General features: G+C 41.0%; 2 non-coding genes across 2 annotated transcripts; one reads left to right on the top strand and one right to left on the bottom strand.

Moving 5' to 3' along the window:
- Positions 1–3,975: 3,975 nt before the first annotated feature.
- LOC122653365 lies at positions 3,976–4,082 on the bottom strand. The gene has a single exon (XR_006331796.1). It is a non-coding gene; the product is annotated as a small nucleolar RNA R71 (small nucleolar RNA).
- Positions 4,083–29,246: 25,164 nt separating this feature from the next.
- Positions 29,247–29,353, top strand: LOC122653364. Its single transcript, XR_006331795.1, has one exon. It is a non-coding gene; the product is annotated as a small nucleolar RNA R71 (small nucleolar RNA).
- Positions 29,354–60,948: the final 31,595 nt, after the last annotated feature.

The following is a 60,948-nucleotide window of genomic DNA, read 5'->3' as shown; positions in this document are numbered from 1 at the left end:
TTCAGGCCACGGTTTTGGCTGCATGCAAGGGCAGATTTACATGTATAATCATGGTAGTAGGCTATCCCTACCAAGATCCAGGCGAGGGCTAGCCTGTATGCACAGATCCAAGCCCAAACTGCGAGATCTGGGTGCAATAAGGCAGTGCAGCCAGGCACAGGGACTGATTTCAATCCCAAGCTAATAACAATAGTAAAAATATATGAAAAACCCTCAGATCTTCCATGCAACATGTTTGCATGTTGGATATGAGGTAGCACAAGGCAGTCCCCAGCTGTTCTGGGCTTCCCTTGGCCAGATCTACCTCCATAAAGCATAGATCCATATGAGGAAATAGAGAACAGCAGCAGCAGCATATTAGGGTAAGTATTTATACCTGAGAATGGCTTGGGTATACTGGGATCAGGGCTGCCAAGCTGATCCTCCTTCCTTCCTCTTCCTTCTCTTCTTCTTCTCCTTCCTTTCTTCCCTTTTTCCTTCTCTTTCTCTCTTTTCTCTCTTCTTTTCTCTCCCATGGTTTCAGCAACAACTAGAGTTCTAAAACTAAGCTGGGGTCCTCCATTTATGACAACCCCCTACTGAGGCCTGTTTGGCTGCTTAGGTCTCTTTTCAAAATGCATTTTTAGACTGATTCTTAGTCATTCTAGGCACTCTGGTGGGGTCCACTAGGGTCCAAGGGTATGAGGTGGTTCCCCAGACTCCCTTCAACCTATAGAGGGTGCCCATGGCCAGTATGGGTGGTCCTCGTACATCTGCAGATAAAAATACTGCATTTTCCCACTCTGGGTGATGTCTTTGGGTGATGTGTGCATCACCCAGAGAATTCATTTATAGAATTTGTTTGGATTGAAATGAAATTTTAGTTCATTTAGAGACATAATTGGATCATGGTTCCTTCTAAGAAAATGAATCTCTATGAATCTAAATTCTAGAAAAACTAGAATCAAAGGAAATGAAGATTGGATGATGATGTTATGTTATTTTTATTACGCAAAGGTCAACCTGTCAAGACAGCAGGATCCGATTTTGAGAGCAACTTGAGCTGAACTTTTAGCTAACTTAGAGACATAACTAGGTAATGGTGTCTTCTAACAAAATGTATCCCTATGAGTCTAGTTTCAAACAAAATTAGAACCAAGGCAAATGGAGTTCGAGTTGTGGAGTTATATCATTTTAACTAAGAGAAGTTCAATTTATAAATTAGCAAAGTTTGTCATTTATGTTGGGATTTAAGATGTATGTATGGAATTGGGTTCTCATCATCAAATCAATCATACAAATTGATGTTTGGGTTTAAAAATGCCTTATCTAAAATATTTAAAGTGATCAGGATCATCATTAGTTTAGCCTAGACCTAGGATTAAGTCCAAGGGTCCTAGAATCAAGGGATGGTACCTTCCTTAGGTTGTACATTTGGTGGTGAGCTGTACAGTAGCAAGGAGTTAGTGCTTGCCTTCTTAATGGTATGTAGGTCCTCACCAACGGGGCTACCTCATTATGTTCAACCATGGGTTCAATGTACCACAGTGTACTAGTAGCTTTGACCTCGGGTTCTGGACTTCCAACAAAATTTCAAATTAACCCATTTTTTTGGGCACGGGTTTAACAAGCAGAGATTTTGGGACTGCCCGATATAGGCGATTGATCAAACTGCATTTATATATGTATTTCTTGTTTAATTTAGCATCTCTTGTCCAATAATTATGATTTATTGCACTAAAATACTTGAATTATTGGTTATTACAGGGATATTGGAGTTTGCAGATATTTGATGCTAAAATGGCAGATTGGGAATACATTCTAGAAGAGGGGTTTGAGTGTAATTTAGAAAGATGAAAGATTTAAAAGTCCTATTTATCTCTCCTTCCAATAATCACTTCATGATTATTCTCCATTATCTCTTTCTTTTTTTTAATTAAACCCATCCCATTATCTCCCCCATCTGTCTCTCATCTCCATCTCATACATAGCCTACCTCTCTCTTTTAGTTTCCTATTCCAACTCCATTATCTCTTTCTTTTTCTTATTTTTAAAACAACCCCATCATCTCTCTATCTCTCATCCCCGTCTCATATGTAAATCTATCTCTCTCTCTTTTACTCTCCTATTCCAACCCGATTCTCCTTTATCTCTTTCTTTTTTCTAATTTTAAAAACGCATCTAACCTATTCATAGGGAGAGAGGGGACTGATTTAAAAATAGTGGGTAGAATACAGATTCGTCATCATTCCCCACTGAAAGCAAGAGAGGAGAGGGAATATGTTACTCGGGCAGCTAAGAGAGGAGAGAGGGTCTTAGGGTTTCTACTTGGAGACGTTGAGATCACCATTGCTGTCGTTGCTGCCATGAAGATCGACTATAGCTGTGCTCCCTTGATCGCCATGTGTAGCTAAATTCCCAACCTATTCTCAGGGAGATGAAACTCTGTGAAGTTAATTTATTTTATTTTCTTTGCATATTGACTATTTGATGTTAAGACTTTTGTAATTCTTTGATCTGGTTTAATGATGACATCTAGTTAGGATCTTTTGTTTCTGTGATTCAATTGATTCGTTCAAATAGTGGTTTTCTTTTCCCATGTGGTTGTACCAAAGATAGGTTATAACTGAATGAACTAAGCGTGCCAAGCCTCGTAGCGAAGGACGATAGTACTCGTCAAGATACCCTATATCTAGGAGGAACCCTACACTTTGTGGTGTCATTGGGCTTGTAGCCGCAGTGAACCGTAATGTGCGAGATAGTGAATTAAATCAATCTAACAAAGTGAATTTGACCCGAGGATAGTTCTTCTCATCTTATCATTCATATTATTTTTTGTTTATCATTGTTCTAGGTTCAGTTCAATTTCTAGTTACCTTTAATTAGCCTAGTTCCTTCTTTGCAATATTTCTTCCAGTTCCCCGTAGATCGACCCCTTACTTGCTACTTGCTAGATTAATTTAGGATTTTATTTTTTACCGGTTAACGACACGATCAAATTTTGGCGCCGTTACCGGGGAACCAAAGCACGGTTGCTAAGATTGATTGAGTTGTTTTGTGTTACTTTGTTTTAGTTTTAATTTTATAATTCCAGAATTTTTATTTTTATTTTTAATCCCTTTATTAGGTTAATTATAGTATACCTAACATTCTCTTTGTTTGTGTAGGAAGCCGAGTAGATCGAGTAGGACAAGCTGTCCGTTTGGTTTACTTTTAATTCCTAGACATTATGTAATTAGGGTTATTTTATGTCAATTTTTTTTCCAGCATTAGATTGGGTGTTTAGGTTTAATTTTAATTCCCTCAGCCCCTTAAGATCATTTGTGTAACTGTTCATCGAGGGCTGCACGTGGAATTGCGCAATCGCCAACACCAGGTAAGTATTTTCGTTAGTTTTAAATGAGTAATTTTTTTTTTACTTTTTAGTTCTCATTTTTATTTTTTATTGAGTTTTTTTATTTAGATATCATGTTTTAATTTCTGTTTAATTAGCACGTTCAACCTATGTTGTGTTTTATGCATGGTCGGCGTTCTTTGTACCCCAACCTGACTTCCCTTGGCCTAGAAATAGAGCGATCTGTGGCTAGACCTAAGGATAAGAATAATAATAATAAAATGGGTGACAAAAACCAGCCAGGAAGGCCGCTAAGTGAGCATGTCACTCCAACTGCCTATACCTCTGCATCTTGTATTCAGTTGCCTGCCATTCAGGCTGCTTAATATGAGATAAAGTCCAACATCATACAGATGTTACCATCCTATTATGGGCTTGCTAATGAGGAGCCTTACAAGCATCTTGATGAGTTCTTAGAGGTGTGCTCTACAGTCAAAATCCAAAACCTCTCTGAAGATGTCCTAAAGTTACTCCTATTCCCATTTTCCTTAAAGGACAAAGCCAAACACTGGCTTCATTCCCTAGATTCGGTTAGCATTTCTACATGGGCGGGGATGCAGTAGGAATTTTTTAAAAAAATTTTCCCCATTGGCTGGACTAATAGCCTTAGAAGAACCATTACTAGTTTCTCCCAATTAGAGGGCGAACAATTTCATGAAGCGTGGAAGAGACTCAAGGAATTACTTAGGAAGTGCCCCCACCATGCTGTCCCGAAATGGCAGTTAGTCAAGTGCTTTTATGATGGCCTCCGTGGCCAATATAGGCAGATGGTGGACTTCTCTTGTGGTGAAACATTTATGCACAAGAGTGAGATAAAAGCATGGGATCTTTTTAAAACCCTTACTGAGAATTCCCAACATCATGCTTCGGCCTCTCGGACTAAGATTTCACACATAGGGCAACCAAAGAAAGGTGCTCTCTATGAGATCAATCCAACTATAGAGATGACTGCTAAGGTTAATATGCTGTCTAAAAAATTGGACTATCTAATGTCTATAGGACAACATTCTATGTCCCCTTTCCCAATGAGTTTTCCTCCACCCAATCAGATTGAAGCCTGTGCCTTATGTGCTAGCCCTAGTCATTATGTGATGAACTACCCTTCGGCTGCACAATACCTTGAGTTTGTTCAGGAATAGGTGCAAAAGGCTCAAAGTTTCCTTAAACTGGGTAATAATCCCTTTTCTAATACTTATAACCCGGGATGGCGAAACCACCCAAACTTTTCATGGAGAACTCACCGTATAGGCCACCATTTAATGTTCAAACCAATACCTATATGGGTAGACAGCCACCATATCCTCAACCCTACTAGAATGAATCCTTTGAGGAAAAGGTGCTAAAAGCATTAAGTGGACTCGAGGAGAACACACAACTGCTTCACTCACATACTCAGTCCATCAATAAGCTAGAGAACCAACTGGGTTAGCTAGCCGATGCTATAAGTAGGAGGGAGGCTGGCCAATTGCCAAGTCAACCAATAGGTAACCCAAATAGTCAAACGGGTCGAGGGAAAGAGCAAGTCCAGTCGGTCACAGTCCTAAGGAGCGGCACAAGGGTGGAAAAACCTGATGCACCCTTAGCCACTAATGGGATGCTGCCCACTAGTTCTCAAGGTTAGGGAGAGGCTGAGTCAACCCGAGAGAAATCCGGGGGTGATGTAGATACACATGATTCCATTACTGAAACACCACCTGTGAAACCCATTCATTAGGTCCCAAGGAAGGGGCTGCACATTCCTATTGTGGAGGGACCATCACCTGATTCTTACATTCCAAAGGTCCCTTTTCCCCAAGCACTTCAAACACCATCTTATCCCCTTTAGAGTAAACAGGGTGAAAAGATGTAAGAGATGATCGACTTGTTCCAACAAGTTCACATCAATCTCCCCCTCTTGGATGCTATCAAACAAGTTCCTGCTTACGCTAAGTTTTGAAATGACCTCTGCACCCAAAAGCATAAGTTGAGAACTCAAATCCCTAAGACCATCCATTTGACTGAACAGGTTAGTTCGGTAATTTTCAACCACCTACCCCCTAAGCTTAAGGACCCAGGTGTGCCTCTTATTTCTTGCAACATTGGAGATCTCTCCATAAGTAGGGCACTACTTGATTTAGGGGCCAGTGTGAATATTTTGCCTAGTTCAGTCCATGACAGATTTGGTTTAGGAGATTTGAAACCCACTAAGGTTATCCTTCAGTTGGCTGATCGTTCAATCAAAACACCTCGTGGGTTTTTAGAAGATGTTTTAGTGAAGGTGGAAGAATTGTACTTTCCTGTGGACTTCCTTGTCCTGGATATGGATATAGCCACCACAACCAAGTTTCCCCCTATCATTTTAGGGCCCCCCTTCTTAGCTACTGCGAATGTTTGCATAAGTTGTAGATCGGGTGCCATGGATATCTCTTTTGGGAATAAGAAGCTTAGGCTCAACATCTTCAATGCATCCTTAGGTTCCTTTAGAGAAGAAGAGTGCTTTGCGTTGGATTTATTAGACGAAGTTGTGGCTGATCACACTTCTCACATGCTTATTAATAACCCTTTACAGCACTATGTAATGTTTGGAGATGAGTCTAAGGCATACACTAAAGAGGTGCATACTTTGCTAGATTCCTCACCCTCTTTAGAACAGCCACCTTGGATAGTTAGGTTTGAGCTGCTCCCCCCATTGGTTACATCTCCCCAACCTTCTTCTAAACCGGCTCCTTGGTATGATTTGATCCTTGACCCTCCATGAGTCATTCTGAGTGTGGCTGAAGACTCTAAACTTAGGGCTCTAGTGGGAGGCAGCCCACTCTAGTTATTGCTTTCTTTATTATTTATTTATTTTTCTACTGCTTTTATGTTTTAGTAGTTGTTTTGCAGCATTCATCTCCTATAGCGGATTTACTTCGTCATTGGTGTTCACATCTTTGGATTCACGGCCTCGCCAGCCCCACCTTAGGTTGTCTCGCTCCTTCCTTTATTTTTGTGTTCCCCTTGCTATAATTTTCTATTTTTGTATGTCATTGGGGACAATGCCGTTTAAATTGGGGAGGGAGGATTTTGGAAAATTTTTTTGCATATGACTCTCTGATTCATCTACATTCTTAGAAAACTCTCATGCACTCATTTTTATAATGATACTTTTACTTTACAGTGCATTTGACTCTAGGTTGTGAAAAAATTAATTCAACACAGTGTTAAGTATTGAACCTTTATTTTCCCGACTGTCATTTGTGAGCTTGCTTAATGCTTCTAAACATATAGGTCTACCCGGTTTGTTTTATTTTGAATGTTTAGGCAGACCACTGCTTAATTGTGTTTGCATTCTCTTTTGTTTTGAAAAAAAAAAAATTATGAGAGTTGAGTTTTGTTGCTTCATCTTAGTAACTGGGGCATCTAGGTCACAAGCCCGGAGTCTCACGTAAAATGGTTGGAGTTACCAGTTAGGTTATTATTACTACTATTCTTGAATCTAGTTCGGGCTTGTAGCCTTTTTGGTTCGAGTGAGTATGCCTGAGGAGTGTTTCACACTCAATCCCCTAAAGCCATCTGGCTTGGGAGTGGTTGGCTTAAAGCTCATTAAATGAGCCTTCTAGAAAGCTTAAAAGGCCAGAACATTGCACGGATATGAGAATCACACAATTTCAAAAAAAAAAGAAAAAAAAAAAAAAAAAAAAAAAAAGAAAAGAAAAGAAAAGAAAAGGAAAATGTTTTGAGAGAAAAATAAGTGAGCTACATTGATTATGAGGTGTTACACGAGCTAGCATGTGCATTTGTAAAAGGTTTAGATGTCACAATTCATGGTGAACCAGTGGGTTGAAAAGCAGAAAGTGAGAGCTTGATAGCTTAGGAGAAGTCTTCGTTCATTGCTTAGCTCTTGTGTTCACATGAACCAAACATCCTATGAGTTGATGAGCAATAGTAAACTGTCATTATTTCTTTGAATGCATTTTATGTAGATAGACTGTTTATGAACTAGAGAGTCGATTTAGTTATTTTCTTTATTCTCTTTCACTCGAGGACGAGCAAAAACTTAAGTTAGGGAGTGTGATCGTGCTGCATTTATATATGTATTTCTTGTTTAATTTAGCAGCACTTGTCCAATAATTATGATTTATTGCACTAAAATACTTGAATTATTGGTTATTATAGGGATATTGGAGTTTGCAGATATTTGATGCTAAAGGGGGCAGCTTGGGAATACATTCTAGAAGAGGGGTTTGAGTATGATTTAGAAAGATGGAAGATTTAAAAGTCCTATTATCTCTCCTTCCAATCATCACTTCATGATTATTCTCCATTATCTCTTTCTTTTTTTTTTTTTTAATTTTAAAACCCATCCCATTATCTCCCCCATCTCTATCTGATCTCCATCTCATACGTAGCCTACCTCTCTCTTTTAGTTTCCTATTCCAACTCCATTATCTCTTTCATTTTTTTATTTTTAAAACCACCCCATCATCTCTCTATCTCTCATCCCCATCTCATACGTAAACCTCTCTCTCTCTCTTTTACTCTCCTATTCCAACCCGATTCTCCTTTATCTCTTTCTTTTTTCTAATTTAAAAAACCCATTTAACCTATTCACAGGGAGAGGGGGGACTGATTTAAAAATGGTGGGCAGAATAGAGATTCATCATCATTCCCCCATCGAGAGCAAGAGAGGAGAGGGAATACGTTACTCGGGCGGCCAAGAGAGGAGAGAGGGTCTTAGGGTTTCTATTTGGAGACGTTGAGATCACCATTGCTGTGGTTGCTGCCATGAAGATTGACTGTGGCTGTGCTCCCTTGATCGCTATGCGTAGCTAAATTCCCAACCTATTCTCAGGGAGATGAAACTCTATGAAGTTAATTTATTTTATTTTCTTTGCACATTAACTATTTGATGTTAAGACTTCTATAATTCTTTGATCTGGTTTAATGATGACATCTAGTTAGGATCTTTTGTTTCTGTGATTCAATTGATTCGTTTAAATAGTGGTTTTCTTTTCCCATGTGGTTGTACCGAAGATAGGTTATAACTGAACAACTAAGCGTGCTAAGCCTTGTAGCGAAGGACGATAGTACTCGTCAAGATACCCTATATCTAGGAGGGACCCTACACTTTGTGGTGTCATTGGGCTTGTAGCCGCAGTGAACCATAATGTGTGAGATAGTGAATTAAATCAATCTAATAGAGTGAATTCGACCTGAGGATAGTTCTTCTCATCTTATCATTCATATTATTCTTTGTTTATCGTTGTTCTAGGTTCAGTTTAATTTCTAGTTACCTTTAATTAGCTTAATTCCTTCTTTGGAATATTTCTTCCAGTTCCCGGTAGATCGACCCCTTACTTGCTACTTGCTAGATTAGTTTAGGGTTTTAATTTTGACCGATTAACGACACGATCAGCGACAGGTGCTACTATAAGCCTAGGGTAGACATTTCTGATATGTTTTCTTTGGAGACCAGGAGGACGGTCTTCAAAGTTTTGACTGGGGCTGAAGGGATTCCGAAGTCTGAGGGGGAGTATAAGCCTACTGCCAGGATCATTAGCATGTGCATCTCCTATAACATCTATCCCAAGGGTGGGAACCGGGGTAGCATTTCTATGTCTGGGCATACATTACCTATTGTTTGCTGAGGGCCGGCAAGGGGAGTCCAGTGATCAACCTCCCTTATTGATGTAGGTGATGCTCTACCATGCCCAGAACCCATCAGATGGGAACCTACCCTATGGGAGATTCTTAACTCATGTGTTCCTATATTTTGGGGTTACTCTTGCTGGTGAGTACGAGGGAGGTGATAGGTCGAAGCCTATCAGCAAAACCTCCATCCAGAAGATGAAGATGCAAGGGGAACCAGAGAGCGATTCAGAGTTTGAGGAGGAGGAGATGGAGGAGGGGCATGAGGCATCAGAGGGAGCTGGGTTAGGTGAGCAGAAGGGTGATCCGGTGGATCCTAGCACACAGTTTGGAGATCTACCTTTCTATAGGCCGACTGGAGCTTCTAGTTCTCAGGTGCCACCTTAGGTGCCTGAGTCCTACGGTTGGTCTGACATGATGGCGCAGTTCCGAGGTCTCCACACTCAGGTTTCCTAGATGTTGTCATGGATGGATCAGGGTTTCACTTCCCTGGAGGGGAGAATAGGTGCCATTGAGCAGCGCCTTGATTTCTGGGATTCCTACTACCGAGTTGACTCTCGACAGGCCCAACCTCCACAAAGCAATTATCCTCCACAGAAGTAGTTCTCCAGCCTCAGTTTCATACCTAGGATTTAGTCTTTTCACTTTAGTCTTTCTATATATAGTTTTTTTTTTGTCATAGTTTATGTACTTTATTTGTAGTTTTTATCTTTTGTTTATTTCCCTACTGACTGTATCTGGAAGTAGTACTTCCAATGGAGCATCTAAGTAATGGCTTCCACCATGGTTTTAAATTTTATTAGAGCTTATTTTTAGTGTTCTGTCTTTCCTTATTATCTATTATTTACATTTGCCCCCTGTTAAATTAATTATTACATGTTTTACCTTCTTGCAAGCTATTAATCCTATTCCGCTGTTTGTGAATGTAGAAAGAGCTTCTCGCTCTGATACCAAGCTCTGTCACACCCCAAACCACCCCTGGGAGGATTAGGTAGGTGACCCGAGTTGCACTGTATCAATCCGCCAAACCCTAAGGATCTAGAAGCAGTTAATCTATTCACAGACACACACATCCACAATATTACAAGATGTAAAACACAAAGTGCTGCGGAAAGCTATATTTACATTAACAGAAAAAAAAAAAGAAAAAGAAAGAAAGGAAAATATATATACATCATCAGTATTTTAGTTCATTCTCTCTCTCACTCCCAGAACACCAGCAGCTCCTAACTCTATCAGACATAGCTTTATATAAAAGAATATAAACAGGGCAAGGCAACCCGAGCCCCAAATGCAAAGCTGTAAAACAAAAGGGAAAACTCCAACAAAAATAAAAGGAGTCCCAAGTCAAAATAGAGTCAGCTGCACCCCTCACAGGTTTTTCTCAGCTACCACCAAAAATACTCGCACCAGCGATATGACCTCTATCCGGGTCCATACCAAAATTGTCATAACCACCATTGCTTGCCTCCTGGAGATAAGCCTCCCTGCCACAATAACATCCACCTGCAGGATCATCTAACAAAAACATATATAAAAAAGTGTGAGCTCCACCGAGCCCGTGAATGTAATATCACCATGCATGCACATGCAAGCATAACCATATGAGTCCTACATGAGGTGCAGTTCATTTTATTTATTAGCTACCTAACATCACAACGAAGGCAGGTTAGTGCTACTACAATCCCCAATACATGTATCTCTGGTGCAGGCTTTTAACCCCTTCCCGCGATACACCCATTGAGTTGTCGGAGAAGACCAGTTGGCTCCAGCATCCCTTTCCAAGGTCAGCCCGACCGGCCCTCTTGATTAACCTATGAGGCATCCATCCTTTCTTTCGCATATCACATTTTTTTCTTTGGCTTATAGCCCATAACCACCTTTTCGGTGCATAACATTTCTTTTTATTTTCTCTTTTCTTTTCTTTTTCTTTTTCTCTTTCATATGGTCACTCTCATAGGCATCCAACACCTTAACACCTGTTGGCAAGGGTGCGTAGCACGGGTGATGAAACTCTAGCCCAATGCATCTATATGGCATAGTATGAATCGGATGGTGTCAACCGCATCCTATTCTATGGGCTACCACAGGCCTCATTTCCAAGCCTGCTACGACATCTAGTCTAGCAATTCACATACACCATTCATTGTCCATTCACAGTATTCATCATTCACGCATATCTTTATTTACAAAATTCACAATTAATGAAATAAGCAAACAGTACAGTAATATTATATTATAATTTATTTTAACATATTAGTCATGTTAAATTTACACAGACGGTGTAATTTCACTCACCTTGTTTTGGTCCTACTGGTTCAGCTATTAGTTCTGTTCCAGTTGGTGTCTGACTGTGCACCCCGAGCACGGGACCAAAACCTAATTTATCGGATCATAAATGTGTGTCAATTAATATTTAAAATTACATTAATATCCTAGTGTTGGTCTAGGCTTACTGGTCTGACTTGTATTCATACTAGTATTACTTGGGATTTCTCTGGGTTTTGCATTGGGCTTTCGGGTCTATCTCCCAGTGCATCATCCAAAAACGTGGAGCTTATTTGACTTGGTACCTAATAGTATAGTTAGCCAATACATAGCCCAACATTCACACAAACTAGTACCCGGGTCAGCAGTTCAGCTAATACCAATCCTGGGCATGGTTACTTAGCCCTGTGGGGCCCACTTAAGTACCCAGGGTATGGATGACAGCAAGCATAAGTGTAGAGGGGTATTTTGATCATTTACCACCCCATCACACAGCCCACAGGTCCCTGGTGAAGGCCCAAAAAGATAGATCACAATCTGAGCCTAGTTTATATCTCTAGGCGTTTCACTGGGTGATTGGGCCAATCGCCCAGTGCATCGCCAAGAGCCTGTTTGACACTGGTTTGGGCAATTTTTCTTGGATTTTGTAGCAGAGGCTACCATGGATTCGATCAAGGATGCATGAGGGATGGTCATGGACCATAATTGGAGTGAAATCCACTGGTCATAATGGTTTTGGGTTTGGTTTTCCCATTTGGAAGCTAGGAGCTGTTCTGATAGCACAAAGCACAACTGTCTAGGCTGAGCTCAAGCTCAAGGATCCAGTTTGGGCTGCATGCAGGGCCTGTTTTACATATATTCTCATGGTAGGACATTGATCCCATGCTAAAGTATGCAAGGATCAGCTTGCAAGCAAAGATCCATGCCCAAATTGCCTATTATGGGTGCAACTGTGCTGTGCAGTCAAGCATAGAGACTGACTTCAGTCTCAGATTTAAAAATAGTAGTAAAACTTGCTATATTATGATCAGATCTTACATGCAATGGCTTTGCATGTTAGATCTGATGCATCCCAAGGCATTCCCATGGTGTTCTAAGCATTACTAGCTAAAGACACCACCATCAAAGCAGAGATCAGAGAACAGCCATAGAAAACAGAAGCACACAAAGATTATGACCATTAATTACCTGGAGGGTGTTTGTGGCCAGATTAGTGCTCTGAAGCAGCACCAGTCTTCCTTCTTCTTCTTTCTTCCTTTCCTTCTCTTCTTCTTCCTTTTCCTTCTCTTTCTCTCTTTCTCTCTTTTAGCTTCAGCAGCAAGGACGAAATGAGGAGCTGCCCTCCTATTTATACAGTTGGGCTGACTAAGGCCTGTTTGGCCTTAGGCTCCCTTTCCCAAGAATGCATTTTTGACTGCATTCTGGGCCATTTTGGTTGCACAGGTGGGGTCCACATGGTTCCAGAGGTGGGTAATGGTTCCTAAAATTCTCATCTACCCCTAGAGGGTGTTCATGGTCTGTATGGTCCCCACATATCTGGAGTCCAATAAACCCATTTCAGCTACTCTGGGCGATTCTCTGGGCCTTAGGCCAATCGCCCAGAGAATGTAGCATTACTGTATAGGCCTTGGGCTTGCACAGGTGTTTGGTCTATGGCTTGGGCATTGCATCAACACCTCATCCACGGTCTGACACACATCTGAATAGTTATGGGCCCACAAATATGGATCAGAGAGAGAGAGTATCTGGGGTTATGCAATACATCATGCTATGGGCAATGCAACTGCATGGGTCTGCAATCCATCTTCTGATAGGTATATAGGATGACATCCTCGGGGGTTCTCCACTGAATTAAACCACTGGAGTGATGCTCCACAGTGTGTTTAGGTGTCTAGTCAAAGGTTCCTACCCTTCATCCAAAAATTCCAGTTAGTCTGGGGCAGGCTTGACACTACCACAAGCCTCCTTTCCAAGCCAGCTACGACATCTAGTCTAGCAATTCACATACAACATTCAATGTCCAATCACAGAATTCATCAGCCAAGCATTCTTTATTCAATAGAATTCATAGTAATTGAATTAAGTGAACAGTGTAATAGTATCATTATAATTTGTGTTGACATATTAGCCGTGTCGCATGTACATACACGGTGTAATTTCACTCACCTTGTTCCTGTCCTACTGGTTCAGCTATCAGTTCTGTTCCGGTTGGTGTCTGACTGTGCGCCTCGAGCACAGGATCAAAACCTAATTTATCGGATCATAAATGTGTGTCAATTAATATTTAAAGTTACATTAATATCCTAGTGTTGGTCTAGGCTTACTGGTCAGACTTTGTATTCATACAAGTATTACTTGGGATTTCTCTGGGTCTTGCACTGGGCTTTCGGGTCTATCTCCTGGTGCATCATCCAGAGATGTGGAATTTGATTGACTTGGTACCCTGACAGCATAGTTAGCCAATACATGGCCCAAACAGTCACACAAACCAGTACCCAGGTCAACAGTTCAACCAATCCTGGACATGGTTACCTGACCCTGTGGGGCAAACTTGAGTACCCAGGGTATGGATGACAGTAAGCATAAGTGGAGAGGGGTATTTTGGTCATTTACCACCTCATCACACAGCCCATAGGTCACTGGTGAAGGTCCAAAAAGGTAGTACATAAAAAACCCAATTTATATCTCTGGGTGTTTCACTGGGTGATTGGGTAATCGCCCAGTGCATCACCCAGAGCCTATTTGACACGGGTTTGGGTAGTTTTTCTTGGATTTTACAGTAGGAGCTGCCATGATTTCAATTAGGGATGCATGAGCGATGGTCATGGACCATAATTGGTATAAAATCCATTGGTCCAAATGGTTTTGGGTTTTGTTTTCCCATTTGGAAGCCAGGAGCTATTTTGACAGCACAGAGAACAGCTGTCCAGGCTGAGCTCAAGCTCAAGGATCCAATTTGGGCTGTATGCAGGGCTTCTTTTATGCATATTTTCATGGTAGGACACTAATCTTGTGCTAAGATATGCAAGGATCACCATGCATGCAAAGATCCATGCCCAGACTGCCTAATCTTGGTGCAACTGTGTACTACAGTCAGGCACAGAGACTGACTTCAGTCTCAGCTGCAGAAACAAAAGCAAATCTGATGTATTATGATCAGATCTTACATGCAATGGCTTTGCATGTTAGATCTGATGCTTCCCAAGCCATCTCAATGATGTTCTGGGCATTACAGGTCTGGGATACAACCATCAGAGCAGAGATCAGGGAACCAACACAGAGATCAGCAGCATACAGGGATTAAGATTATTACCTGGAGGTTATATGCAGCTGGTTCAGTGCTCAGAATTGCAACACAGGTCTCCTTCCTTCTTCTCCCCTTCTCTTTCCTTCTCTTCTTCTTTCTTCTCTTTCTCCTTCTCTCTTTCTAACTCAGCTACAACAGCAAGGATGAAATGGCAGTCCCCCTCCAAGAATGCATTTTTAACTACATTCAGGGTCATTCTGGTTGCACTGGTGGGGTCCACATGGCTCCAAGGGTGGGTAATGGTTCCTAAAATTCTCATCTACCCCTAGAGGGTATTCATGGTCTATATGGATGGTCCCCACATGTCTGGAGTCCAATAAACCCATTTCAGCCACTCTGGGCGATTCTCTGGGCCTTTGGGCCAATCGCCTAGTGCATAACCCAGAGAATGCAGCATTACTGTATAGGCCTTGGGCTTGCATAGGTGCTTGGCCTATGGCTTGGGCATTGCACCAGCACCTCATCCAAGGTCTGACACACATCTGAACAGGTGTGGGTTCCACATATATGGATAGGAGAGAGAGTACCTGGGTTGATGCAGTACATCATGCTGTGAGCAGTGCAGTTGCATAAGTCTGCAACCCATCTTCTGACAGGTATGTAGGAGGACATCCTTGGGGGTTCTCGACTAAATTCAACCACTGGAGTGATGCTCCATAGTGTGTTTAGGTCTCTGGTTAGAGGTCCCTGTCCTTCATCCAAAATTTCAGTCAGTCAGGGGCAGGTTTGACATTTAAAATTTATTGGAAGGAATAAAATAAATAAATAAAATCTATAGGAATGGGTTATCATGTTTTACATACTTGTTGTGCATGGTACACAAGGGAGTGCATATTGCTTATGATTCAAAACACATGTGCTCATGTCTACAGGGTTCCTCCCTAGGAATCAAGGATGGTTCACACTCGAAATCAAGTTGGTGGAGATCTGCCATCCCCACCAAAGGTGGCAGATGGGACCTCCAATCCTACGATGCCTGCTATCCAACCTCCTCTCACCGATCATGATGTCACCACCATAGTGGGTGATTTGATGAGAAGTTTTTGGCAACAATAAAATAAATACATGGAGAATATGTTTACCGCCATTGGAGAGAAACAAGAAGAGTTCATGGCTAATGTGAATGCACGGATCCAAGTGGCACAACAGACTCAAGTCATGTCGGAGAATTCCTCCATACCTACTACACTACCTACAGTCAATACACCACAGGGCCAGCTAGTAGTACCATCTCGAACACAAGGGTCTAGGAAGAGACCTGTGAGTTCATATTAGTCGGTAGAACCCAATAAGAATTCTAAAGGGCCCTATCCTGATTTAACTCTGATGCAGTCTAGGAGACAAAATGCTACTCAGCCTAGCCGACTATCACAATCCATAACTACACCACAAGCACATAACCCGAACATTCATTACTTCAGTTGCCACGAGTGGGGGCATAAAGTCAAGATTTGTCCGTACCATAGGCCCATGTATGTACCATGTGTTCAGGCCATCTATCCCATGCAGCCACAGCGGGGCAGTGAGCCCCAGAAGAGTGTGTTCACCATGCCTGAAGGAGATGTAGGGCCATCATTGGGCGCAATGACAGGTAACTTATGTCTATATCTATCACCTACACACGCATTTTTTATTTTAGAGTTTAGGACTCAATTTAGTCACCCACCATCATTAGTAGGAATCCATTAGTGCGTAGTCTAACTGTCGGCGAGGGACTCACCGAAAGAATTATTACGTGGTCTAGCGGCTAGAGGGAGGTTGTATTTTCTTTCTCGCAGCCTCAGTGATTGGCCCATGCTTCCTTAGTAACCTTACCTGTAGTGTTGAGATTTATCCTGAGTACCCTTGGTTGTGTCCATCCTTGGCCTTATTCGACCCTGAGTACCACTTAGGAGTGTCAGATGGAGATTTTGGTATCAACCTCACACGTCTCTTCGGGAGTGCTATTTTTAGAACTCATTAGTGATCACATGAAAAGTGTTAGGAATGGTCCTGAGAACTCTTGGATGAGCCTTTGGCCCCACATGTCTCTTGGGATTGCCATTCTTAGGACTTATCAGTAACCTTTCCAAGAATACTGGGATTAACTCGGTATATGAGCCCAATCCATGGACCTTGTCCTGTAGGTTCCCAGATTCGTATCTAGATTTTGGAGGGGCAGTGAAAGACTGGAGGCACGTAGTTGAGTTTTAGTACGATTGTTCACCTACAGCCGAAGGATGATTAGAAGAGATAATTCAGACTAGAGGCAAGGGAGTGGGTAACGGCTCTGGAGATTGAAGTTGGTGAGAAGTATTATACTAGGTGTTAGTATAGTCAAGTGTAGCCAAGAGGAAAATAGAACTAAAACTGAAGGATTTGACAAAACTTTTCTCAACGATAGATATGAGTGGAGTAATGGGTCACCGAATGTCCCCTTCGTCATGAGAGCGAATAGCAGGGATTCCATCAATATTCCAATTCATTCTAAAGTTGAGTTAGGTATTGGAGAACCAGAAGTGAATGTCATCATAGTACAAGCCTCATAAGCAAGAATAGTACAAACTCATACTTTACAACCCAAAACCGCAAGAATATAGATACTAGGCATGATACACAGGGATAGTTAGATCTATTGATTGTTGAGGTATATGTTCAAAGTTTGATTTTCCCAGAACCCTTAGATACAATGAACTCTAGATCAATCGAACTCAAAATTGTCTCAGGCCATTGTGTAAGAATAGATATTATTAAAGAGTGGACCTTGAACTACTGATAGAAGGTACCACTATATCCTTCTAAGTTTTAGTGATAATCATCACTGGTGGAGAAGATTGAAGAAACCCAACCTACCGATGAGGAATTACAGAAATTTATAGATGCATCTGAGAAGAGAAACAACAGGATCTAGACTTTACCTTAGCAGAGGATGGTAACCTTTGATTCAAGGGCAGATTGCGTATACCCAATGATGACCAGTTGAGAAAAGACATATTGAGTGAAGCTCATTGTTCACTATACTCTGTACATCTCAGCCATACCAAGATGTACAAGAAATTGAAGTTGCACTATTGGTGGACCGGAATGGAGGCGGATGTGATGACATTTGTGTCAAAGTACCTTACCTACCAGCAAGTTAAGGCAGAGAGGCAGCGATCCTGTGGATTATTGCAATCACTTCACTATGTATTTTGTCATTGGACTGCCCCATACAGCCAGAGGTGTCAATGCTATTTGGGTCATTATTGACGGGCTTACCTAGTCAGCACATTTTATTCCTATAAAGGTGGCATATCCAAGGGACAAGTTGGCTAAACTGTACTTGGAAAACATAGTTTGCTTGCATGGAGTCCCAATGAGTATCACCTCTGATCGTGATCCCAGGTTCACATCGAAGTTTTGGGGTGATTTTTAGAAGGCCATGGGTACACTGCTGAATTTTAGCACGACTTTCCATCCACAGACTGACGGTCAGCCAGAGAGGACCATTCAAACCCTAGAAGACATGCTCAGGACTTGTGCTATTGATTTGAGGGGTAGTTGGGATGAGCACATCTCATTCATTAAGTTTTCATACAACAAAAACTACTAGGCTACTTTTGGCATGACTCCATTTGAAGCACAGTATGGTAGAAAGTGTCGAACACCACTGTATTGGGATGAAGTTGGTGAGCGAAGACTATTGGGACCCAAATTGATACAATCTACTTGGGAGAAAGTAGATTTGATAAGGGACCGAATCAAGGTGACTCAATTTAGATAGAAAAGCTATGCCAACTTGAGATGGAGGGACATTGCATTCGCCGTGGGTGATTAGGTATTCCTATGGGTTTCACCAGCCAATGGAGTAATTTGCTTCGACAAGGAGCACAAGTGCATTGATGTATTCAAAATATTGATGTCGAGAAAGTACACCCCTAAATTGATATTCTCTAGGCTGACAAGCCACTCAGCTTGTCATGGGTTGACACATGAAAAGTGATTTGAAAGGAACTTTAACTGTAAGGAACCCTCATAATCAAATTGTAACTTTCGTTAAGGTTCAATAGAGTAATCACACCGATTAAGGAGCATCTTTTTAATGAGAAGATGAAGTATAATCGAAGTATCCTCACTTATTTGGATACCCAAACACGTCAAATTTTGAGGATGAAATTTCTTGTAAGGTGGGGAGAATGTTATAACCGTGTCCAAAAATCCGGGTTAATTTGAAATTTTGATAATAGGTATTATGGTATCGACAACTGTCGACACCTTGAACTGTAGCAGACAATGATAGAATTGTCGACTACCCTCTATGTACTTGCCATGGTGTGAAGTCAATCGGGAGGTGTACCCGAATCCTCGCCCGGATGATTAGTTGTAAGTGACTAACCATGAATAATCAACTTCAACCGCTCATGGTACCTAATGGCACCTGATGCGTATGATCCATAACTTTAATGCCCTTGAAGGTGTACGAGTGTACTGGAGAATGTCCAAGCTCGATTCAAGTAAAAAATAGGCCATTTAAGCTTTAAAACTAAATTAAACAGATGTGGGCCCCACCTAACCCTAAGTGGGACCTACCCCTACTTAACGCTAACCTAATCTAGGGGTATTAAGGTCAACTCACCCTAAGTGGTGCTTATAATGAAGGTTTGTAGGGGTTATCGATTAGAGCATATGCGTGTACGCTACCTAGACCTGAGTGGGGGCCTACCCCTACTTGATACCAAACTGAACTTAGAAACACTAGTCATTCCCTACTAGATACTGTTTGGGCTGTGGGCTTGAATGTATTAATGGCCCAATAAACCATTTCAGACCTTAGGACTTATGACTAGCTAAACAAGCCCTAACCAATTGCACTTTATGGTTTAGGACCCAGCCAAACAGGCCCTAGTGGGCCTTAGCATTATAAAGACAAACACTAGTTCACTATTAGGGAAAACCCCCATTTGCTAGAAAACCTAAATCATGGAGGGAAGAAGAGAAGGAGAAGAAGAAGAAGAAGGTGGAACTTAAATCAAGCTCATCAAATCCTTGGTGAGTGCTTTCATTCCCTATTCCTATGTCTATTCCTTTACCTAGACCATGTTAGGTTTTGGATTTGTGGATGCAAGTCCATCAATGGAGCTCCATCTACCAAAATGGAAGAACCATTAATGGCAAGCATTAATGCCTTAAATGTAGGGCTATATGAACCTATGGGACCTCCATTTTCTTTTGCATTTAAAGCCAAAATCATATACATTACATTTAGGTTAAGAGCAAGTGAAATTAGGGCTTTTCTTAGGGTTTGTTAGTGTTTCATATATGCCCTTGTACTAAACTACATTGACGACTTTAATTAAATCTTCCTACCCCTATGTACATCCCATGTACTTCCCTTCCCTTTTGTTGATGTTTAAACCAATTAAAACCATAGGGTTTATGAACCCAATTTATTGAAGAGCATTAAACCCTATTTTGAGGTGATCCTCATGACTAGGAAGACATAAGATACCTTGAGGTATGCCCCATTTGAGCCAAAACACCAAGTTCACAAAACCAAAACAAGACATATAAGTTTTACTGAAACTGGAAGATGCAATCGGGTGTAACCGGCAGATGTGCCCAGGAGCCCATCTGTCGGCTTTACAGAATACATCTGTAGGATTCATTCTACTTCAAATCGGAAGATGAAACCAGCAGATACATCTACCTATTTGGGCAGAATGCATCTGCTTGTTTGAGCTGAATGCATCTATCGATCAGGCTGAGCTTTGTCCACTATTCTGACCATAACTTGGTTGACACATAATCAATTGACACGATTCAAATTACATTGTAAACTAGACTTAAAGGGATATATTTTATATGAAGAGATCTTTGACTAAATATTATGGGTAGGCCCTTGAAATCTGGGTTAAAGCCGACCGATGTGCTTTGATAGCTTTACCTAGATCAAATTTACTCTGGTGACTTTGCCTACTTTGACAATGTTTAAGTAAGGGTTTTGAGGGATTTTTGTTACACCCGCACCCGAAATATACCCAAATACCCCAGGTCAAATTAGACTTTACCAATGGGTAATACCACGGTGGCAATGGGCAACACTTATGACCTTGAACTTAAATTACTATTATAAGTGTCCCCTCGGAGTCTTGGAAGTACGGGTTAAAGCCCCACAACTTTCCTTGAGGTTTGAGCCCTGACAGCAGCAATGGAGTCACGAACAGACTCACTTGACTGGTTTCGTTTGGGGATCTGCCCGTGCTATTACTTGCCCTTTTGATTTATTTTCCTATGGGACCCACATCCTCTTATCCTAGACACCATAATTAGATCCCCGGACTAGATGGACTCCCACCCTTACCTTTAATTAGCTATTTGGACTATGAAAGTGGGCCCACAAGACTTAAATAAATAATGAGTTTTCTATTCTAGCTTGAACCAAACAAACCTTAAGAACTAATAGGTCTTATAGTACTTAGGGCTGACCTAAACATGTCCTAGTTAATAGACTAATTAGGTGATGACCTTGGCCAAACAAGCCCTTTAAAACCCAAAGGACTACCTTGTGTCTTAGAGACACTTAGGCAAACAAGCCCTAAGGCCACTTTTGATCTTTAAAAGATAAAACATAACCTCATATTCTCCTATCTCTCCCCCTCCAAGCAAACCGTGGAGGAGAAGAAACAAGGAAGAAGAAGGAGAAGTAGGGAGAGGAATGAGAGGGGAAGGGAAAAAGATGGAAGGCATGCCAAGGAGGTTGGCTGCCCTACCCTCCCTCCTACTACCTGATCAAGGCTTGAAGAAAAGAAGAAAAAGGGAAGAAGGAGGAGAAGATAAGGAAGGAAAAAAAAAGGAGGAAGAGGAGGTGAATCTTCAAGGCTGGCTAGGGCTGGAATTGGAGCTTCACTCACCAACGTAAGCTCTAACTCTTGGTACATCCCTCTTTTCCATTCCCATTCTTAATTGAAGTAGATCCCTTAAGCTTAAGCTAACCTAGGGTTCCATTTAGGACTCAAGGTGAAGCTCAGTCTTTAAATGTAGCTTTAATGGTGATGACCAAGCCCTAGTTAAGGCTCTTATTAGCTTCCTTGCAATCATTGATGCTGCATCCTTGGTTTTAAAACATCAAACCCTACCTTTGGACCAAATGGAGCTAAACCCTTATGAAATCTTGGATCCATGAGGTAAGCCTAGGTTGTAGTGACCTTAGGGAGACCTAAGACACCCCCTCCATGATCCTGAGTGCCATGTGAACTCCAGGTTCTAAGCTGGAGGGAAAACCCTGAAGAATCTCAGAAAAGAATTTTGATGGATGCACGAACGGAGTCACCATCGTGGTTCTGTCCGTCAGTCCATCTAGTGTAATCCCAGTAACTAGAGTCAAACAGATGAAGGAACAAAATTACTCTATTGCCTCCGTCTGTGGGTCCGCTTGCTCTCGAGAATGTCTTAGAGATCGAACGGATGCAAGGACGTATTCAGATGGTGCTTTTGTCAGTGGTTCCGCTCGGTCTTAGGTGTGCCTCAGAATTTGAATGGATGCAGGAATGGATCCAATTAGAAGTTCCGTCTGTGGATCCGTTCCTCATATTTTGACCTTTGGGCCTAAACGGAGTCAGGGACGGACTCACTTTGTTGCTTCTGTCTATACGTCCATCCGTGTTGTCTTAGCTGAAACTCAGTTTTAAATTTGGGGGCATAACATAGGACCCCTCTATACATCTTTTGACATTTGCTTTTGTATTCTTAGGCTACCAAACTCAATGGATAGCTGGTGCACCAGTGAGATTCATGTTAACCATGCTGGGTGATATCCAAGTTCGATGAGTGGGTTTTGGGTGAGTTTGTTGGGCTTGAATATATACATTAAGTAATCTTGATCATGCTATTATATAAAATATAAGCATTGTGCACATTGCAATATTTATATCAAATGTGAACTGCTATAATTGTGATGTGATATCGTTCTCACTATTGTATCAGGTGATGGTGCTGGGTGTACTGGTATCGGAACCTCAGAATTTAATTATAAAACTTGTTATTTGTGATATGGATTTGTATGCACTGTGCTGTGTTGGTACCTGGGTACTAAATGGAACGAGACGTTGATGCACCTGGAATACCTCTTGGGACAATAGGACTTGCATGTAGTATATCTGCGGCTAGGATTCTTGCTCTGTTATACTACGATCCTTACCAACAGGGGTTTATGTGTTGGATAGTCTTGAGCACCTATTGCCTGTGGGTAAGAGAGGCTAGGTCAAGGGTAGTGATGGCTATCGGGGTCTGCCACTGGGTGGTCTGATGGCTTCTACCAGTTTAGGCTCCTTCGTGATAATTGAGGTTTCACTAGGGCGATAAGTTAAGTGACCCTCAGTGTCTCCCGAGTTATCACAATAGTATACACTTGACTTGGAATTTGTGTGCTAGGTGGAAAATGAATCTAACATTAGCATGCATCATAAATTGCTTGAAATTGCGTGTTTGAGTGTATGTGCATTCCCCTTTTCTCTCTCACTAGCTTGTGGAGCTAACCCTGTTGTGCAACCCCTTTTTAGTTGATATGCAGGTAATCTCTTGATGCACACTTATGGATGCGAATCAAATGGAGCCGGTGGCTGTGACATAAATGTCGATGTACACCCAAGAATGGTGCCCTAGTGGCGTGATTTATTTATTTATTTCTGTATTCATCTACATTCATGTATAAACTTTATGTTTAATTGCAAGGTGAGAAATGAATGGTTATGAGTATTGCATTTATACTATGTGTTATTATTAGAGAACCGATGCTCTATATTTACACGATTTAAATGAATTTGGCTTCCTCTAACTCTGTAATTGGAACGATTTATTCCATTGGTACGTTCCCTGCTATTATCATGACTTGATAACATGGTGGACTGTTGCTCGAGACACTGTATCTGTGATCCTGGTAGGCAGTGGGATGACACCTGTCGTCTCAGTCACCCCCTTTATTGTAAAATATATTTCATCGGGATGGAGTCATGACAGAATGGTATCAGAGTAATGATGGTCTGCACCGACCATAGTCTGGCATAACCTCTTGATTTACTCTCCACAAGTAGGTTCTAAATTAAAAATCTCAAGAGCATAAATAATTATATGTGGACATAGGAGAGGACTGATTCTAGTGAAATGAGAACGTAGAAGATAATAGGCAAACCTGGAACTTAGGACTTGAAACATAGGATATTAAGTAATAACCGTGTTAATGTTTTGTTGAGTCCTGAGTAAGTAATAAATGGGCAATCACATATGAGAATTCACAATAATCAATGATAAATCAAATATAACCAACCCACAATTATCCAAAGATAATCCAAAAGAGGGAAATAGATAAATATATAAACATATATTATATATATATATATGATCGTGTCATTAACCGGTCAAAAATAAAACCCTAAATTATTCTAGCAAGTAGCAAGTAAGGGGTCGATCTACCGAGAACTAGAAGGCTAAATTACTAAGATGATAAGATGAAAGTGATGAAAATTAAAATGCTTTAAATCTGATTTTTAAACTAAGAACAAAAGAAGCAAATCTGAGTTAACAACGGTATGCAAATACGGGAGAAGACTATCTTTAGGGTTCGAATCCCCAATTGGTTGCTATTCAATTCGGTTGCATGCTTCGGTTTATTATAATCACATGCCTAATAATACCACAGAATGTAGGGTTCCTCCTAGGTATGGACTATCTTGACGAGTACTATCGTCCTTCGCATATAGGGCTTGACACACATAGTTCATTTAGCTATAATCCATCATTGGTACAACCACATAAGAACAAAATACCATTGCTTGAATGAAAAATAATGAATCATAGAAACAGAATTTTTCAATTTAATATATCTATTGAAATCATCCAAATAGGGATGGGGTCTTAACATCAAGCAATCAAGAATGTAAACCAGAATTTTCAATAGCAAATACCATTAGTTCATCTACACCTAAAGACAGAGGGAACTTAGCCAATCATGATGCTAAGAGACAAAGGACAGCAATGGTGAAGATGATCTATGGAGATGAAGCTGCTAGAATGGTGATCACTCTCTCCTCCCCTTGCGGAACCCAAGATCCAAAGACAAAAAAAAAAAATAAAATAAAAGAAGAAAGAGGAAAATAGAAAGAAGAAGAAGCGGAGAAAGAGAGCACAGTTTGATTTGCCCCTCTAGAATCTGTCCGTGGGTGTTTTATAGTTGGTTTTAAAAAGAAATTAAAAAAAAAAAACAAAAATAGAACGTGAGAGATAGAGGAGAGGTAGAGATAGAGAGTCTGTGAGGGATTTGGAAAGAAGAGATATAAGAGGAGAGAGAGAGAGAGGTGGAATAAAATTAGGAAAGGTGGGACCCGTGAGGGATTTGAGAGGGAGAGAGAGAGAATTGAAGTTGGAGAGATAGAACCGTAGTAGATGAGAGAGAGATATTAGGGAGGAGAGAGAATTTAATCTAAATTATAAATTTGATCAAAATTCTCTTTTTGAGAATATCTCTCCTTCCTAGCCCCGAGTGGACCCAACCAGAGAATTAAAGTTGCTCCAATTAATATTCCGGACGGTATGAGCTCAATATCGAATATCTTCTGAAAATTTCCCAATTTTATGAAATTATGATTATGCCCTTGGGTCTTCAGTGACACTTCTTCCCATCTCGTCCTTGATCACATTTGAGTCGATCCATGGGCAGACTGGTGCCTAGATTGCATCAAATCCTTCCTTGGTTCTGGGCTCGAGCTTGCATTTTAACTCACTTTCTGACCCATTATTCTTTTCTGGCCTAAAAAGAATAATCACATGTATGGGGCTTCAAAACTGATGCGTACTTTTAATGCAACACGTCCACCTTGCTCAAAATTTAGCCCTCTTCGCAACCATGAAAAGAAACCGGTCCACTTTATGTGTAAATCAGAAGATATGATGCCTGATAGTCCAGAATAGCATGAAATCGCATAAAATACCCATGTACCCTGAAAAAGACAGAAAATACCCAAGGTAACTCCATTCTAAGCAGATAAAATGCAGAATTAAATGGAATAATTTCACACATAAATGTGCTCATCAAATACCCCCACACTTAGATTTTGCTAGTGCTCAAGCAAAAAGAAAATAAAGAAAACAAAAAAAACCTAACTCACTTTCGTAGGAATCATGGTTGCATTTAGCATGTGCAACAAGCCTTTAAACCCCTAGGTTACCCCCAGTGGATGAGTTTTATCTCGTAAGTGTTTGCAGGAAATATACACATAAAATTCATGATTGCAAGTTTTAGATTTTGACAATGGGTAAGAAGCACACGTCAAACCCGAAACTAAGATGCCCTACTTAAGATCAAGAAGACAAAGATGCCCTCACACTTGAGCTCTTATTACCCAGTATTGATTCTTGCAACAGGTACACATCCTAATTAGGGACTCTCCCCATATCTTCCAAACACCACCTTACTTAAGGTGAGACCACTCATAACGTCAAGGGCACCAAGGACTTTAGGCTTTGGAGCATTTTTTTTTTGACCATACAATTGTACCAAGGCAACGACATTTCGTCTTCTTTTTTTTTTATTTTTTTTCAAAACAATGAACTCCACTTGTTACTCCACTACTGTTCCTCAAATGCCATGCAGGGTCACTACATAGGACACCCGAGCTACTTGGTAGTTTTATTTCTTACATATATCCACAAGGATAGTGATGCTAGAGTTCTTTTTTAGAGGTTTCACCCCAAGGAGTGTCGATCAAGTCACCTTGCTTCCTGAGGCGGAGTGCCCTGTCTAGCTCCAAGGAATTCAACTCTTACTTTTATTTATTTATTTATTTATTTTGTTTTGAAAATTACGTGATTGTTAGATCCGTGCAATGTTCTGGCCTTTTAAGCTTTCTAGAAGGATCATGTAACGAGATTTAAGCCAACCACTCCCAAGCCAGATGGCTTTAGGGGATTGAGTGTGAAACACTCCTCGGGCTTACTCACTTGAACCAAAAAGGCTATAAGCCCGAACTGGATTCAAGAATACTAGTAATAATAACCTAACTGGTCACTCCAATTGTTTTACGCGAGACTCTGGGCTTGTGGCCTAGATGCCCCGATAACTAAGTTGAAGCAACAGAACTAAACTCTCATGATTTTTTTTTATGTCACGCCAAAACTAAACTTGGTCTCAGCTCCTAACCAAAAGCTCAAAGAAACACAAGACAGCTAAGTGGTCTGTCCCTTCGACAAGATGGGGCTCTTATTGTATGAGTCAAAACCCACCTTAGGGTACATACTAGCTACTGTCCTCTCAACAGGATTTTCATTACTTCATATTAGGGTTCCTAAGTCTCTCCCTCCCACGTTTCGCATCAAAGTAACAGAGAGACATGTAAAACTTACCAAAAGCCAAAAAATAAAAATCTGCCAATCGGTCTTACACCCCCCCACACTTAAAGTATGCGTTGTCGTCAATGCATGCAGAAGAATAAAAATAGGGATAAGGGAAGGAGTGTATCAGAAATCAGCAATATACGGTAGAACAGTGCATCTAGCAATCAGTTTAGCTACCTAAAAAAAACAAAAACAACCAAACACAAAAACAAAAAGTAGTAAAGAGAAAAAAAAAATAGTGGATTGCCTTCCACAGAGCGCTAAGTTTAGAGTCTTCAGCCAGACTCAGAATGAATCACGGAGGGTTAAGGATCAAATCATACCAAGGAACCAATTTAGAAGAAGGTTGGGGAGATGTAGCCAAAGGGGGGAGCGGCTCAAACCTAACTGTCCAAGGTGGCCATTCTAAAGAGGGTGAGGAATCTACCAAAGTATGCACCTCTTTAGTGTATGCCTCAGACACATCTCCAAGCATCACATAATGCTGCAAAGGGTCATCAATAAGCATGTGAGAAATGTGATCAGCCACAACTTTGTCTAATAAATCCAACGCAAAGTACTCTTCTTCTCGAAAGGAACCTAAGGATGCATTGAAGATGTTGAGCCTAAGCTTCTTATTCCCAAAAGAGATGTCCATGGCACCCGATCTACAATTAATGCAAGCATTCGCAGTAGCTAAGAAGGGGTGCCCTAAAATGATAAGGGGAAGCTTGGCTGTGGTGGCTGTATCCATATCCAGGATAAGGAAGTCCACAGGAAAGTACAATTCTTCGACCTTCACTAAAACATCTTCTAACAACCCACGAGGTGTTTTGATTGAACGATCAGCCAACTGAAGGATAACCTCAGTGGGTTTCAAATCTCCTAAACCAAATCTGTCATAGACTGAAATAGGCAAAATATTCACACTCGTCCCTAAATCAAGAAGTGCCCTACTTATGGAGAGATCTCCAATAATGTAAGAAATAAGAGGTGCACTTGGGTCCTTAAGCTTAGGGGTTAGGTGGCTGAAAATTATCGAACTAACCTGTTCGGTCAAATGGACGGTCTTAGGGATTTGAGTTCTCAACTTACGCTTTTGGGTGTAGAGGTCTTTTAAAAACTTAGCGTAAGCAGGAACTTGCTTGATAGCATCCAAGAGGGGAGATTGATGCAAACTTGTTGGAACAAGTCGATCACCTCTTGCATCTTTTCACCCTGTTTATCCAAATAGTCTAGGACTGATGTCTGAAGGGCTTGGGGAAAAGGAACCTTTGGAATGTAAGAGTCAGGTGATAGTCCCTCCACAATGGGGAAGTGCAACCCCTTCCTTGGGAACTGATGAGTGCTTTCCATTGGTGGTGTTTCAGTAATGGACTCATGTGTTTCTACACCACCACCAGAATTCTCTAGGGTTGACTCAGTCTCTCCTTGGCTTTGAGACTTAGTAGGCAATGTCTCATTAGTGGCTAAGGGTGTATCAGGTTTTTCCACCCTTTTGCCGCTTCTTAGGACTGTGACTGATTGGACCTGTTCTTTCCCTAGACCCATTTGATTGTTTGGGTTACTTATTGGCTGACTTGGCAATTGGCCAACCTCCCACCAACTTATAGCATTAGCTAGTTGACCTAGTTGGTTCTCAAGCTTATTAATGGACTGAGTATGTGAGTGTAGCAGCTGTGTGTTCTGCTCGAGTCCACTTAATGCTTTTAGCGTCTTTTCCTCAAAGGATTGACTCTATTGGGGTTGAGGATATGGTGGTTGTCCACCCCTATAGGCATTAGATTGAATATTAAATGGTGGCCTATATGGTGGGTTTGGAGGATTATTAGGTACTGAGTTTCTCCATGAAAAGTTCAGGTGGTTTCGCCATCCCGGGTTATAGGTATTGGAAAAAGGATCATTACTCGGTTTAGGGAAACCTTGAGCCACTTGTAGCTGTTCCTGAACAAATTCAGGGTATTGTGCAGGTGAAGGACAGTCCGTAACATAATGACTAAGGCTAGCACATAAAGCATAGGCTTCAGTCTGATTGGGTGGAGGGACACTCATTGGGAAAGGGGACATAGAACGCTGTCCTACAGACATCAGATAGTCTAATTTCTTGGACATCATATTAACCTTAGTAGTCATCTCTACAGTTGGGTTGATCTTATAGAGACCACCCTTCTTTGGTTGCCCCGTGTGTGGAATCTCAATCTGAGAGGCCGAAGCATGATGTTGGGAATTCTTACTAAGGGTTTCAAAAAGATCCCATGCTTCCGTCTCATTCTTGTGCATAAATGTTCCACCACAAGAGGAGTCTACCATCTGCCTATATCGATCATGGAGGCCATCATAAAAGCATTGGACTAACTGCCATTTGGGACAGCGTGGTGGGGGCACTTCCTAAGTAATTCCTTGATTCTCTCCCACGCTTCATGAAATTGTTCGCCCTCTAATTGGGAGAAACTAGTAATGGCTCTTCTAAGGCTATTAGTCTGGCCAATGGGGAAGAATTTTTTTAGAAATTCTTGCTGCATCCCCGCCCATGTAGAAATCCTAACTGAATCTAGGGAATGGAGCCAGTGTTTAGCTTTGTCCTTTAGGGAAAATGGGAGTAGGAGTAACTTTAGGGCATCTTCAGGGAGGTTTTGGAATTTGACTATAGAGCACACCTCTAAGAACTCATCAAGATGCTTGTAAGGCTCCTCATTAGCAAGTCCATAATAGGATGGTAACATCTATATGATGCTGGACTTGATCTCATATTGAGCAGCCTGAATGGCAGGCAGCTGAATGCAAGATGCAGGGGTATAGGCAGTTGGAGTGAAGTGCTCACTCAACGGTCTTCCTGGCTGGTTTTCGTCACCCATTTTATTACTATTATCCTTATCCTTAGGTCTAGCCACAGATCGCTCTATTTCTAGGTCAAGGAAAGTCAGGTTGGGGTGGAAAGAACGTTGACCATGCATAAAGCACAACATAGGTTGAACGTGCTAATTAAACAAAAATTAAAGTTAGTAATTTAAAACGTGATTACTAATAAAAACAATTAATAAGAATAAAAATCAGAACTAAAAAGTAAAAACTAATTTAAAACTAACAAAAATACTTACTTGGTGTTGGCGGTTGCGCAATTCCACGTGCTGCCCTTGATGAATGGTTACACATATGATCTTAAGGGGTTGGGGGAATTAAAATTAAACCTAAACACCCAATCTAACGCTGGAATAAATAAAAAAAAAATTACATAAAATAACCCTAATTACCTAAAGTCTAGGAATTAGAAGTAAACCAAACGGACAACTTGTCCTACTCGATCTACTCGGCATCCTACACAAACAAAGAGAGTGTTAGGTATACTAAATTTAACCTAATAAAGAGATTAAAAATAAAAATAAAAATTCTGGAATTATAAAATTATAACTAAAAAAAAGTAACACCAAATAACTCAATCAATCTTAGCAACCGTGCTTCGGTTCCCCGGCAACGGCGCCAAAATTTGATCGTGTCGTTAACTGGACAAAAATAAAACCTTAAATTAATCTAGCAAGTAGCAAGTAAGGGGTCGATCTACGGGGAACTGGAAGGCTAAATTACTAAGATGATAAGATGAAAGTGATGAAAATTAAAATGCATTAAATCTGATTTTTAAACTAAGAACAAAAGAAACAAATCTAAGTTAACAATGGTATGCAAATATAGGAGAAGACTATCTTTAGGGTTCGAATCCCCAATGGATTGCTATTCAATTCGGTTGCATGCTTCGATTTATTATAACCACAAGCCTAATAATACCATAGAATGTAGGGTTCCTCCTACGTTTGGACTATCTTGACGAGTACTATCGTCCTTCGCTTATAGGGCTTGGCACGCTTAGTTCGTTCTGCTATAATCCATCATCGGTACAATCATATATAAACAAAATACCATTGCTTAAATGAAAAATAATGAATCACTGAAATAGAATTTTCCAACTTAATATATCTATTAAAATCATCCAAATAGGGATGGGGTCTTAACATCAAGCAATCAAGAATACAAACCAGAATTTTCAATAGCAAACACCATTAGTTCATCTACACTTAAAGACTGAGGGAACTTAGCCAATCATGGTGCTAAGAGACAAAGGGCAGCAATGGTGACGACGATCTATGGAGATGAAGCTACTGGAATGGTGATCACTCCCTCCTCCCCTTGCGGAACCCAAGATCCAAAAATAAAAAAAAATAAAATAAAAGAAGAAAGAGGAAAATAGAAAGAAGAAGCGGAGAAAGAGAGTACAGTTTGATTTGCCCCTCTAGAATCTGTCCGTGGGTGTTTTATAGTTGGTTTTAAAAAGAAATTAATAAAAAAAAAAACAAAAAGAGAACGTGAGAGATAGAGGAGAGGTAGAGATAGAGAGTCTGTGAGGGATTTGGAAAGAAGAGATATAAGAGGAGAGAGAGAGAGAGAGGTGGAATAAAATTAGGAAAGGTGGGACCCGTGAGGGATTTGAGAGGGAGAGAGAGAATTGAAGTTGGAGAGATAGAACCGTAGTAGATGAGAGAGAGATATTAGGGAGGAGAGAGAATTTAATCTAAATTATAAATTTGATCAAAATTCTCTTTTTGGGAATATCTCTCCTTCCTGGCCCCGGGTGGACCCAACCAGAGAATTAAAGTTGCTCCAATTAATATTTCGTACGGTATGAGCCCAATATCGGATATCTTCTGAAAATTTCCCAATTTTATGAAATTATGATTATGCCCTTAGGTCTTCAATGAAACTTCTTCCCATCTCACCCTTGATCACATGTGAGTCGATCCATGGGCAGACTGGTGCCTAGATTGCATCAAATCCTTCCTTGGTTCTGGGCTCGAGCTTGCATTTTAACTCACTTTTTGGCCCATTATTCTTTTCTGGCCCAAAAAGAATGATCACATGTATGGGATTCAAAATTGATGCGTACTTTTAATGCAACACGTCTATCTTGCTCAAAATTTAGGCGTCTTTGCAACCATGAAAAGAAACCAGTCCACTTTATGTGTAAATCAGAAGATATGATGCCTGATAGTCCAGAATAGCATGAAATTGCATAAAATACCCCTATACCCTGAAAAAGACAGAAAATACCCAAGGTAGCTCCATTCTAAGCAGATAAAATGCAAACCTAAATGGAATACTTTCACACATAAATGTGCTCATCAATATATATATATATAAAAAAAACCAAGTTCAACCACCAGATTGTTCCAAATTCCTGCTTGAGAGTGATTGTGACCCTCCCAACTCAAAATATATAGTTCCATACATCCATCATTTCCAATGTTCCCAAACCAACTGATTAAAAAGAGAAAAAAAGAAAGAAAATAAAGTAAAGTTAAAAGAAAATAGTTCCAACACCATCCGATTCAAAGACAAGTAAAGAAAAGTCTGATCAAAACAACTTCAAATTTTTTGAGAGAGAAGTGGGCTAATCCTCCGCGCCATCACCACCACCATGGCTGAGAAAGGTGTTGATGTCATTCAAATCCTTCTTCATCCTCTCGAGACACCGACCCTGAGAAGAGAACTGTTTCTTGACATCTTCAAAGCCTTCCATCATCCTCAGGTTCATTCACCTGATGGTCAATAGAATATCACTCCCACCTCCCTCTCGAGCACCAGAAGTCCTTGCAGCAAATGGACCAGATCCCATGAACTCAATGTCATCATCCGCCTCATCGATCTCTCTGGGTCCTCCACCCTCCTCATATTTGACCCGCTCCCTGAAACTATTGTAGTCGCAGTATAACCCCATCCTCTATATGGCATTAAACCTAAGAGGCCCCTCAGAGCTTATTTCCTTAGGTTCATGATCGAGGTCTATCCCAAAATACAGAAAGATCCGAGTGAGCAGTCTACCATATGGCAAGGTGTTCTTGCAGGAAGGGTTTGCTACCGCATGGGCCATATGTTGAATGATCACATATGGGAGACATATATGCTAGCCAGTATAAAGGGAGTATGCCAGTGCTGCTGCCATCAAAGGAGGTTGAGTGCTGTGTCCTTTGGAGGGAGCCAAGTTGGTCTTGGCTACGAATGTGAGAACCCGTGGAGAAGGAGGAAACCTTGAGAGATCTTCATTTTCATCAGACTTATTATTTGTGAGTGCTTTGAACAATTTCTGATTGTCTGCTGGGGACAAACACCTGTTGGGATCACTGCCAGGGGCATGATAGACCCTGCCTCCCTCTGCAGAAATATCTAAAAGAATCCCCAACTCCACCTCATTGAATGCAATTGTGATCCCATTCACAAAAGAGGTTAGCTTGACGCTCCCTCATCCTCCTTGACCAATACCAAATTCGAATAGAACTCCCTGACTAAGGTGGGATAATAGAAATTGGGGTGAGTCAACATGCTACTCCAGTTCAACTAGCTAAACTTGGTGTCCACCTTGAAGGCAAGCAATTCTTCCACCACCATGCCCCTCTCCACCAAGATTTTTCTGTTATGCAGGTGCTCTCGAAAGATTCCCTTGGTCCTTGCCGATATGAACCTCCCCACATTGTAGGCTGTAGGAGGAGCTGTCACTATAGCTAATTCCCTTTCCTTTTAGGAGCCATGGGTATTTTCCTACACACAAGACACCTTCCAAAAGACAACAAAAGTGAGCCAAATTAGAATAAATGAGATATGATTGGCAAATAAAATTATAGAAGCAAAATGGCTATATGGTATGGAAATTGTTGGATGAGAAGGTTACACAATGAGAAAATAAGACATGATTACTATGGGGAATATGATTTTCTTGGGGAAAAGAGACAAGAGTTATATATATATATATATACAAATCCATATGAAATCCCTAGGGCATGGATGTGAAGGGACGAGATCAATATGAACAACCTATGCTTTTGGCTACTATACATTCCCAATCAATACCAGACAATCAAGTGATGGGATGAAAGGCCCCAACTAGAGACAAAGATGGATTATGATAGAGAAAAGGGGGATGAATTTTAAAGATTTCACTAACAACCCCATGAACAAGGAAATATGCTTGAGGATATGTCAATTGAATGATTTTCTATAAAATTTTAGGTCATATAATGAGTTAGATATGCCTTTGAAGAGTTTTCCCAAAGTATTGAGAATTTGAGGATTTTATCCCAACAAATACCTAGAAACAATAGATGTAATTCAACTAGCATAACAAACATGACAAATAATCTCTAAAATCCTTGGAAAGACTTTTAAATTCAATAAAAGACACAATATGCATACAAAAAATTCACCAGCATAGTGTCATGGATCGATTAGGGCTTGATTCAATCGAAAAACCCTAGTCTCAATCGATTTTGGCATGGTTTTGATGTTTACATGGCCATGAAAATGCAACTTGAATCAAAACACAACCACAAATTTAAAATGTTTATCTCTAGTCAATAGGAAAGGGAAGAAGATGAAAAGACACAAGCAAAAACTCTAGAAATGGAAAGGATGAGAGAAAGGAAGGGAGAAATAGGGAGAGAATATTCCCTTGAGAGGGTGAGAGATCGATCCTAGGGCTTTGGCTTCCCAAAAAACCACCAAGAAGGGGCAAGGATACTTGAACGGAAGTTCCTTGGAGAGCCTTTTTCCCTACGATTGTGTCCTTCGCTTTTGGAGCCAAAATGAGTTTGAAAAACTCGTGGCTCTATTTTTATAAAATTCTGCGAATGGACGCACTAGCGGATCCACTATCGTGATTCCGTCCGTGAATCCGCCCAGTACAAAATTGTAGATTTTCGTTCTTAGAGCTGCACGGAACATCAAACAGATCCACCCTCGTGAGTCCGTCCGAAGATCCGTTCGCCTCAGTATTTTTGTAAAACCTAGTCTTCTGAGAACGGATGAACGAACGGATTCACATTCCACATCCGACCGTTAGTCTGTCCTGCCTATTTTACGATGAAGCCATGAACGGAGTCATAGCAATGATTCCATCCATTTTCTTTTTGGATTTTGAGCCCAAAACTTTGAGACCTTTTGGCCACACCTGTCACGCCCCCAACCCAATGTAATATATATACTGCCACATAGGGGGTGACTAGGACAACCCGTGCCATCCCAATACCTACCAGGATCACAGATATAGTGTCCCGAGCCACAGTCCACCCTGTCATCACATATTGATAATAGAAAGGAACATACCAAAATGGAATAAATCATTCCAACTATAGAGTTAGTGGAAGCGAAATTAACTTAAATCATGTGGAATTATAGAGCCTCGGTTCTCTAATGATAACACATAGTACACTATTCATAAATGTAACCATTCAAACTCTCCTATAATTAAACACATAGTTTATACATGAGTGTGGAATGAATATAGAAAATTAAATGATAAATAATTGCCACAAGGACACAAATTCTTGGGTGCACGTCTACATCAAAGTCACAGTCACCAGCTCCACTTAATTTGCATCCAACGGTGCTCATCTAAGTAGTACCTCCTGCATAACAACTAAAAAGGTATTGTGCAACGGGGTTAGCTGCACTAGCTAGTGAGGGAGCAAAGGGGAATGCACATACATCATACAAACAATATCAAGCAGAATGATGCATGCTAATGTTAGATTCATTTTCCTCCTAGCACACAATTCTATCAGTTAAGTATATGCGACTGTGATAACTCGGGAGACACTGAGGATCACTTATCCTATCGCCCCAGTGAAACCTCAATTATCACGAGGGGACCTACGCCGGTAGAAGCCATCATGACCACCCAGTGGCAGACCCTGATAGCCATCATTACCTCTGTCCTGGCCTCTCCTACCTCCATAGACCACAGGTGCTCAGACTATCCAATACATAAACCCCTATTGGCAAGGGTCGTAGCATAAGGGAACAAGCATCCTAGCCGCAGATATACTGTATGCAAGTCCTATCATCCCAAGAGGTATTTTGGGTGCATCAAAGTCCCATTCCATCTAGTACCCGGGTACCAGTACGGCATGGCACATACAGATTAGGATGCCATATAGCAGTTTTCATAATTTAAATAAATTGGGGTTTCGATACCGGCACACCCGACACTATAGCCCGATACAATAGTGAGCATAGTATCACATTCATAACAGATCACATTTGGATAATAATGCAATGCATACAATGCTTATAATATATAATAGCATGCTTAAGATTCGCATATTATATATATTCAAGCCCAATAAATCACCCAGAACCCACTCACCTAACACGAGCGGCGCCTTGTGTGGTTGACATGAATCTCACCTGGGCTCCCTGCTATCCATCAAGTTGGGTAGCCTAGGAATACAAGAACAATCATTAAAGCATGCATAGAAAGATCCCATGCTAGGCCCTTAAAGTTAAAACCAGATTTCAACTAAGACAGCACGAGCGGACTCACGAACGATTTCAGCAGAGGTGAGTCCGTCCCTGACTCCGTTCAGGCCAAAAGGTAAAAATAGAGTGAGCGGACCCACGAACAGAAAATCTTACTTGGATCCGATTGTGCATCCGTTTAACACCTGAGACACACCAAAAAGGGAGCAGATTAACAGGCTGATGTGCTTCTTGGGTCCACCCCTACATCCATTCAATCCTTGAGATAGACCTGAGAGCAACTGGCCTCGGGCAAACGTAACAGACTTGAGTCCTTTCCTTCATCCTGGCAGTCCAATAGATAGGGGTTATACTGGACGGATTGACGGACGGTACCACGATTGGTGGATCCAGCCTTTCGTCCACTAGCAGTCTCTGCCGAGATTTCAGAGGGCTTTTGCTCCAGCTTGAAGCTTGGAATGCCCCAAGCTCTCAGTGACAAGGGAGAGGTGTCTAAGCCTTCCTAGGGTCACTAGATCCTAGGCTCACCTCATGGATCCAAGATCCTACAAGGTTTGGTCTCAAATAAGTCTAAGGGTTGGGTTTCATGGCTTAGGACTAAGGGTTCACCAACAATGGCTGCATTGCAGCACTTAGAGGTCTAGATTAGCTCCATTAGAGCTCCCAATTAGGGTCAAGCATCACCTTGAGTCCCAAATGGAAACCTAGGTTAGCCCTAGCTCAAGAAACCATCAAAATACAAAATGGAAATGGAGAGAGATTCAAGCTTGGAGTCCTACCTTGGTGAGATCCTTCTTCCAACCATCCTTTCTATCTCTCCTCCTCCTCTTTTTCTTCTCCCTTGGGTCCGACCATCTTGGGGAGGAGATGTGGGGTAGCCAGCCATCTTGGCATGGCTTCCATCTTCTTCCCTTCCCCTCCTATTCCTCTCCTACTTCTACTTCTTCTTCCTCTTTTCTTCTTCTCCTTCTTCTCTTGTCTCTTCTCCTCCACGGTTTACTTGGGAGGGGGAGAGATAAGAGAATAAGGATTCTCTTATCCTTTTAAGGGTCAAATGGGCCTTAGGCCATGTTTGGTTTAGGTCCCCCGAAGCACTTAGTGGCCCTTAGGTCTTTAGATGGGTTTTGGTTAGGTCTTAGGGCTTGTTTGCCTTAGTTATAACCATTAGGTCCATTAGGTTACGTTTGGGGTGCACCCTAAGTCCATGGGACTTAATTGTCTACTAAGGTCTGTTTGGTTTAGGTTAGGGTATATAAAAACCCATTATTCATTTAAGTTAGGCCCTATTGGCCCATTTTCAAGGTTCAACTAACCATCTAATGGCAACGGTAGGGGTCCATACGGTCCAAAGGTCTAATTATAGTGTTCGGGATATGGGGATGTGGGTCCCACAGGAAAAGGAACCAAAAGGCAGATGATAGCACGGGCAAATCCTCGAGTAGATTCAATACGAGTGACTTCATTTGTGACTCCGGTGCTACTGTCAGGGCCCAAACTTCAAGAAAAATTATGGGGCTTTGGCCCACACTTCCAGGTCTTTAAGGGGATACTTTTAGTAATATTTTAAGTCTAAGGTTACAGGTGTTGGCCAGTGCCACCGTGGCATTGTCCCTTAGGTAAAGGTCTAAACTACCCCGGGGTATAAGGGTATATTTGGGGTGCGGGTGTAACATTCCCCCAACCTTATTAAAATTTCATCCTCAAAATTTGAGGCGACTAAGGTCTCAAGGATAAGGGCTTGTTGATTAACAACACATCTATCTGCCCACTATTTGGATTAAGTCAAAGGTCAGGTCAAAATAAGACGATCCCTATTTGACACGACAAGTCAGGTTATACAATTCTCTTTCCTTTTATGGTCACATTACCATCGGGGTGTGGTTCACAGTAACCCTAAGCTCCATTGGGTTAAGGGTTGATGGTTACCGCATTCCAGAGGTAATACAGTGCTTTACGCACTCAGTTAAGCCACCAAGAATAGAAAGTCCCCTAGATCTTTCAGATCAGGTGATACCACTCTAACCTTCACCACTTTGGTCATTCTTAGGTCGCAAGGCTCAACCTGTTCTAGTCCTCGATATAGGATTTACATTCTGAATGCTTTTACTTCGGGTTATCTCACTACCTAACCCAACTTTAGAATGATTTGGAATATTGATGGGATCTCCATATGTGTCACTCCCAGCACGGAGGGAACATATTTGGTGACCCATTACTCCCTTCATATCTGTCGTTGAAAAAGGTCTTGTTACATCCTTCAGTAATAAGCTTTCATGACCTTTAAGCCTATTACACAGTTATCCCACAGGGGAAAGGTTCATACCAGTCCTCTCTAGAGAACCACACAATCCTCTCATGGTTTGAGTCTGAGTCAATTCCTTTAAACAGGTTCCATTATTAACCTACCCAATCATGATTAAATAAATTTTCTAGTAACTTAAGGTCTGGTCGACCAGGATTGGGGCTTAAACTAGCTACCACCATAAGGTAAATCCAAAGTCACACTTGTGGCTCAAAAGAATGGCTCTAGCCACACGCAAAGGTTTAAGAAATACATTTAATTATTTATATTCACACTAGTCATTGGTATAAATATGATAATTACATTTATATCCCTATGGGCATATTTGTAACCTAGGTCAAGTATGGTATACTAGGTCTCTTTAAAAACCAAGTCACGGTGTAGGACTCCCTCTATGAGCCTATACAAGGTTTGGATGAACCAAGTAGAGTACAAATAGAGTCGTCACTAACTTGAGGTGCCATGAATGACTTCCAAGTACATGTGGCCCTTATGGCTTGTTCAACTAAACTGGTCTAAACTAGCTCAGTGTTTCCTTCCTTCAGGCTTGGCTAAGAGTTGGATCCTATGTACCCCCATAAGGGTTTCTACACCACAAAGGTTTAGGTTTCTCTATCCATAGGTTCCGGTTCACTCACTAACGGGGTCAAAGGATTTTCATCCTCAAAGGTAGCTCTACTCCTCTCGCATAGAAGGGGAGTCACAATGTATATTGATACCTGCCCTTTCTCACTGGCTGGCCCGGTCGAGTACAAGTCTTAATCCCTTTAAATTTTAGGGCATTAACTAGACTTAGGTAGTTCCCACAAATGGGTCACACACAGGGGTGTCCAATCAAGGGTATAGGCATAAAATCATCACATATAGGTGTAGTCAAAAGGTCTCCAAAATCTAGGCTAAAATCCTGAAATATATCGGGCGAACTCACGAGGGGGACCAATACTCTGGGTCCGTTCATGGCTCCTCCATAAAATAGGGAGAGTGGACTAAAGGACGGATGCGGAACGTGAATCCGTTCGTTCATCCGATCTCAGAAGGGTCAATGGCCAAGAGGAAATGAATCAAATGGATCTACGGGTGGACTCGTAAATATGGATCTGCTCATTAATCCACTCAGGCTAATATTCCAAAATTCCAAGTTTTATGCGGGCCGAATTTACTAGTGGAGTCACGATAAGTGGATCCATTCGTTCATCCGTTTGAGAAATTTTAACAAAATAGAGCCGCGAGTTTTAAAACTCACTTTTGGCTCCAAGAAGGGAAACGCAACCGTAGGGGAGAAAGGCTCTACAGGGACTTTTGTTTGGGCTTCCTAGCACTCTCTTGGGGTTTTCTTGTAATCTCAAGCCTCAAAGTTCATCTCTAACTTATTCAAGGTAAGATTTCCTTCCCATTCCTCTTTTCCATTCTCTTCTTTCTTCCATTGTAAGATTTTTTTTTGCTTGTGTCTCTTAATATTCCTTCCCTTTTCTTCTTGGATTTGGGATAGATAATCCTAGGTTGTGATTGGATTTGATTTTGTTTGCATTTTTATGGTTATACACACCAAATCCAAGCCAAAATCTATTTAGGCTAGGGTTCTTGGGTTAGAATCAAGCCCTAATCGATCAATGGCACTACATGGTTGGATCATTGTATGAACATTGTATTCCTTGTAACTTTTAAAACCCTTGTAAGCATTTTAGAGATTGATTGCTATGGTTGTCAAGTGTAATCGGATTTACTTTGATAATTATAGGTTTAAATTGGGGTAAAACCTCAATCCTTCCATGCTTTGGAACAACCCTTCAAGTTTGTGGTTAATTCTTTATGTGCCCTAGAATCTTATAGGAATTTATCTCATTGTTTTATCTTCAAGCATCTTCTCTTGTTTGTAAGATTGTTGACAAAATCCTTGGAATCTATCCTCTATTCTCCACGTAATTCGTTACCTTAATGTATCATCAATGCATTTCTTATTTATGGGATTATTTGCATAATTCTTGTATTCATCCCCCTTGTTGGGATATCTCATTCAGTAACTTGCTTATTTGACATTGGTTGAAATATATATAATATTCAAGAGCACATACATCATTTGTGTTGACCTCGTATTTTGACACTAGGGATCTCATGTAGACTTCACACGTGAATTGATCTTGTTTCTTTTCTTCTCAATATATCTCCAATGGTATCCATATTCCATATTCCATATTCTCATCATTTACATATGCATATTTTGATTTTCCTCATCATGTATAGCCTTTTCTTCACGTCATTTCCATATCATTTAAGCATTTTTCTCCTATAAGTTATTTGCCAATCATATGTCGTCATTCCAATTTGGCTTATATTTATCGCCTTTCTTTGATTTGTGCCTTAGGTGTAGGAAATTTGCTCATGGGTCCAAAAAGAAGGAGAGATCTATCCATTGTATCTTCTGCTCCTACGGCTTACAACGTGAACCGTTTTACCTCTGAAAAGACCGAAGGAATCTACAGGGAGCATCTCTTCAATAGGAAGATTCTTGTAGAGAGAGATGTCACAGTGGAAGAGCTTTTGGCCTACAAAGTGGGGGCCAGGTTTGGTAGACTGAACTGGACAGATATGCTCATTCAGCCAGACTTCTACTACCCCACACTGGTCAGAGAATTCTATGCAAATCTGATAATGGTCCAGGAGGATGACGACGGTTCCAGATTGACTTCCTATGTAAAAGGAGTGGTCATTAGTTTCAATGTTGTGGAGCTGGGGTTTCTTCTCAGTGTATCCTCAGAAGGTGAGAGGGTATACTATCCTCTAGGTAGTCATCCGGATAAGTGCCTGCCCCCAAATGAGAGGCGACAATTGTTTAAGGTTCTCTCCAACGATCGGTTCAAGGAAAACGAAGATCTTTCCAAGTTCCCTCCTTCTCAGCGTGTTCTGATCTTTATAGCCAAGATAAATCGGGCTCCTTCTAAGGGACACAACACTCTTCCTTCTCTGATGTCTATGGTTCTGGCTCATTCTTTGTACACTGGCCAGCCCATTTGCCTACCTCACGTGGTCTTGCAGCACATGGCCTGCGCAGTGATGAATCCTACCCGCAACAATACTCTACCCTGTGGTCGGCTATTCACTAGAATTTTCTTATTCCTTGGGATTGATCTTGACCGTGAACCCAAGGGAACATGCACTGAGGGACCTATTGGGTTCAATGCACTGCAGAAGATGAATCTGTACTATGATTATGATAGTACAGGGGAGCAGGTGTAGTACGGGGATGGCAGAGGGGCCAGGGAGGAGGATGAGGATGACAATGATGATGACTTGGAGTTTATGGGTTCTGGACCATTAGCAGTAGGTACTTTGGGTGCACTAGGGGGAGGTAGTGACATCTTAATGGTTATCCGGCAACTGAAGCTGAGGATGGCAGACAACTTCGATGATGTCAAGAAGCAGTTCTCCGATCAGGCTCGGCGTCTAGAGGGCATAGAGCGAGGAGTGGCTGATATTAATGCCTTCCTAGGTCGCGGTGGTGCAGATGCCTAGCTCAGTTCTTCTCCAGTAGTTCTCTAAAGTTATAATGGACCAGTCCTCTTAGTTTCTTATCTTTTGCTGGATAATTGTGGATGTTAGAACTATTTTCTTTTTGGCCTTTCCTTTTTAGTTTTCTTGCACATTTCTGTCCTTCTATCCAGTTGGTATGGTGAACTTTTAGAATATTTTAATTGTGGTAAATGAATGTACCCTTGGTTTGGGTGGAACAATCAGATGTTTTGGGTTGGATCTTTGAAACCTTGTGCTTGAAGTTGAAATAGGCGCTGTTGTGTCCAAATAGAGAATTTGGAACAAATTGATGGTTGAGTTTATATGCTTGATTTGGTAGGGTAAGATTACATGTTCAGGATGAAATGAATGAAGTCATAGGTTTGAAGTTGGGAAAGGCTTGACTGACTTCAAGGAAGGGTTGGAACAATAGGGAAATTGTAATTAGTCTTATATATATATATATATTTATATTTGCTTAATTCTCCCTTGTTTAGATCATTGTGGATTATTGTGGGTTGGTTATGTTTAATCATTACCATTTATAAATTATAGCATATATTTACCTATCTAGTATCTACTTAGGACTCAGCTAAACAATTACATAATTATTATTCAACAGCCTAAGTTTCAAGTTCTAAGTTCCATGTTGCCTATTATCATCGAGATTCTTGTTTTCACTCCAATCAATCTTCTCCTATGTCCACATACAACAATTTATGTTCTTGAGATTTTTAGTTTAGAACCTATTTGTGGAGAATAAATCAAGAGGTTACACTGGACCATGGTCGGTGCAGAGCATCATCGCTTTGATACCACTCTGTCACGCCCTCATCCCGATGTAATATATATACCACCACATAGGGGGTGACTGGGACAACCCGTGTCATCCCAATACCTACCAGGATCACAGATATAGTGTCCTGGGCCACAATCCACCCTGTCATCACATATTGATTACAGAAAGGAACATACCAAAATAGAATAAATTGTTCCAATTATAGAGTTAGCGGAAGCGAAATTAACTTAAATCATGTGGAATTATAGAGCATCGGTTCTCTAATGATAACACATAGTACACTGTTCATAAATGTAACCATTCAAACTCTCCTATAATTAAACACATAGTTTATACATGAGTGTGGAATGAAGACAGAAAATTAAATGATAAATAATTGCCACAAGGGCACCAATTCTTAGGTGTACGTCTACATCCAAGTCACAGTCACCGGCTCCACTTGATTTGCATCCAACGGTGATCATCTAAGTAGTACCTCCTGCATAACAACTAAAAAGGGATTGCGCAATGGGGTTAGCTACACTAGCTAGTGAGGGAGCAAAGGGGAATGAGCATACATCACACAAACAATATCAAGAAGAATGATGCATGCTAATGTTAGATTCATTTTTCTCCTAGCACACAATTCTATCAGTCAAGTACATGCTACTATGATAACTCGGGAGACATTGAGGATCACTTATCCTATCGCCCCAGTGAAACCTCAATTATCATGAGGGGACCTACGCTGGTAAAAGCCATCATGACCACCCAGTGGCAGACCCCGATAGCCATCATTACCCCTGTCCTAGCCTCTCCCACCTCCATAGACCATAGGTGCTCAGACTATCCAACACATAAACCCCTGTTGGCAAGGGTCATAGCATAAAGGAACAAGCATCCTAGCAACAGATATACTATATGCAAGTCCTATCATCCCGAGAGGTATTTCGAGTGCATCAACGTCCCATTCCATCTAGTACCTGGGTACCAGCACGGCATGACACATACAGATCAGGATGACATATAGCAGTTTTCATAATTTAAATAAATTGGGGTTCCGGTATTAGCACACCCGGCACCGTTGCCCGATATAATGGTGAGCATACTATCACATTCATAATAGATCACATTTGGCTAATAATGCAATGCGCAGAATGCTTATAATATATAATAACATGCTTAAGATTCGCATATTATATATATTCAAGCCCAACAAATCACCCAGAACCCACTTACCTAACACGGGCGTCGCTGTGTGTGGTTGGTGAGAATCTCACCTGGGCTCCCCGCTATCCATCGAGTTGGGTAGCCTAGGAATCCAAGAACAATCATTAAAGCATACATAGAAGGGTCCCATGCTAGGCCCTCGAGGTTAAAACCAGATTTCAACCAAGACAGCACGAGCAGACTCACGAACGGTTTCAGCATAGGTGAGTCTGTCCCTGACTCCGTTCAGGCCAAAAGTTAAAAATAGAACGAGCGGACCCACGAATGGAATATCTTACTTGGATCCGATCGTGCATCCGTTCGACATCTGAGACACACCAAAAAGGGAGCGGTTTAACGGGTGGATATGCTTCTTGGGTCCACCCCTGCATCCGTTCAATCCCTGAGATAGACCCGAGAACAACTGGCCTCGGGCGGATGCAACAGACTTGAGTCCGTTCCTTCATCCTGGCAGTCCAACACACAGGGGTTATACTAGATGGACTGACGGATGATACCATGATTGGTGGATCCAGCCTTTCGTCCACTAGCAGTCTCTGCCGAGATTTCAGAGGGCTTTTGCTCCAGCTTGAAGCTTGGAATGCCCCAAGCTCTCAGTGACAAGGGAGAGGTGTCTAAGCCTTCCTAGGGTCACTAGATCCTAGGCTCACCTCATGGATCCAAGATCCTACAAGGTTTGGTCTCAAATAAGTCTAAGGGTTGGGTTTCATGGCTTAGGACTAAGGGTTCACCAACAATGGCTGCATTGCAGCACTTAGAGGTCTAGATTAGCTCCATTAGAGCTCCCAATTAGGGTCAAGCATCACCTTGAGTCCCAAATGGAAACCTAGGTTAGCCCTAGCTCAAGAAACCATCAAAATACAAAATGGAAATGGAGAGAGATTCAAGCTTGGAGTCCTACCTTGGTGAGATCCTTCTTCCAACCATCCTTTCTATCTCTCCTCCTCCTCTTTTTCTTCTCCCTTGGGTCCGACCATCTTGGGGAGGAGATGTGGGGTAGCCAGCCATCTTGGCATGGCTTCCATCTTCTTCCCTTCCCCTCCTATTCCTCTCCTACTTCTACTTCTTCTTCCTCTTTTCTTCTTCTCCTTCTTCTCTTGTCTCTTCTCCTCCACGGTTTACTTGGGAGGGGGAGAGATAAGAGAATAAGGATTCTCTTATCCTTTTAAGGGTCAAATGGGCCTTAGGCCATGTTTGGTTTAGGTCCCCCGAAGCACTTAGTGGCCCTTAGGTCTTTAGATGGGTTTTGGTTAGGTCTTAGGGCTTGTTTGGCCTTAGTCATAACCATTAGGTCCATTAGGTTACGTTTGGGGTGCACCCTAAGTCCATGGGACTTAATTGTCTACTAAGGTCTGTTTGGTTTAGGTTAGGGTATATAAAAACCCATTATTCATTTAAGTTAGGCCCTATTGGCCCATTTTCAAGGTTCAACTAACCATCTAATGGCAACGGTAGGGGTCCATACGGTCCAAAGGTCTAATTATAGTATCCAGGATACGAGGATGTGGGTCCCACGGGAAAAGGAACCCAAAGGCAGATGATAGCTCGGGCGGATCCTCGAGCGGATTCAGTACGAGTGAGTTCGTTCGTGACTCCGGTGCTGCTGTCAGGGCCCAAACTTTAAGGAAAGTTGTGGGGCTTTGGCCCACACTTCCAGGTCTTCTAGGGGATAGTTTTAGTAATATTTTAAGTCTAAGGTTACAGGTGTTGGCCAGTGCCACCGTGGCATTGCCCCTTAGGTACAGGTCTAAACTGCTCCAAGGTATAGGGGTATATTTGGGGTACGGGTGTAACATCACCTATATGTGATACTTATATGCTTGTACCCTAGTTTTATACCCATGTTGTTTGGCCAATTCATGGTTATTACTTGATCTAATTGTAAGCTATGGTGTCTAGTTATTAGGGCCTATGCCAGTCGGGCCAACCAATAAAAATGACAGCATTAGTATATGCTGTGGCTCTCCTCTTATGTGAGAAAATGAGAATCACCCTTGAGGATGAATATTCTTAAGCCCCGACAAACGATTGAACCTAAAGTAATTAGTAGGACCAAACCTATGCGGTGTAGAAACCCTTAATGGAATGTATAGGATCCAAACTCATAGTTAGACAAGAAGAAAAGAAATAATAGGCTGGTTTTGAATAGCTTAGTTGAGTGATCAATAGAGACCATGTGTGGTTGAAGGTCATTCTTGACACTTCATAGATAAGTGGCAATCCTAGTTGGAATTTTTCTTAGTCCAACCCAACTTTTATTTAGATCCGTAGATGGAGTCTCAAGTCATGTTTAGACTTTTAAAATGACCTAATATACCGCACCTAAGATTTGACTACCCTTTTAAATTAACCTCGATGGCGGATAGGACCTTAGGGATATGAATGTAATTATTAAACTTATACTTATGTATATGTGTGAATTGAAAATAAAATAAATAAATATATCTCTTAAATCTTGGAGTGTGTGGCTAGACTATTCCTCCTGCACTACAAATGTGACTTTGCCTTGACCATACTATGTTAGCTAGTTGAGCCCCAACCTTGGTCAAGTTGATTATGGGTTAGTGTGCAATGAATTTGACAATAATCGGGTAGGTTTATTATTAAGACCTGCTTAAAAGAACTGGTTTGGACCGAAACTAGTAAATGATTCTTGGGTTCTCGAAAGAAGACCATTGTAGACTCTCTTTGATGGGTTGACCAAGTTGTAAATTATGAGGTTGTGAAGGATGAAACTAAAGGATGTAACAAGACCTTCTCCAACAACAGATGTGAATGGGGTAATGGGTCACCAAATGCGTTTCCTTCGTACTGGGAGTGAACAATAGGAGATTCCATCAATAGTCCAAATCATTCTAAAGTTGGGTTAGGTAATGAGATAACCCGAAGTGAAAGCATTTAGAATATGAACCCTATGATTGGGGACTATATAAGGTTAAATCCCATAACTCAAGGGTGATAGGATGTAATCCCGACCCGATCTGGGAGATCTGAGGGGCCCTTCATTCCTTGTGACTTAACGTATTTGAGACCCTGTTTTTCCTAGGATATTGTAATCATCAACTCTTAACCCAATTGAGCCCAGGGTTACTGTGAACCATACCCCCTATGGTAATGTGACCCTATAGGGAAGAGGAGTTGAAAAACCTGACTTGTTGTGCCATATAGGCACTACCCCACCTTGATCGAACCCTTGACTTAGTTCATGCAGTGGGTAATTAGAGGTGTCATTAATTGACAGCCCTCACCCATGGAGACCCTAGATGCATCAAATTTTGGGGACAAAATTTTTATAAGGTTGGGGGAATATTACACCCGCACCCAAAATATACCCAAATACCCCTGGTCAAATTAGACTTTACCAATGGGTAATGCCATGGTGGCAATGGTCAACACCTATGACCTTGAACTTAAATTACTATTATAAGTATCCCCTAGGAGTCTTGGAAATACGGGTCAAAGCCCCACAACTTTCCTCAAGGTTTGGGTCCTGACAGCAGCAACGGAGTCATGAATGGATTCACTTGACTGGTTCTGTTTGTGGATCAGCCCATGTTGTTACTTGCCCTTTTGATTTATTTTCCTGTGGGACCCACATCCCCGTGTCCCGAACACCATAATTAGATCCCCGGACCAGATGGAGTCCCACCCTTACCTTTAATTGGCTATTTGGGCCATAAAAGTAGACCCACAAGACTTAAATAAATAATGAGTTTTCTATTCTAGCTTGAACCAAACAAACCTTAAGAACTAATAGGTCTTATAGGACTTAGGGCTGACCTAAACATGTCCTAGTTAATAGACTAATTAGGTGGTGACCTTGGCCAAACAGGCCCTTTAAAACCCAAAGGACTACCTTGTGTCTTAGAGACACTTAGGCAAACAAGCCCTAAGGCCACTTTTGGTCTTTAAAAGATAAAACATAACCTCATATTCTCCTATCTCTCCCCCTCCAAACAAACTGTGGAGGAGAAGAGACATGGAAGAAGAAAAAGGAGAAGTAGGGAGAGGAATGAGAAGGGAAGGGAAGAAGATGGAAGGCATGCCAAGGAGGTTGGCTACCCTACCCTCCCTCCTACTGCCAGATCAAGGCTTGAAGAAAAGAAGAAAAAGGGAAGAAGGAGAAGAAGAGAAGGAAGGAAAGGAAGAGAAGGAGGAAGAGGAGGTGGATCTTCCAGGCTGGCTAGGGCTGGAATTGGAGCTCCACTCACCAAGGTAAACTCTAACTCTTGGTAAATCCCTCTTTTCCATTCGCATTCTTGATTGAAGTAGATCCCTTGAGCTTAAGCTAACCTAGGGTTCCATTTGGGACTCAAGGTGAAGCTCAGCCTTTAAATGGAGCTCTAATGGTGATGACCAAACCCTAGTTAAGGCTTCTATTAGCTGCCTTACAGCCATTGATGCTGGATCCTTAGTTTTAAAACATCAAATCCTACCTTTGGACCAAATGGATCTAAACCCTTATGAGATCTTGGATCCATGAGGTAAGCCTAGGTTCTAGTGACCCTAGGAAGACCTAAGACACCCCCTCCATGACCCTGAGTGTCATGTGAACTCCAGGTTCCAAGCTGGAGGGAAAACCCTAAGGAATCTCAAAAAAGAATTCCGATGGATGTACGAACAGAGTCACCATCATGGTTCCATCCGTCAGTCCATCCAGTGTAATCCTAGTGACTGGAGTTAAACGGATGAAGGAATAGAATTACTCTGTTGCCTCTGTCCGCGAGTCCGTTCATTCTTGGGAATGTCTCAAGGATCGAATGGATGCAAGGATGGAATCAGATGGCACTTTCGTCTGTGGTTCCGCTTGCTCTCGGGTGTGTCTTAGAATTTGAACGAATGCAGGAATGGATCCAAGTAGAAGTTCCATCCGTGGATCCATTCCTCGTATTTGGACCTTTGGGCCTGACCGGAGTCAGGGATGGACTCACTCTGTTGCTTTCATCCATGAGTTCGTCCATGTTGTCTTAGTTGAAACTCAATTTTAACTTTGGGAGCATAACATAGGACCCATCTATACATCTTTTGACATTTGCTTTTGTATTCTTAGGCTACCCAACTCGATGGATGGCTAGTGCACTGGTGCGAGTCATGTTAACCACGCCGGGTGACACCCGAGTTCGGTGAGTGGGTTTTGGGTGATTTTGTTGGACTTGAATATATACATTAAGCAATCTTGATCATGCTATTATATAAAATATAAGCATTGCGCGCATTATATTATTTATCTTAAATGTGAACTGCTATGATTGTGATGTGATATCTTTCTCACTATTGTATCGGGTGACGATGCTAGGTGTACAGGTACCGGCACCCCAAAATTTAATTATGATACTTATTATCTATCATCCTCATCTGTATGCGCCATGCCATGCTAGTACCTGGGTGCTAGATGGAATGGGACGTTGATGCACCCGGAATAACTCTCGGGACTATAGGACTTGCATGTAGTCTATCTGCGGCTAGGATTCTTGCTCCCTTATGGTACAACCCTTACCAGCAGGGGTTTATGTGTTGGATAGTCCTGAGCACCTATTGCCTATGGGAGAGAGAGGCCAGGTCAGGGGTAGTGATGGCTACCAGGGTCTACCACTGGGTGGTCTGATGGCTTCTACCGACGTAGTCTCCCTCGTGATAATTGAGGTTTCACTGGGGCAATAAGTTAAGTGACCCTCAGTGTCTCCTGAGTTATCACAGTAGCATACACTTGACTTAGAATTTATATGCTAGGTGAAAAATGAATCTAACATTAGCATGCATCATAAATTGCTTGAAATTACGTGTTTGAGTGTATGTGCATTCCCCTTTTCTCTCTCACTAGCTTGTGGAGCTAACCCCGTTACCTAACCCCTTTTTAGTTGATATGCAGGTAATCTCTTGATGCACACTTATGGATGCGAATCAAGTGGAGCCAGTGGCTGTGACTTGGATGTCGATGTACACCCAAGAATGGTGCCCTAGTGGCGTGATTTATTTATTTATTTTTGTATTCATCTACATTCATGTATAAACTTTATGTTTAATTATAAAGAGAGAAATGAATGGTTACGAGTATTACTATGTGTTACTATTAGAGAACCGATGCTCTATATTTACACGATTTAAATGAATTTTGCTTTTGCTAACTCTGTAATTGGAACGATTTATTCCATTGGGTACGTTCCCTTCTGTTATCATGACTGGATAACAGGGTGGACTGTGGCTTGGAACACTGTATCTGTGATCCTGGTTGGTAGTGGGATGACACCTGTCGTCCCAATCATCCCCTTTATTGTAAAATATCTTTCATTGGGATGGGGGCGTGACAATTTTAATAGAGATTGTCCAAAACTATTAATACCTTCTAAGACATATTAAATTAGGTAACGACAACCATCCAGAGGAGCCGTACGGGTACACGTGGAAATCAAAATTTTGGTTAGAATCATTGGTTCAAAGAACAATGTGAGGAACTTGGATACCTGAACCTACTTCAAAATGTCTAATACTTCATTGTATGATTTTCGTACATGTACATGCTTGATTGATTATCGAGATTGATTGATTAATGATAGAATGCTTCCATGTTGAGTGTAGATGCTAGGATGTATTTACTTTCAAAATTACTATTTTGATGTGATATTTGAATGAGAACATGGTTATGTGATGAGAATGAGAATGCAAATGTGAAAGAATGATGAGACAGGTATGTACAATGAGAAAAGATATGGTTTTATGCATTGAGAATAAATATAGTGATGTGTATTGTGAATGAAAATGGATATGTATGTGTTGGAATATGAAAACGGTTGATGGTTATGTGATGTGAGAATGATGGGATCCAAGTACCATAGCATACGTTGGACTTGGGATTGATAACTAAATTGTGATTGAATGTGTACGTGTAAGCTAAAGGGGGCGAGAGGATAGCGAGCCCGATGGAGGGACTATGGACTTGACCTCTGGCCCATGCGTGCACATTCCCTATTAGGCATTAGATGTTGTTGGTTAGGTTGACATCTTACCCGGTGCTACGACCCTTACCAATAGGGGTTTACATGTTGGATAATCCCCCACGGGGAAACAGCGATTCCGATTGAGGACTGGGAGTGGCAATTCTGATGTAAGACCAGAACCGTGGTAGTGGCATTAACTTTGGTGGTTTACTGGGTAAACCAGCAATTCTGATTGAGGTACTATGACCAACGAGTCCAATCAAGGACCAGGACCAGTAGGCTCCCTGCGCAACTCTGGTTTGACATCGCCGGATAGGCCATCTGGGTGTGTGTGATGGAGGACCTGGGATGCTACCTAGGGTGTTGTAGTAGCACTATACCTGACTTAGAATTAGACGTTAGGAGCACAGTAATTATTGCATTCATGCATTCATGATATCTATCCTTCATGCATATTGTACTCACTTGGATGATTCAATTTGTAAGTGAAACCTCTTTTTAGATGTTGATGTAGTTATGGAGGAGCAGAGTGGCTCAGAGTACGTGGCCCCTGAGGGTGGCAGTGGCGAGGACTGGTGGACCCCAGAGGAAGGGGGCATGGACCAGACTGCTATTGCGTGATGTGCTACCAGGGAGAGTAGCGATATTTGGATATTGGGCCGGTGGCCCCATTTTGATACTTTATATTTTGCTACATTGATACCTGCTACTTTATTATTTTGATTTCCATCATGAGGGATGTATATCTAACTAGTATGTATTACATAAGTCCTGATTGGAATGATCGGTAATGGCTAATATTTGGTTATGATAAAACGATAATTTTGGATAAACTGCCACAGTTAAAGTATTATGTTATCACATAGTTTCTGCTACTCTGATTATGGTTATACATGTATCTCATCTTGACCTTTGATTTACCACGTGTGGTGTGGATGAGTTAGCTTAAATACTGCATCAATGATCCTGGTGAAAGTGTGGAGCATATTTATATGTTCCAATCATAGATTTTGATGGTTTAAGAATGAGGGTGTGACAGGTACACGGGTACCATCCTAAAGGATATTGCTCGCCACAAATGCTGCTGCATATGGGGGTAGGGTCTCAATGAAGTAAGTGATCCCATCCCACCTTTAGACTTCTTCATTGTGATTTCCTCTATGTTAGTGATAATTCTTGCTTCTTATCTTGCAGGACCTCTACTGTCCTTATTATAAGAATACTGCCGCACATATGATGTGCAAGCGTGGAACCTGTGGCTCTACCCCGCAATGAGGGAGAGAGTTGACCAGACTGGGCTTGGCCATACAACCCAGTTGATTGCCCTAAAGTTGGATACCTTGGTGGTGCATGCTCTCTCAAAGCGCTGGTGGCCGAGCACACATAGTTTCCACCTTTCGGCTAGGAAAGTGATCATCACTCCTCTTTGATTTTTACATGATAACGGGACTACCCTTTGGTGAGATACCCATCTACCTGTCTAGAGAGGACCGCTTGAGGAAGTTGAAGGACATTAGCAACCTCATCGGCTTTGTGGTAATGGAGTGCTTAATTTGTCTCACTGATCTGAGGAGGTACTGGGAGGGTGAGGACTTGACCGATGAGTCCCCTCCAGAGCGCTTGGACTTGGTTGGTAGGATTTTTCTCCTGTATCTAATTATGAGGATCCAATGTTTTTTCCTGTGGCGCTCTGGTGTGCATGGCAAGGGTTTTATGCTCCTCGGTTGGAGGGAGAGAAGCAATGCATCTTCTCAAGGGGTCATATTTTTGGGGGATTGGGGGTTATACAATAACGGGGAAATGGAGTCGCCACCTAGGGTTTGGGCCTAGGACCCATTGGTGTAGCCATGGAAGGGCTATGAGACTTCGGTTGATCTGGTATGAGATTCGGGGTAAGTGGTCAGATTACGAGAGTGGGAAGATATTAGGCACCCACCTTGCCCGGATAAACCGGTCTTTCTATTAGATGCTTGTTTTCGAATATTCTCCCTTATGAATATCCTATTCCCACATGTATGGCTAAATAATGATGCACAAACTATTTAATTAAATTAAACTATGTTACACTAACTGCTATACACTACACAAGAATACTTGAAAGGACTACATCATACTAGAATTAAAAAGTTAACAGAAGAAATGTATACCTGTATGCTTTAAATAAAGGGAAATTTATGAATACCCCCTGTAGTATTGATTTTTCACCGATGCATCCATCTGTGCGCACTCTTTACTCGTGCCTCCCTAGCTTTTCATATTAATTGATAAGTTAATCCAAACCATTAGTTCTTCTAGTTAATCACAAACGGATTGTGTTTTATAAAAAATTTAGGACCAAAATACCCTTGATAGGGTATTAGCCAATTTAACGTTGAACCACACAACCCAATAGATGCAACCCTTGATAGGGTATTAGGGCACGAACATATCCGCTTCACCGGCAACTCTTTTTCTCCGCCTGTAATTCTTCTTCCTGCCTCCACCAACTTGCTAACCTAGCTCATCGTGGGTCGCTATGGCTCGTCCTGGTAAGGCTGTGCACTGGTTTACTACCCTCCATTGCTACTTGGAGCAAGTAAAAGTGACGATTTGATCCCAACCTCAACTCTTCACTTGAAGCCTTATCTTCCCTATTGGAATAACGGCAAACTACCAGAGGACTTGATATAGTCTGTAAGTGAAAACCCCTAACATATTTTGATGGAAAAATGAAATGTATGATGTGTTTGCTAATTTTGGGTTGATCTGAGTTCAGTAAAGTAGGTTTTATGAACTAATTGATATGATTTTGACTGTGTGTGGTAATTGACTGTGATATTAAGGTTTCATTTGATTTCTGTAAACAATTTGTGCTGAAATGTATGACACGATTTTGTTGTGATTGTTATTCGAAAGTCAAATTAGGTATTTTAACTATTTGAAAGTGAAATTAGGAATTTTACCTTGATTGGGTTTTGGGTTTATGAAATTGCTGATAAATTTGACAATGTGCGATCTAAATCTGTTTGGCCTGATCCACTGTGTAAATGCAACAGGTGGAAAATGTATATGTGTGAGCTAAATGACCTTCCTATTTGTTATAATGTGTGTTACTTCTTAACATTTGAATAATGTTTACAATGACAGCCCAACGAGTCCTCAATGGAAAGAAGTATATGCAGGGTAGTGTATCATTATATGAACGCTGAATGTAGAAAAATAGTAGATGTGGAAAGATATGGATATCTTGACTTAGTTAGTGACATATATAACTCAGTGTTGAGTTATATACCCAAAGGAAGATCATTGAACTTTTTGTGTGAAATACATAACACCTGAGGAGCAAGCAGATATGTATGTGGAGACTGATGGAGATATACTGAAGATGTTTAACATCTTGAAGGATTTGTATGAGGCACACCTTTATGTTTGCAATGTGCAAGTAAGTGATCCAATGGAATGCAATAGCATCAATGGACACACAACCATAGTGATTGGTTGTGATACATCCAGTAATTGACTAGGAAGTGAAGAGCCATTAGTTCATCCAATTGAAGCATGTGTTGGTGAAGAGGAAATACCTACCACTACTACTAGACCACCAAAAGAAACTGTGAGAAGGGGTGGTGGAAGACATGGAACTACAGTGAGGAATGATTGCAGTCAAACTGCTGTCCTTGGTGGAAGAACTGAAAGAAAAGATGGTATCACATTTTTCAACAAGAGTAGTGCAGTGCTGAGTGATACTGGTAGGTCATTTGAAGAAGTTAGGATGTCTACGAGATGTGTAGGGATGGATGGTGGGTTTGTTAGGACATCTACCACAAATAATACAAGTATTGTTGAGAATGTTGCCTCAACTAGCATGTTGGTAGCAGACCATGAACTGAATGAAGATCAAAAGAGTAGTGTGTGAAATATCTGATAGTTCAAGCAGCAGTGAAGATGAGGCAAGTGATGATGAAGTGGAAAAGGAGGAAGGGAGGGATGGGAACAGTAATGATGATAATTCAGGGTTGGTGGAGTCTAGCGAAGGAGATAATGTTTCTGATGTAGAAGGAGGTGTAGACCAACATATCACATTAAGAGTTGGTAAAGTGTTTAAGAATGTGAAATATTTTAGAGAGGTTTTAAAGATTATGAAGTTCAAGAGGGTTTTCATACTTTGAAGAAAAGGAATGAGAAAGCTAGAGTAACTACAATTTGTGATGAGAAGGGTTGCTCAGGGAGGATCCATGCCTCACCTATTGAGGATGGACCCCAATCACAATTATACTAGATTTGGTACCAATAAGAAGGTGAATGCAACTTGGATAGCAAGAAAACTTGGTCCCAATCTGAGGTATGACCCAGATATGAGCATCAATGTCATGGAATCACTTTTGAAGGAGAAGAATAATGTAGAGGTTTAGACAATGCAACTGTACAGGGCAAGATGGATTGCAAAACAAGAAAATGAAGGAAGCCACTCAAAGTCTTATGCTAAATTGGAGGCCTATGGGACAATGGTAAAGCAAAGAAACCCTGGAACTTCATTTGTGATCGAATACCAGAATGTAGAGAGATATAGAGTAGAAGTGAATGGAGTGGTGACAATAATTCCATAGTTCAAGCGTATGTTTATATGCTTTGATGCATGTAAACAAGAATTTTTAAAGGGATGTAGACCATTCATAGGCCTTGATAGATGCCATCTGAAAGGGGTATATGGTGGAGTGTTAGTTTCTGCTGTGTCAGTTGATGGGAATAATAGTATATTTCCAATTGCATATGGTGTGGTTGAGTTTGAAGGCAAGGACAGTTGGCTATTCTTCCTTCATCACTTACGTGATTTCATCCAAATCACAATAGACACAGCCACTAGTAGACCATTCACATTCATGACTGATAAACAGAAGGTACATCTGCCTATTTTGCCTTATTTAGTTTTAAGCATATAATTGTTAACATAGTTTACTCTAACAAATGATGTTTGGTTTTCCCTTTTAATATTTGTGTTTTATTCTATTGTATAGGGTCTCATTGAAGCAATTCCAATCATTTTTTCAAAAGCAAACCACAGTCATTGTAATAGACATTTATATAACAATTTGAAATCACAGTTTGGAGGTGGGAGTGGATTGAGGAGATAATTCTGGGCTGCCAGCAAAGCATATAGTGTGCATAAATTTAATATGGCCATGAATGAAATGAAAATAATAAATAATGAAGCATATGATTGGTTGATGAAGAATCAAGTGAAGATGTGGGCAAGACATGCATTTGATCACAGCATCAAGAATGATCACAACACCAATATTATGACTGAGTCATTCAACCAGTGGGTAGGAGTCCTTAGGAGCAAGCCAATCCTTACCTTGATAGACCAAGTTAGACTGAAGTTGATGGGTAAGCAACAAAAAAGGTATGAGAAGGGTTGTAATTATCAAGATATTCTGACTCCAAGGATACAAGAGAGGCTTAATAAGTTGTAGAAAAATGTTAGGTACTGTATGCCAACATATTCAGGGGAAGATGAGTTTGAGGTGCAAGATGGAACTAGTAGGTATGTGGTACACCTAACAAATCAAAATTGTGATTATGGGATCTGGGTAGCAACTGGACTGCCATGTAGACATGTAGGATGTTACATTTTATATAAAAGGGCAAATCTCTTTGATTTTTGTCATTCATATCACACAACAGAGAGGTATCTTTTGGCTAATAAGGGAATAATTCATCCATTAGCTGATCCCATCACACTAGATGACAGTAAATTGCTTCCTCCACCAATGAGGAGATCAGTTGGCAGACCAAATAAAAATAGGAGGAGGGAAAGGGATGAGGCACCTAAGGGAGATGTTAGGAAGAAGTCCAGCAGTATTAGATGTGGGAGATGTAATGCATTTGATCATAATAGAAGGACATGCAAAGGAGGTCTAGTCAAAGGAAAGGACCCAGCTTCTTCTCAGAACTGTGGGACTAAGGTAATACTCTACTCATATTTTAAAGTTTTTAACATTAGAACAATGTGTGTTTATTTCTCTTTTTTTCATTTGATTTTGTTAATGCAACTTTAGAGGAAGAGGCAAGACATGAGTACCACTTTCTCCCGAAGAGTAACCAGGTCCTCTCAAGCATCTTGTACAACTTCACAAACAAATGAACAAGATAAGCTTCGAGAAAAAATGGCATCCAAGGCTATAAAGGAGAAGGCAAGGAGAGCTAGTAAAACAACCCAATAACAAGCAGGTTAATGAGTAAGGTATGAGAATGGCTGCTTAATTATGGGAAGATTTATTACAATTTTGTTGTTCAATTCCTAATTGAGCTGAGTTGCTGATTTTCAGGTGCCACTGGTAATGAGTTGTTGATTTTAAGAGTTGAACTACAAGTGTGGAGCTGATTTGAGTTGGTGTCAAGGAAGCATATGATGTTGTTGTTTGTGTGGAGCTGAGTTAGTGGACAAGAGCTGATGAAGTTGGTGACTAGGAGTTGTTGAAGTTGGTGGATAGGAGCTGATGAAGTTGGTGGACAGGATATGATGAAGATGGTGGACAAGATTTGATAAGCTACTTGAGTTGTTGTCCTTGAATCTGAGTTTATTAGTTGTTGTTTGAAAACAATTATATAGGTTTAATTTGTAATCTGACTCCAAAGATATTTAGGGATCTTGGTTTAATTTGTAATGGCCTTATATGATGTGCATCTGATTTTCTATCCATGGTACTCTGTGTTGATGATGTTTGAAAACATGTATTTTGGTGGACTTATATGGTAGGAATATAGGTACTTTGGGTCCATGGTAATCTGATTTGCTGTCCATGGTACTCCGCCTTATATTCGTATTTTGTCCATGGTACTCTGATTTGCTGTCCATGGTACTCCGCCTTATATTCGTATTTTGTCCATGGTACTCTGCCTTATATTCGTATTTTTTACCAACCAGCCCAGCTGCATGAGGCGGCTGGGCTGGGATGGGGATTGGTATATAAATAAGGCATCATCTCTCATATTTGATTCAACAGCTCAGGTGGATTTCTTTCTATCTTTTCTAGCAAAGGCGGTTGGCTACTTCAGATAAACAAACTAGTGTTGGGGGGGGGGGGGACATTGTTAGTTTGAAGTTTTTATGTTTTTAATTAAAAGCTAGCTAGGTAGCTACCTGAGTTCATCTATAGTCTTTGGGTTGAGAAGGAAAGGCAAAGATTGATGATGAGTTATGAATACTTGTGTGGTCTGTTCCATAAAGCAAAGCCATATTTGGGTGTGGTACTATTGCAGTTTGGGATTGCAGGGCTGGATACTATTGTCAAGATTGCTATGGATCAGGGGATGATCCATTACTCCCTTGTTGTCTACCATCATGCCATTGCAGCTGCTCTCATCTTCCCCTTTGCTATCCTTTTAGCGAGGTTTGTGTGTGCGTGTGTCTGTGTCCACTATTTGAAACAGTTTTTCTTAGCTGTTTCTATTGGTTTAATATTAGATAGATAGATAGATTTGAAGAGTTTGCTAACCTCACAATTCTCTAATTTAGAGATGTAAGAAAAATAGAGGAACTGTTTAATAACCTCTCTGTCTCTCTCTCTCTGGCGTTAGGCTGATTGGCTCTAGATCAGTCAGTTTAGCTCCTGAATAAATTGGGTTTTATTGAGTTTTGAGTATCCATAAAACTTATACCATTGTTATTGCCATTGCATCAATTCATTAAAAAATAATGGAACTTTAAATGTGAAATGTGAAAGCCTCCATTACATGAATTCATTAAAACCATAGAGTTGTATAATTCAAGACACTAAAAAGATGTCAAACAAAGGTCCACTTCCCTTCCCCTTCCCATACATGTATTACATCTTCATAAAACTTACAATTAAGTTCAAGACATACAAAGCTACAATAAGTTGACACATTATCTTCATTGCATCAAGTGAATTCTCCACAACCTTCAACAAACTATGAAACTCCTCACTCCTCTGTTGCTCCCTCCTCTGTTGGTCTTCAGGAATAATTTCACCCACAGTATTTGGGACATCATTGGTTAAAGGGCTCTATCTTGTTTCACCCATGACAGTACACCATTGGAAGAAATTGCAACCACCATTGTTTTTTGTCTGCACAGTTATAATAGAGTCTATTTGGGTTGTCTATCGAATTTCAAATCCTCACAGTAGCTCTTTTCCTACATAAACATAGCTTGTTCTCAAACTTCAGGTACATTGAATTGCTCTCATTCACACTAACAGAAGACATCTTACCTACAAAACTACAAATTTGCATTTACATTAGCTCTCTAGACCTCAAAGAAGCATTAAAAAAGTTATAACAATTTTTCACATGAACTTCCTATTACCTATTCACATTCTCCCTTCTTGAATCATAGCAGATGTTCATATATTCACATGCTCCCTTCTTGAATCACAATAGTTGATTATCATAGATGGGAATCATAGCTGGGATACTAGCAGGGAAACTCATTTTAGGCTGATCAATTGGGTGGCGTTTGGGTCTAGGTTTGATAGGAAACTCACAGTTTAGTGAGTTTGGGTCTGGGTGTGAGATGGTCTGATATGGGAGGTGACTCCTATTCAAAGAATTCCATATCATATCATTTTAGTCTACTGTAATACTCTAATTTATAGTATAATATTCAAATTATACCTAATCACACTAATAAATATCACAGTGATTATACAATATCACACTGATTGTTTCAAACAATGAGTAAGGTATATTACTTACAGCAAAGAATCGATGTACGTAGTTGTAGCAGACCTCAGTAGAAGACCTTGGTAGCAGCTCATTCAACCTTAGAGATAATGGAGTGCAAAGAAATAAGGTGGAATAGAGATCGGAGGGGCAGATTGTCTACATATCCAGGTCGATGAAAGGCATTGGTGGCCAGATTAAGTGTTGCGGCAGGGACAATGGTGGAGCTATTAGGGCTTCCACTGGAGGTGGTGGCCAGATTAAGTGCTGCGGCAGGGACAATGGTGGAGCTATTAGGGCTTCCATTGGAGGTGGTGGCCTAGGAGGTGTGGAGGTGGAGCTGTTAGGGCTTCCGCTCTTCCTTCTTCTCCTTTTCATTTTGGGAATTTGGTCAGTTAAGTTAAAAGTTGGTTTGAAGGGCAACTTGATCAGTTAAGTTAAAAGTTTAACATCTAACAAGAAGAACTAATGGTTTGGACTAACTTATCAATTAATATGAAAAGCAAGGGAGGTACGAGTAAAGAGTACATACAGATGGATGCATCGGTAAAAAGTCAATACCATAGGGGGTATTCATAAATTTCCCTTAAATAAATGCAATTATACAAGACGAACAGCGACCCCCAACCCAGGTGGCGGCAAAAGACTGGCTTTGTCCCTTCGTTGGACAGAGTAACGGCTTGTGAGTGTCAGATCTTAAGATCTTAGACAGAATATTGGCGTTCTAAGGCTTTGGAAACTAGGGGTTCAAAGGCCAGCAAAGTGGCTATATGTCACACCCCAAACCACCCCCTGGGAGGATTAGGTAGGTGACCCGAATTGCATAATGGCAATCCGCCAAACCCCATGGATCTAGAAGCAGTTATTACATTCACCAGCCCACATTCATCACTTTACCATAACCAAGATCAGAGTGCTGCAGATAAACTATAATTTTAATAACAAAAGAGAAAACGTAGCAATACGAGAATGATGGTGATATATATATATATACATAAAAGGGTTTTGAAACATTCCCTCCCAGATACAACCCACGACTGAAAGATAAAGTTGACAAAGCCAAAAGGAATTACATACATATATATATATATATATACAGGGTGAGATAACTCGACCCCAAAAAGAAAAGAAAACTAAAACTGCACCACAAGCAAGACGGGGATAAACTCCTAACAAAAACAAAAAGGTGTCCCCAAGACAAAAAGCATCGAGTACACTCCTCAACGGTCTTCATCAATGACCCCCGAGAATGCACGCATCATCAGCACGACCTCCATCGGGGTTCACACCAATATCATCATAATAACCAGGGCTCTCTTCCTCGTAATGAGCCTCCATACCATAGCAGCATCC

Source organism: Telopea speciosissima, chromosome 2 (genome assembly GCF_018873765.1).
Source record: "Telopea speciosissima isolate NSW1024214 ecotype Mountain lineage chromosome 2, Tspe_v1, whole genome shotgun sequence".
Taxonomy (NCBI): domain Eukaryota; kingdom Viridiplantae; phylum Streptophyta; class Magnoliopsida; order Proteales; family Proteaceae; genus Telopea; species Telopea speciosissima.
Note: the sequence above shows the minus strand (reverse complement) of the source record. Positions and strands in the feature narration are given on the sequence as shown.